The sequence below is a fragment of the Lissotriton helveticus genome, chromosome 12 (genome assembly GCF_964261635.1).
Source record: "Lissotriton helveticus chromosome 12, aLisHel1.1, whole genome shotgun sequence".
NCBI classification, from domain to species: domain Eukaryota; kingdom Metazoa; phylum Chordata; class Amphibia; order Caudata; family Salamandridae; genus Lissotriton; species Lissotriton helveticus.
The window spans coordinates 21,749,252-21,821,340 of NC_136073.1; the positions used below are offsets into that span (position 1 = coordinate 21,749,252).

General features: G+C 46.2%; 1 protein-coding gene across 1 annotated transcript; it reads right to left on the bottom strand.

Annotated features, from left to right (window-relative positions):
- Window positions 1–7,037: 7,037 nt before the first annotated feature.
- Window positions 7,038–39,281, bottom strand: LOC144799546 (uncharacterized). The gene is made up of 5 exons (XM_078670913.1): window positions 38,782–39,281; window positions 36,162–36,258; window positions 14,323–14,413; window positions 9,266–9,416; window positions 7,038–8,354 (listed from the first exon to the last, which is right to left on the bottom strand). The coding sequence occupies exons 1-4, from the start codon at window positions 38,995–38,997 to the stop codon at window positions 9,284–9,286; spliced, it is 537 nt and encodes a 178-aa protein (XP_078527039.1). The 5' UTR covers window positions 38,998–39,281; the 3' UTR covers window positions 7,038–8,354; window positions 9,266–9,283.
- Window positions 39,282–72,089: the final 32,808 nt, after the last annotated feature.

Genomic DNA, 72,089 nt, shown 5'->3' on the forward strand with positions numbered 1-72,089 from the left:
TGTGGATCAGGTCGCTCATCCTACACCTCCAGAGGAGCGCAAATCCTTAGCCATTTGGCAGAGCTTTGACCCCATATCTGAAGATGCCCTTCTCAAGTGCATACGTGAAACAAAGCCCTCCAACCATTCTCTTGACCCTATCCCCAGTGCCATTGCCGTTGACTTATATACCCATTCCCTTTCCTATTGGACCACTCTGATCAACCTCTCCCTATGGCAAGGCTGCCTTCCTGTCGCCTTCAAAACCGGGCAGGTCACCCCCCTGCTTAAAAAGCCCACTGCTGATGCGAATGACCTCAACAACTTCCGCCCCATCACTAACCTTCCCTTTCTTGCGAAGATCACAGAAAGATGTGTAGCAAAACAACTCTCTCGTCATATCAAGGACAATGATCTTCTTGACAATTGTCAGTCCGGCTTCATCCAAAACTGCAGCACTGAAACAGCCCTACTGCAAGTGGTTGATGATGCGCTGAGGATACTCGACTCAGGGGGTTCATGTCTGCTAATTCTCCTTGACCTTTCTGCAGCCTTTGACACTGTCAATCACAACACCCTCCTCAATATCCTTCAACAGAGAATGGGCATGGAGGGCACTGTGCTTAAATGGTTTGCATCCTTCCTCTCTGACAGATCTCAAATGATCAAAATAGTGAATAGTCTCTCTTCTCCTGTGGCGGTGGGTCAAGGTGTTCCCCAAGGCTCTATACTTGCACCCACATTGTTCAATCTCTACTTAGAACCACTGGGAAACCTCCTAAGCAAATCCGGGATTCACTATCATCTCTATGCAGACGACACCCAACTCTACCTCAAGGTTACCTCCACTCATGATATCTCCATCCTAAGCTCCACTCTCGACTCCATCCAAAACTGGATGTCAAGTCATCAATTGATTCTGAATCCCTCCAAAACTGAATTCCTCCTCTTCTCCTCCTCACTCTCTCCTCCCCCGGTTCAATCATGGATGGATGAGATTAATCTACTAAACAATAAACCCATCATTGTCGACAGCGCAAAATCCCTTGGTGTCATTCTCGACAAAAAACTCATTCTAACTCCCCACATCAATTCTACTGCAAAATCTGCGCGTTACCAACTGCGCCTTCTTTGGGGAATACGACGCTTCTTCCCGGAGCAGGACCTCATAACCCTGGTGCAATAACTGGTCCTCTCCAGACTAGACTACTGCCATTCTCTTCTTACTGGCCTCCCCAAATCTCACCTGTCCCCACTTAAGTCTGTTTTCCATTCAGCAGCTCGTTTCATTTATGGGGCCAAAAGAAGCGATCACATCACACCATTGTTATCTACCCTCCGCTGGCTTCCCTTCGAGGCTAGAGCTATCTACAAGACCGCTTGTATCACCCACAAAGCCTTGCACTCCTCCTCTCCTCGCTACCTGGCGAATAAACTGAAACTCTCTGGAGGCTCTAGACCTTCACGCAATGCAGAGAATCTACTCCTTGAACCTCCTACTTTCAAGAAGGAGAGAACAATGGCCCAATCCTTTTCAGGCAACGCAGTGAGAATCTGGAACTCTTTTCCGCCTCAGCTCCGGACCACCACCTCCTCCCAGGCCTTCAAAAGGGACCTCAAAGTTCTCCTCCTCCAGAGACACCTCCAAAAGTAATTCACGCTCATGTTATTCGGAGGAAGACTTCCCACTACTGAACATTTCTACCTCACATGACCATGGAAGTGCCTTCCCAGTGTATTCTTGTGGTGGGTGTGTCTGCCTGTTTGTAGTGTTCTCCATGTACTTGTGTTTGGTGCCCTTTTGTAACATGCACACACCACTTTGCCCTGGTAACACACGGTTTGCTACCTCTCACATGTTCTACCTTTGTTACCTGCACAAGTACCACCTTTGCCTACGTAACGCCTTTTGTGCATGAGTGTCTAGCACCTTTTGCAGTATTACACCTCAAATGATACTTTGTTTTCTCTTGTAACCGCACACTTTTCACTTTTTCCTCTTGTGCACTTTTTACTACCTCATGTAATTTTGGTTGCTCACAATTTTTACTACCTCATGTATTTTGTTTGCTCACAATTGTCACTGTTACCTTATGTAACGTAACGTATGCTTTTGTAATCTGTTCTTTTGTAATGTTTCTCATTATGTTTCATTTCTGTGCCTATTGTGAAGCGCTCTGACGCCTTCGGGAAAAGTCAGCGCTATATAAAAATGCATAAATAAAATAAAAATAAATAAAAAAATAAAAGGCCAGAACTAAGTCTGATGCCTGCTCGTAACCCCTGAGCTCTGCCTCATGTGCGCCCCCTCCTGCCCCTGGAGCTTGCTTCCCTCACACCTCCTCCGCGCCCTCCCTTCCTGCATGTCCAGTCAGAGGCCGCGCACTCGCAGGGCACTGCTGGTCTATCAGGGGCTTGCAGTGTTCTGGAGGCAGGGGCGGATTGGCAATTCGGGCATTCGGGCATCGGCCGAAGGGCCGGTGTCTCAGTGCCCTCTATGGCCCGTTTTTTTCTCCCCATTGTACCAGTCCACAGAGAGTGGACTAGGAAAGGGGAGAAAAAAAACGGCCCACAGAGTGCACGGAGACAGAGAAATGAAAGCAGCCTCGCTGTGCGGCCGTACAGCGATTATCAGCTGTGGCCTCTCCTTCACCCCTGCCCTGCCAAGCAATCACGCTGAGGCTGGGCTGGGGAGGGGTGATTGTGTGCAAGAATCGGCCTTCCTGGGGGCCAGGTGTTGCTCAGGCCTTTGAGCTATTTTCACCTCGGCGGGAGGGGGGGGGGGAGGGGCCCTGGAGGCCCAGAAACAGTGTTAGTCTTAACACCTCGCCCACAGCCCTTCACATTCAGGGCATAGTGGGCGAGAAAGAATGGGTCTTGGAGGGGGGGGGGACCATGGATGACCCAGCAGCTGTGTTTTGTGCTCCCCTGCCAGGACATTGCCCTGAGGCCTACTAGGGCTGGGGAGGGCTGATTAATTTACTAATTGCAGGGGCCTTACCTCTGCTGTTCATGTGCTCCTGAGCTGGGGCTTTGCTGCTTTTCAGGTGTTACTGTGCTGGAGGGCTGGAATAATTTTGTGACAGAAAGGGGCCTTGCTGTTTTTTAGGTCACGTGACCTACAATGCGCGCAAGCGCATTGAGGGATCGAGAATTCAAGTGCTCGAAATCCTCGTCAAACCAAGGGCTTCTTGCACTGCGGTTTTCTTAGAGTTCACGTGAATCACGTGAGCAAACAAGCACGCGCATTCCCGGCCGCACAGCACATCAAAGGGCTTCTCCTCCCCTAATTATTCATGGCCGGCCACAGGCCAGCCGTACTTTCAGTTTCCCAAAGGGCTTCTCCTCCCCTAATTATTCATGGCCGGCTGCAGGCCGGCCGTACTTTCAGTTTCCCGGCCGCTCTGCATTCCCCCTTGTTTCAGATAGTGTGTATTTGGTAACCGAGCTAGTAAAAGATGAAGATGCGTTCATTTCTTAGTTTGATTGACGTGCTTGTTTATTTTCTCTCCCGGCCTTGTAAATATGCCCCCTCCCCCATGCACTAAATCGCACTTTTCTTTTGATCCACATACTTGTTATCCTATGTGGGGAGTATTTCCATGTCGCGCGTGATGACTACCGCATTGTACACGTTTTTTTAGATGCCTTGATACTAACACGCATGCGTTTTTTCTATTTGCCTGCCTTTCATTCAGACGTACTTATACAGTTGTTGGTGTCTATGGTCGTTATGTCACTTACTCGCATGTGGTTTTTCTGCACGCTCGGGTCTCATTTAGACGACTGCGCGCTATCAGAGCGCTAGTTTTTTGCTATTTATTTCTCCTATCTTCCAGTTATTTTTCAGCACCACATGAACAGAGAAATAGTTTAGGCCCACGCCATTAAATACTTGGCTGAACAAACTACTACTACTTGGTGTCACCTGAAGCCAATTGAGTCGGGTGTTTTTTACTACAAAAGACACCTGCTCCCTGCTAAACACTCCCCTCCGTTCAAAGGCTCTTTCCGTGCCGGCATACCGACGGAGAGGTGAGTGTTCCCTAAAGCTTGTTTCCCCACGCGGTGTCCACTTTGTGGTGAGTTTCCTGGAGGGTGCCTTTGTTTTCTTTTGCGCAGCTCACACAACTAGTTTAATTAGCCTGCAGTTGATGTTAGAGGTCCTGCGCACTGTTTTCACACCCCACGGCAAGAGCATTGTCCCAAAAACGACCCCCCCAAGGCCCTGAAAGCATAGTTTGGCACCCACTATGTAGCGCTCCCCACTCATATTCAACCCTTACAATGGTGTTAGCTTGCAAATAACCTCCATGTCATGAGCGAGGTTACTTTATTTATCACCTAAAATAGACACTGTTGCTTCGTAATACATTGATATAAAAAAGTGCATACTGACTTACTGTGTTTTCCCCACCACAGAGCGTTTCACTGCTGTCACTTTCACACGGCAGTGTCTCTTTCACGGCCGCGCGGCATGTTCCCTTTCTCTGCTCGTAGCCCCTCTCTCTAGGGATTCCAATAGGCTTTGCAGCCCCCTTCTGTCCCCTATGCTCATCTTTTCAGCCCCCTTCTGCGCCCTGCTCTCTCCCCGCCATTGCTTACGTGCCGCGTTTTCCGCCACTGTGCTCCTCCTGAGCGCCTAGAGCAATACCTATCTCCCGCTACACCCCCCCCCACCCCCCCTTCCTAGACAGGTTTTCATGGCAGCTGCTGTGTGGACTCGCAGCTGGCATGCCAAAGCCAAGCCGGTGTCTACCTATTTGCACCTCTTCCGTGCCCTATGCGTGAACTTCTGGTCCACCAGCACCATCCAGCTAAGCCACACTGCAAACATTAGAACCCTCCTATCAACATCTCTCTCTCCTAGCCGTTGCTTCCTACGCAACAAATGCCTTGGAGCTCCATCATAACCTCCCACCAGACCTCCTGTTCCTCACAGAAACCTATTTAACCCCACTTCTGCTCCTGATATTACCACGGCCACCCAGCTCAGATACAAAATCCTTAGGCAAGACAGAGGCATGATTAAATCTACATGTGTAAATGTACCATTGTAAATAGTATTACTGCCAGTGGAGCACGACCTGATTAGTCATGGATCAACATTTCCGATTTTTAATAACCCCTACTTACACGTCTGAATTTCTGTGGCGATAATCATTATTTAATCACTCGCGCTAATATTTGCTCTGCTTTGCTTTACCTGCCTTTCGTCACCTCTCACAACTGCCCCTCCCCCACCACAGAGCGTTTCACGGCCGTCACTTTCACTTTCACACAGCTGTGTCTCTTTCATGGCCGCGCGGCATGTTTGTTATGGTAAATGCCACTTCTCCTAAAAGTAGCCACACTTCTTTTGAAGCTCCGCTCTTGGATTAGAGGTCCCTTGTGACCCTCCTCCCCTTGCCCTGCTGAACGCCCCCACACTCCAGCAGCGGCTCCGGTCCTGACCGGCTTCGTGAAGGCGGCAGAGCTTGAACCCGCACGACCCTAGAGTCACGCAAACACACAGCCCTTGTGGGCAGACAGCCGTCTGCAGCACCCTCCACGGCCTTGATGTGCACACACCCACGCGCGCACACTCGGAGACAACAGACACACATACAATAACAAGCACTGGCGTTGCCAATAGGTATCGCAGTAGGAAAGTTGGAGCTATTGGTTTTGTAAATGACAAAGCCCTTTATGTTTTTAAAATGAAAAAAAAAAAAAAAAAGGCATTGTTATTTGCAATTGTTATAGCTCCAACTTTCCTATTGCGAGACCTATTGGCAACGCCAGTGCTTGTTTAGTTGCTCAGCATGTAGGCCATTGTCACCTTGGCCCTGTGTCCTGCGCAAGAACAGTATCCTCCCACTTTTATTCCTTGTCTGTGCAAATTGTGTTTACATGAAAGGGCACGCCCCTTGAATGTGGGCCACGCCTCATGAATGTGGGCCACGCCCCTTGAATGTGGGCCACGCCCCTTGAATGTGGGCCACGCCTCATGAATGTGGGCCACGCCTCATGAATGTGGGCCACTTTTTTCGTCAATGCCCAGGGCAAATTGTGATCCCAATCCGACCCTGTCTGGAGGGGGTCACTCCATTCACAGAGAGCCCTCCTCATTCCTAGTGTCCTGCCCTCTCCTCCTCTCCCTCCTGCTCCCTATTTTCTTGCTCTCCTGCCTCCCACCTCACGCTCAGAAAACTGCATATGAACCGCTAACCTAGCACAACAAACACACAAACACGCAACATAGCACAAGAAACTCACCAACACCCAACATAGCAAAACAAACTCACCAACATGCAACATAGCAAAACAAAATCAACCCGCAACATAGTACAAGAAACCCACCAACATGCAACATAGCACAACAAACTTACCAACACGCAACATAGCACAGCAAACTCAACACGCAACATAGCACAAAAAACCCATCAACACACAACATAGCACAAGAAACTCACCAACACGCAACATAGCAAAACAAACTCGCCAACACCCAACAAAGCACAACACTCAACACAGCACATAAAACCCATCAACACGCAACATAACACAATAAACCATCAACACACAACATAGCACAACAAACTCATGAACTTGCAACCTAGCAAAACAAGCTCCACATGCAGCATAGTACAAGAAACCCACCAACATGAACATAGCACAACAAACATAGCACAACAAACTCACCAACACGCAACATAGCACAACAAACTCAATACGCAGCATAGCACAATAAACCCATCAACACACAACATAACACAACAAACTCATAAACACGCAACATAGCACAACAAACTCATGAACTTGCAACCTAGCAAAACAAACTCGACACCCAACATACCACAAGAAACCCACCAACACGCAACATAGCACAACAAACCAACCAACATGCAACATCGCACAACAAACTCACCAAAACGCAACATAGCACAACAAACTCAATCGTTTAAATCAACAACAACCTTTCCTTTGCATACTTATGTGTAACAAACCATCCAAGTGCATATCGGACAACGCAACGATTATTTTAAACTTATAATGAAAACTCCATAGATGAGTTATTGACAATCAAAAGAAATTTATTGGAAACAATTAATTTCAGGAAAGAAAAGCAAAATAAATAGCTTAAACACTGTACTCGAATTGAATGTTGAGTGATCTCTAAAATAAAAAGTAAAAACCAGTGACATCAATCAGCATGTGTTTACGAATTACCAGAGGTTCACGTCACACCTACACGGGAGCTCTGGTCTGCACATGCCAATGCACATACATGTCCATCATTAAAATTTTATTTACCCGCGTGCAGCACCTGGGGCCCGTTATAGCTACCCTCACCTGTACCCTACCTCTAAAGGACCCGCCTTTGTTCCTTGCGTATATTTTTTCTTTTCATGAAATAAAACTGGACGAGATGAGGCTAGAACTAGCGGGCTCAGTGGTGACCGGTCTCAAAATCTGTTTATGATCTTTGACTGGTACCTTTAGGACCAGGTCCACCTGAAGGATGAAGACAGTGCATGAGGCGGTGAAGACAACGGCCACAGATCTTGCTTCAGGAAGACAGACCTGTGGTGTAATAATATCCCAGATTCAGAAGTGTGTTAGCAGAACTTACGTCAGGTGTGGGATTGGTTGTCTCTACTAAGAGTGTCTAGAGGCACACGGGCCCACGTGTTTCTTGGGACAGCATGAGAGACATACATTTAGCTGTCAAACATTAACAGGGATATTACATTTGGCGACGAGGAAGGGATAACATTCAAGTGAAATACTTGTAACAATACCAATGCCTACAGCGAGAGGAAATAACCCAACTCCAACAGTTTGACACATCTTAGTGAAATAAAACCACACAATGACAATTCAATAGGAGGAAGTGGATTAAGGGAAAACATCACCACGAAAGAAAACTGAGTTATGAACCGGTTCTGCAGCAAAACTTGATATATCAACTGACCTTAAAGTAGTGAACGAAATATAAGGTAATGGATATACAAATAATCACTCAAGATAAAAATGAATAATTGACTGAGACAGTGCATATGTAAATGCAAGAAGTGTGGAACAAAAATGACTGTTTCTCCTCCTCGTCATTCAATCTGTCACTGCTGTTCCCCCTAAAACCCAGAATCCAATTTTTTGTGGTCCTTCCTCCTCCTTAATGCCAGAGTGTCATAAATAACCCTGAAAAGTAGGCTGGCATCCGATTGGCGCATAGAGCGCATGGCGGTGATGTCCTCAGTGACATCATCTGCATTGTCTCCTCCCATTGGTGAAACATGGAAAAAGCTCCAGCCTTGCATGGCTCTCCAAGATTCTCTTGGGCATCGAGAACAACTCCTTCTCGCACCGTACCCCGTGTCCTCACTGCGGCCCTGCTGGATAAAAATTGTTAAAATAATTAAAAAAAATATATATATAACACTTTTTTTTACTAAAAGGCTCTGCTGTGCTACGGGGTTGTAATTTGGCACAATATCCCAGGTTGTATTCGCCCAGTTTAAATGTGAAACCAATGGGGTTCGAATTCACGAAAGCATTTATGGTTGTCGGAAATACTACTGTTTTACTTACTCGTGCCCGCCTTTGTGAACTGGCCCCAAAACATTCAACCCCCTATTATTAAAAGTGCTAAGAGGGCTCATTCCTTTCTATATGTGCTAATTATATATGAATATTCCCCGAATAGACTCCCTAGAATGTACTGATTATTTTCCAGACATATCTTCTCAAAATTGTAGACTCCCATGTTCCCGACCCGGCATTCATATCCCCCTACAGACATTTTAACATGCAAATTATTTCTGAATCCAGCCAAACTCACTCCCCACACATGTTAGGTCAGTTTTACCTAGACAAATGTATGGGGGGTGTATTTTTGCAATATATGTGATTCAGGTTGATGTGCAAAGGGAAAATGCTTGAGCAATGCTTTTGTAGGCTTGTTATTGCTATACATATTATGGGCCCCTTTAGAGGTGCCCCTACTCTTAACTTGTCTAGCTCCTATACTCACGCCTAGCCAAGGAGTAGTAACTATTTTATCATACACCCTACTTGCTAGATACTACAAGGCTGTACAGGCAGTTTACAATCAGAATGTGAAGACTGGAATTTCAGTGCGCCAAAATGTCGACAGCCGGAATATGGTAAAGGAAAATATATATAGGTAACGAAAATGTTACTATTCTAAACTTTACATTTACGTAAGTTGACAATTTTTTTTATAAGCCTGAAAATTATGAGTCGAAACCCACTGCCATTTGATTGAATGGTTTTTACTTACACTTTACTCTATCCTTGATTAATACACCCAAAAGATTAGCAATAAGAGAACCGTCAACGTTTCCGTGCCGAAGAGGCGCGCACTTTTTGGACGACCACTTCCATTGTGTAACAGCAACTCCATCTGCTGAACTCTCCGTTGATATTCATTGCTGTGGAAAAACAGAAATGGAATCACTCCACACCCTATGAAACAAGGACTACAAGTTCAGTCTATTAACCAAAATTCTGTCAGGGCAAGTATACATGGGTAATTACACATTTCCTGTGCTTTACTTCACATATGTGTACCTCGACTATGTATATAAGCTATGGAGAAATGGAGGTAAGAAGAGTGAATCTCTACTTCTCTATACGTACTTACCATCACAATTTGGACCTCGATATTCGGGTCTCTGTATTTTTACTCCAAAAATGTTTGTCCTCAATTTTCTGGCATAGAACATACACTGACCCTCATAAATTTATAGAAGATTAGATTCTAGAGCAATTAAAGCCGCGGCTAGCTGGAAACATTTATTTACCAAGATTAAAGGGGTCAAATGGATAGATTTATTGTTGAATGGGATTAGAACTTGAATCTGGTAACTAGCGACTGTAGTCTGGTTGCAGGGTTGTCCTTCTCCCTCCAGCTCTATATCCGCAGAGGTTTACTCCACGGATACTACTATTCATGATCGGTGGGACTTCAAGACAGATATTTTAATTATCTATCAAAGAATTAGGCGGCTGCCTGGATTGTCAATGAACGTGTAGGTCTGGTCTGCTGCTGTGACAGACAACAGCATCCTGGTGTAGCGTCTTCAACAGAAAGGATTCGGTGACAGCACCCTGGTCCAGCGTCTTCAACGGAAAGGATTCGGTGACAGCATCCTGGTCCAGCGTCTTCAACAGAAAGGATTTGGTGACAGCATCCTGGTCCAGCGTCTTCAACAGAAAGGATTCGGTGACAGCACCCTGGTCGAGCGTCTTCAACAGAAATGATTCGGTGACAGCATCCTGGTGTAGCGTCTTCAACAGAAAGGATTCGGTGACAGCATCCTGGTCTAGCGTCTTCAACAGTAAGGATTCGGTGACAGCATCCTGATCCAGTGTCTTCAACAGTAAGGATCGGTGACAGCATCCTGGTCTAGCATCTTCAACAGAAAGGATTCGGTGACAGCATCCTGGTCGAGCGTGTACAATAGAAAGGATTCGGTGACAGCATCCTGGTCTAGCAACTTCAACAGAAGGAATTCGGTGTCAGCACCCTGGTCGAGCGTCTTCAACAGAATGGATTCGGTGACAGCACCCTGGTCGAGCGTCTTCAAAAGAATGGATTCGGTGACGGCATCCTGGTCGAGCATCTTCAACCGAAAGGATTCGGTGACGGCATCCTGTTCTAGCCTTGACGCACACTGTGGCTAAGTTGCGCAAGATAAGATCCGTTTCATTCATAGCATCTTCAACAGGAAGGATTCGGTGACAGCATCCTGGTATAGCGTCTTCAACAGAAATGATTTGTTGACAGCATCCTGGTCCGGCGTCTTCAACAGAAAGGATTTGGTGACAGCATCCTGATCCAGTGTCTTCAACAGTAAGGATTCGGTGACAACATCTGGTCTGGCATCTTCAACAGAAAGGATTCGGTGACCGCATTCTGGTCGAGCGTCTTCAATAGAAAGGATTCCGTGACAGCATCCTGGTCTAGCGTCATCAACAGAAAGGATTCGGTGACGGCACCCTGGTCGAGCATCTTCAACAGAAAGGATTCGGTGACCGCATCCTGGTCGAGCGTCTTCAACAGAAAGGATTCGGTGACGGCATCCTGTTCTAGCGTCTTCAACAGGAAGGATTCGATGACAGCATCCTGGTGTAGCATCTTCAACAGTAAGGATTCGGTGACAGCATCCTGGTGTAGCGTCTTCAACATAAAGGATTCAGTGACAGCATCCTGGTGTAGCGTCTTCAACAGAAAGGATTCGGTGACAGCATCCTGGTGTCGCGTCTTCAACAGAAATGATTCAGTGACAGCATCCTTGTCTAGCGTCTTCAACAGTAAGGATTCGGTGACAGCATCCTGATCCAGTGTCTTCTACAGTAAGGATTCCGTGACAGCATCCTGGTTGAGCATCTTCAATAGAAAGGATTCCGTGACAGCATCCTGGTCTAGCATCTTCAAAAGGAAGGATTCAGTGACAGCACCCTGGTCGAGCGTTTTCAACAGAATGGATTCGGTGACAGCATCCTGGTCGAGCGTCTTCAACAGAAAGGATTCGGTGACGGCATCCTGTTCTAGTGTCTTCACCAGAAAGGATTCGGTGAAAGCATCCGGGTATAGCGTCTTCAACAGAAAGGATTTGGTGACAGCATACTGGCCCGGCGTCTTCAAGAGAAAGGATTTGGTGACAGCATACTGGTCCGGCGTCTTCAAGAGAAAGGATTTGGTGACAGCATCCTCATCCAGTGTCTTCAACAGAAAGGATTCGGTAACAGCATTCTGGTCGAGCGTCTTCAATAGAAAGGATTCCCTGACAGCATCCTGGTCTAGCGTCATCAACAGAAAGGATTTGGTGACAGCACCCTGATCGAGCGTCTTCAACAGAAGTGACAGCATCCTGGTGTAGCGTCTTCAACAGTAAGGATTCGGTGACAGCATCCTGGTCCAGCGTCTTTAACAGAAAGGATTCAGTGACATCATCCTGGTCCAGCGTCTTCAACAGAAAGGATTCGGTGACAGCATCCTGGTCCAGCGTCTTCAACAGAAAGGATTCGGTGACAGCATCCTGGTCCAGCGTCTTCAACAGAAAGGATTCGGTGGCAGCATCCTGGTCCAGCGTCTTCAACATAAAGGATTCAGTGAAAGCATCCTGGTCTAGCGTCTTCGGTGACAGCATCCTGGTCTAGCGTCTTCAACAGAAAGGATTCGGTGACGGCATCCTGGTCCAGCGTCTTCAACAGAAAGGATTCAATGAAAGCATCCTGGTCTAGCGTCTTCGGTGACAGCATCCTGGTGTAGCGTCTTCAACAGAAAGGATTCAGTGACAGCATCCTGGTCGAGCGTCTTCAACAGAAAGGATTCGGTGACAGCATCCTGGTGTAGCGTCTTCAACAGAAATGATTCAGTGACAGCATCCTTGTCTAGCGTCTTCAACAGTAAGGATTCAGTGACAGCATCCTGATCCAGTGTCTTCTACAGGAAGGATTCCGTGACAGCATCCTGGTCTAGCATCTTCAACAGAAAGGATTCGGTGACAGCATCCTGGTCGAGCGTCTTCAACAGAAAGGATTCAGTGACGGCATCCTGTTCTAGCGTCTTCAACAGAAAGGATTCGGTGAAAGCATCCTGGTATAGCGTCGTCAACAGTAAGGAGTCATTGACAGCATCCTGGTGTAGCGTCTTCAACAGAAAGGATTCGGTGTCAGCATCCTGGTCTAAACAAAAAGGACTCGGTGAAAGCATCCGGGTATAGCGTCTTCAACAGAAAGGATTTGGTGACAGCATACTGGTCCGGCGTCTTCAAGAGAAAGGATTTGGTGACAGCATCCTCATCCAGTGTGTTCAACAGTAAGGGTTTGGTGACACCATCTGTTCTGGCATCTTCAACAGAAAGGATTCGGTGACAGCATTCTGGTCGAGCGTCTTCAATAGAAAGGATTCCCTGACAGCATCCTGGTCTAGCGTCATCAACAGAAAGGATTTGGTGACAGCACCCTGGTCGAGCGTCTTCAACAGAAGTGACAGCATCCTGGTGTAGCGTCTTCAACAGAAAGGATTTAGTGACAGCATCCTGTTCTAGCGTCTTCAACAGGAAGGATTCGATGACAGCATCCTGGTGTAGCGTCTTCAACAGTAAGGATTCGGTGACAGCATCCTGGTCCCGCGTCTTCAACAGAAAGGATTCAGTGACAGCATCCTGGTCCAAAGTCTACAACGGAAAGGATTCGGTGACAGCATCCTGTTCTAGCGTCTTCAACAGGAAGGATTCGATGACAGCATCCTGGTGTAGCGTCTTCAACAGTAAGGATTCGGTGACAGCATCCTGGTCCCGCGTCTTCAACGGAAAGGATTCAGTGAAAGCATCCTGGTCCAAAGTCTACAACGGAAAGGATTCGGTGACAGCGTCCTGGTCCAGCGTCTTCAACAGAAAGGATTTGGTGAATGGAGTTCACATGCCTAGGAACAGCATTGTTAATGAGCCTCTATAGGGGTGCTATCCTTCAGAGCCACAGCATGCATAGATATAAAGATAATTTTTGCTGGCTTTGGCAGATTTCTTGAAAGTTTGTAAAGTAAGGAGAACAAGTATTGGCAAGGCCAATGCACCTGGCCTTGGCAAGCTGGTGCGATTGCTGCTATTTCAAAACCTCAAGGAAAGGAACCTTCTAGAATGCTTCTTGTTAGTGATCAATAGAGATGCTGGACTGGGTATAGACAGCTGTTTGTTTCCCTCCGGTGGACGCCCACTTTATTGCCAGTGGATCCTCGTTATTATTTTGAAAATTTGCAAACTATGTTGCATACAACTGCTGTGCGCAGGTGACTTGTTGGCCATTGATAGTGTAAGCGGGATCGTGCAATCATCGTTCAACCCGTGTCCCTGAAGCTTGTTGTGTGGAGACACCCCTGAAAAGTGAGTGACCAATTTATATCCCTCAGTTGTGATACCACAAGTGTTCCACAAATAAAAATATACCCACTGAGGCCAAAGTGGGCTGCAAGACGTAAGCCAGGCTGAGACTGTCGAAGTCTTCATCGATGTAAGCCTCCGCTTCTCTTGAGGCATCACCCTCTCACACATGGGTCACAGACTTTGTCTCATGAAGCTGACCACATCCACTCTAATTTTATTTTCCTTTGCATTCTGGTACTTGCAGTCCAGGATTTACAATAAGAGGACCAAACTGCAAGACCCAGAATGCAATGATCACAAAGGTCCTGGTGAGCTACTGACATCAAACATGGAAAACTTGAGTTCTCCTGCTCCCTGTATACGCTTCTCTGGAGGTCTCTCACATCACATGCAGGGGGTCGCGGCCCACCTGTGCACCACTGCCCGCTGCCACCCTTGCACCTACTTCTGCCTCTGCAACTCCTCCTTAATGCTCTTCACTTCGCGAAGCTCCTCTGCGGTGGATGAGAGGTTCTTTTTCCAGCTCAGCAGGTCATCTAGTAAAGAAATATAGAGAGAGCATAAGAAAAGTTATTATGTCATTAATATATTATTATTAATGTTAGGCTCTTGTGTTGCACAAACGATGATCTAACTTGTCTCCTGCAGTTGAATTCAGATGCTTCTTTCTAATTTGTAGATTATTGTAAGGGTGGGCGGAGCAGGTATTCTGCTTCTACGCGAAGTTCCACAGAGTTGGAAAACAACTCCGTGGAACTTCGCTCCGCTCCGCTCCATCCTAAAGTAATTATAAAGTAATGGAAAAGGCACTTACCTGCCGGGCTGCCTCCTCGCCATGGCTGCTCTCCTTCCTCGTCCTCTCCATCCTTCTTCTTAAGATATCCACTACGTTGCACGTGGCTAGACGTAGAATGTAGGGGCTATCAGAGAAGAAGGACGGCGAGGAGAAGGAAGTAGAGTGGCTATGGCGAGGAGGAGGCAGCCACGGAAGGTAAGTGCCTTATTTTAAAAACGTTATAATTACTTTGGGAGGGTGGCGGGCCGGGTAACCTCACTCCACCTCATATTTTTGCTTAAACTCCTCGTTAGCAACGGAATGCGCAGTAGGCAAAACTAAGCTGGCTGAGTGTAGTTACCCGCCCAGGCTTAATTATTAGCGATTATATGCCTTTGGATGGATTTTGTTTCGTTAGGAGTTCCGTAGAGTGCGGACATATTACCTCCCAGCCGCCTCAAAGCGCTGCGGTGCCTCTCAGCCTCAGCACTCGTCTCCACTTGACCCCTCTGGCTCTACAGATTTCCAGTCAGTGGATGGTGACATTATCATTTATATAGCGCTTCATACCCCTGATGAGGCACCAAAGCGCCTTGGCACATGGGCAGTACCCTATTCAGTGGCCTGTGTGTGGTGGGAAGGGTGTGAGTGGGTGGTGTGGCCTGTGTGTGGTGGGAGGGTGTGTACTGCTGGTGTGGCCTGTGTGGGAAGTTTTTCTAGGTCATCTATGGTCACGAAGCTGAGCCTATGGGTGCAGTGAGACAAATCACAGCAAGTGATGGGCGCGCGTGTGACGGTGTCTACCACCCTCACCAGGAAGGCTTCGCTCTGTTCTTGGGAGCGTGTGCCCGAGTCATCTATCGTTTCTTCGGTAAACGTCGTTTACAACGCGGTGTTTACACCGCACGACCTTTACCACGCTGCCATTACAACGCAAGTCGTTACTACGACTTGCGATGGATGGCGCTGTTGGTTAAGGAATATTGTAATTTTATATTCCAACACCTTCCCTACTGTTACGTGGACTGGTGTTGGAATATAAAATTATAATATTCCTCAATCTGCGCCCTCCAACGCAAGTCGTTGTAATGACTTGCGTTGTAATAACCGGGTTGTTAAGTACCGCGATCTAAAAGATCGCGTTGTACTGACATACATCCCGTTTCTTCTGTCCTTGGGCAGTCTCTCAGTAAGGCCATTCCTTCATCCTCTGCTGGCAAAGAGTCAGGCCCTTGCTCCCTTCTGAACCCAAGAGGGTCTCAGATGGTCCTTAGCACAGGGGATTTCATCATTTTGCTGTCTGTAGAAAGAAGTAGGTTCCACCGATGAGCGCCTTCTTGTTCGATGGGACAGTCGGGAGAAGAGCAAGTATCGAGGGTTGGGTGAGAGGTCTTTAGTGGATCAAACAAGTGCATTCCTCCTTTTAATTGGTCCTTCGGGATCATGTTCGTGCTATCTAAAATTTTATAAATAAATAAATACCAGGAGCTCAGGGGCTGAGGAACCACCCCAGCCACTGGTCAGCAGTTTGAACTGGTTTCTTTATGTTCGAGGCATGTGGGCTGCTGAATTCATATCTGTGCATAGATCGCCGCCTAGTGTTGGGTCCGGATGATTGCACCTTGTTGTCCTGGAAGAGTCTTCGAAGTATCACGAGATAGGTGACTCCTCCCCTGGACTACAGTGCGCATGGGCGTCTTCTCAATCTCAGATTTTTTTTTTCCGCCATTGGGTTCGGATGTTATTCCAACTTTCTAAAGGCCAAAAGGCCTTAGACTTCGACGGTATTGTTCTCGCTCGCTGATTATTAACTCGATCGAACTTTTCAACTCGAACCGGTCGTCGACGCGGGCCGTTGGGCCTTTACGACGCCACGTGGGCCTGCTGTCGATGGAAAGGAGCCCGTTCAAAAGGTGTCCACAATGCCACTCCAAGTTCCCGCATACTGACAAACACTCAGTATGCAACAAGTGCCTATCACCAGACCATAAGGAAGAAACCTGCCCAGCTTGTGCCCAATTCCAGTCGAAGAAAACCATCCGGATTCGACGGGCCGCTAGGCAAGAGATGCAGCGACAGGCACCGGAACCAGACAACATCTTCGATGATGACCAAGAACTACCGGAAGCTCCAGATTCGGACCTAGAGATCATCACCGTCGAGGACTACTCGGACTCCGATGACGAGATCCCACCGGGGCAAATCGTGAGTACACTGCCACCGACACCGATTAGCCCGTTACTGACGGCTCCGGTTGAGTCATCGCCAAAAGGCCTTAGCCAAGATCCAAAGAAACATTTGCCAGCCCCGCCATCCGGCTCAGCTCCGAAACCAAAGATAAAGCCTTCAGAGACCCCAGGGCCAAGTAACGTGATCCCAAAAAAGGTTCTCGAACACAAGAAGGTCGTCGACCCGAGGGGCGTCGAACCGATAAATGCTGTACAGCCTAAAGGCGTCGAGCCGAAGAAGGCCGTCGACCCAAAGGGCGCTGATCCAAAGAAGGGCGTCAAGCCTAAAGGCGCCGACCATAAAAAGGCCGACGAGCCAAAGAAGCCCACAGGGCCGAAGGGCGTCGACCCGAAAAAGGCCGTCGTCCTAAAAAAGCCTGCTGTGCCGAAGGTCGCCGAACCAAAGAAGGGCGCCAACGTAAAGCGTGCTCCATCGAAGCCTGTAACCCAGACGGAGAAGGCTATCGAAACAAAGTCAAGTGCTCCAAAAAGACTGGTCGATCCAAAAGAAACTATCGACTCGGCAAAGGACAGTCAACCGAAAAAACCTGTCGAGCACAAGAAGCGGGTCGAACCGAACAACCCGGTCGATCGAAATCACTCGTTCACCCGAAGACAGGGTCCGAGCCGAAAAAGACCAAAAAGGCACCAAAAGCCGTCGATACAGAAGGGGAAATCGACCCAGAGGTGATAGTCGATCCAAAACAGACTACGCCAAAAAAGCCAAGGACACAACCATGGACAGTGGAAGAAGAACTCTTCCATCCGGATCCATCAGACGACCAGGCAAAAATATATATTAATCCTGACACTGGTAAAGTCACAATCCTACACAGGAAGAAGAGACCAGTGGACACAGACTCTCTTTCCCCCATTCCTCTGAAGAAAAAGGACTTTGGGACTTCTCCCTTTAGACCCTTCATTCCTTTCTATCCCACTGTGCCTACTACTCCTTTTGCTCCTTACTCTCCTTCTCACCATGGGGACAATGAGGGCGACACAGGGGAAGATCCTTATTATTATCCACAGGATCCTAACGCCCATAATGAACCATGGGAAGAGCCAACTGACCCATATGACACACATCCCATCTCTGACGTCCCCTCATACCCAACAAAGCCGTCACCTACTGACAAAACCATTGTCTTAAACCGGCTGATAGACAGGGCAGCGCAGTACCACAACGTAGACATGCACAATGACCCTATAGACGAAGACTTCTTATTTGACACTTTCCCTACTTCAGAGAAAAATGTAAGAACACTTCCTATGCTAAAGGGGGTGTTAAAACACGCGCCTGATATATTTAAAGATACAGCCAGAGCACGCGTAATCAATCCCAGGATTGAAAAGAAATATAGAGCAGCCCCTACAGACCCTACCTATATCAGAGGTCAGTTACCATTAGACTCACTAGTAGTGGCTAATGCACGCAAAAGGGCCAACTCACAAACAACAGGGGAGGCTCCTCCTCCTGATAAAGAGTCCAAGATACTAGAGGCCTCTGGTAAAAGGGTAGCATCACAGGCCTCCAATTCATGGAGAATTGCGTATACACAAGCTCTGCTAGCTCGTTACGACAGGGCACACTATGATCAGCTTGAAGGCTTAATGCAACACCTGCCTGAGCCTTTTAAAGCCCAAGCTAATGACCTCATACAGGTGGGAAAATGTATTACAAACGCCTCCATCAAATGTGCGCTTGACGCAGCCGACACTGCAGCCAGGTCTATTAACACTACCGTTTTACTACGACGACACGCATGGCTGCGTATTTCGGGCTTTAAGAACGAGGTGCAGTCCACCATTCATTTTTTTTTTTTCCAAGACCTTTATTGCAAATACGTGCTCATACACAGCAGTGTGCCCACAACCCTGTATAGGGCCGGCTGCTACCAAATCAACAGTTAGCAATTAGAAGCACATATCAGATGACATCAGGCGAGCACATACAAAGATCGCAGAGGGCAATAATATGTCACAATCCAAACCTAGGCCATCCTCCGCAGCCGTATCTCGCTCATCATAGATAGGTCTTATTTTACAGTTTTTATAACCCACAGGAACAACCCCCAACCCCCCAGCCCAAACATTCCCGGTCCCCGGTCACAGTAAAAGTCCAGTACAGGAGTACAGAATGGTAGATTAACACAGAAGGTACGTAAGACATCATCAGTAGTCGAGCAAGCTGTGCAGCCTCGGACACATAACCCCGCATGAGTTCTCAGACAGTGGGTGAACACCATCAAGCCAACTGAACAAGACAGCCCTTCCGTACGGTGCACATACATCAAATAGGAAGGACAACTCACCCCCGGCAGCGTAACCATTCAGTCAGGTAAGCACTCAAGCTCTCCATCTCCCGGCAACTGACCCTCGCCCTCATCGTCGGAAGCATCATCGCCCGCCAGTGACAGCATGTATGCAGTGTATGGAGCCCAAACGTCGCGCGGACGCGACCTCACCGGCAGATTTTCAGCATAGCAAGTCAATTGGTCCCTGCAGTAGGCCATATCTCTCAGCCACAACTGGACATCAGGCGCCCGCCTTCCACCCCACACCATAGCCACCCTCCGCTTGGCAAGTTGCAATGCCAGGACAATCAACCTCCGTTCCGTACTAGGCACACCGGAGGCGAGCCCAAGTAAGCACAGGCGTATATCCACCTCAACCTCCGTATTCACCATCTTAGTCAGTGCCTCAGTCACAGCCACCCAGAATTCATACACTCGTGCACACCCCCATGCCAAATGCACGAAATCCGCATCATCTCCTCCGCACCGGACACATTGAGCAGAGTCGCGTAGCCCATACCTAGCTCGCTGCGTAGGTGTATAATACCATTGATGTAGAAATTTAAAATGCAAGAGGCGAAAATTGCCGTTGGCCACATACCCCCCAGTCATGGAGCAGCATTCAGTCCATTCATCATCTGTTAATGGCTCTGGCAGACATTTATCCCATCTGGCCCTAGCTAGTACAGCACCCCATCCTTCGTCTTCCTGAGCAGCTCGGTATAATCTGGAAAGCAATTTAACCCTGTCAGTCGCGGTGTAGAGTAACTGCAAGGCCCCCAATGTTAAAGGTTCCTCCGGATATGTAGGGTATAAGGAGCGTATAGCCGCCCGAAGTCTGACATAAAGGAAAGTGGCCATGACCACATTTGTGGACCGCTCCGTCACAGCCTGTAACGAGAGGAACGTGGCCCCTGGGAAGAGATCCCCCATATTGTGTAGTCCAGCTCCCTGAAGGATCTGCAGACCACCGACTTCACCCGACACCGATATGTCCGAATGGTATAATAGCGGCATGCTTGGAGCATATAACTGCAACCTGCCCGCTCTCCTACCAAGCTCCCGCCACGCATTAGCCGTGGAGCGCACAGTGTCCACCTCGCCCTTTTCGAACACTGAGTGATTGTTACCCATCATAGCTCTCAGTGGGTATGGGAGAACAGAGCTGGCCTCAAGCGCCACATGCTGGGTGTACGGGGGCGCAGATACCCAATATGCAGCAAAATGCGCTTGCGCACACAGATAATATAACTTCATATCCGGCACAGCGTAACCTCCTAAAGTGTATGGTTTAGTCAGCACATCCCATGACACTCGTGGCTTTTTTCCAGCCCAGGTTAACGTGGTCAGCAAGGATCTCAGCCTGGCAAAGAAGTGTGACGTCAGCGTAAGTGGTATGTTAACAAAAAGATACAAAAATTTCGGTAGCACAACCATTTTAATTAAAGACACCCGATCGGCGCGGGTGAGAGGGAGCTTAGTCCATCGAGCCACCTGATCCTCCAGCTTGGAGATAGCCACGCCATAGTTGGCTCTAATGACTTCTTGACTATCTCGATGAATCCAGATCCCAAGGTAGCGCACCGAGTCCTCCGCCCATTCTAGTGGAAATTCCAAGGGAAAAGGAAGGGTAACATCAGTGAGAGGCAGCATAACAGACTTATCCCAGTTGATGGTCAGTCCCGAGTGGCGGCCAAACCGTATGAACTCTCTAAGGATAGGTTCAAGATGGCGAGCAGGCTCGCGCACATAAAGAACCATGTCATCGGCATACATGGACACAGCCAGCGAGCGAAGGGGGAACTTTAGTGCCGCGTCAGCATACCGTTGCCTTAAAATACAGGCCAGGGGCTCCATCACAATGGCGAACAGCAAAGGCGAGAGAGGGCATCCCTGCCGAGGGCCCCTCTGTACCGAGAACGAGTTTGAGACGTGTCCGTTAACCCTCACCCGTGCTATAGGGTTAGTATAGAGAAGAGTCACCAACGATGTGAAAAAGAATGGCACCCCCATCCGGTGCAAAATGGCTATCATATACCGCCATGCGACTGAGTCGAAGGCCTTCGCGGCGTCAAGCATGACAGCCACCGCTGCCAACTCCGGTTTGAGCAAATGTAATACAGCAAAAAGAGCCCTGAGATTGTGGGCGGTAGACCGGAACGGCACAAACCCCGATTGATCAGGTAGTACCATTACCGGGAGAAGCAGTTTCAGCCTAGTAGCGAGCACCTTGGCTATGATTTTAACGTCCGTGTTCATGAGGGAGAGAGGCCGGTACGAGTCACACTGGTTAGAAGGTTTCCCGGGCTTCGGCAATGCAACTAGAAGCGCCTCTCTCATCGTAGTTGGAAACTGGCCCTGCTCTACAGCCTCTTCCAGCACCATCGCCAGGTGCGGGAGCAGAAGATCGACATACTCTTTATAAAATTCGGACGGCAAACCCTCTGTGCCTGCAGCTTTTCCATTAGGAAGCGCAGCTATCGCCTCCCGAAACTCCTCCACCGTAATGTGGTGCATTAGAAATTCCTGCTGTCCCCTCGAAAGCCAAACCAGAGCTTTGTCCTCAAAATATCGATCTATTTCCTCCTCTGACGCCGTTTCCCGACGCTCATACATACTTTCATAATATTTCGCAAAGCAGCCCAGAATGCCCGGCGTGTCTGTCACAACCTCCACCCCATCCACTATTTCCTGCACCGTGCAATGCTTGGCCCAAGGCTCTCGTATGCGATCCGCCAGGCCTTTCCCCGGTCTGCCCCCTTCACCATAATACCGCGCCCTGGTATGCTTGGATAAGAACTTCACCTCCTGATCAGCTAGTTCGTTGTACTCAGAGACTTTCGACCTAATGTCTGCTAACAAGGCTTCCCCAGGGCAGTCCTCCAATTGGCGCTCAAGTGTCAACAGGTCCCTTTCCAACCTAGACATGGAACCTCTTAGCGATGTCAGGACCCCAGATTGAAGACCAATGCACGCCCCACGGATAGTCACCTTAAAGGCCTCCCACACCGTGCATGCACTATCAACCGTGCCAACATTTTTGTCGAAGAATTCCTCAATAAGAGTCCTGAGCCGCTCGCGCAACACCTGATCAGTCAATGTTCCCGGCGACAGGCGCCAAGTGAATGGAGCAGGCGTGCACGTCGGTATACTCAACACCAAGCGGACCGGCGCATGATCGGATAGCGTGCGCGGCATATGATCAACATCCATAACCCAACCACAGACATCCCGAGTCACCAACCAGCAATCCAATCTCGACCACGTATCATGAGCTGACGTATAGCAAGTACCTTCTCTCCTACCCGGGTGCCTCAGCCGCCACACATCCACCAGTCCAAGTCCGTCCATTCCCTCATGCACCTCAGCAGCCGCTTTCTTTCGTACGGAGGGCTTGTCTTGTTTCCTGTCCATCTCCCCATCCAGTACAATATTAAAATCCCCCCCGCAAAGCACAGCCGATTGTGGTAACATGTAGACCTTATTCCATAGTGCAACATAAAAATCAGGATCGTCAACATTTGGTCCATAAACATTAGGAAGCGTGACAGGGGTTCCATACAAGTTGCCATGCACTATAATATAGCGACCCTCCTTGTCAACACCCCCATGCAGTTTAACAAACGGGACAGATTTTTTAATCAGAATCATCACACCACGTGCGTAAGAGGAGTAATTCGATGCCGATCTAAATCCCGCCCATCTACGACCCACAGTCTCTGCAGCCCTACCCCCCAAATGCGTCTCTTGAAGGAAAGCAACTTGTGCACCATGTCTGTCTAGAAATGCCAACATTTGCCTAGTCTTTTGAGGGCGATTCAACCCTCTCACATTCCAAGTAACGCATGTAATTTTACCCCCCCCCGGCCATCCATCCAGATCAAATATTTGTCCCAAAGGCTGTAAATCCACCCCACCAGGCCACATTGAGCATAGCTCACACAACCATGCCTTCCATGAGGTCCAGTAAGTAGAGTCACCCTTCCCATGCACAGTAGCGCCCAGTAGCCACCCAACCCCTGCACAGCCCTCACACACCTCCCATCATTTTCAAGAAAAGACTGCGACCGTACCCAGGAAAACCCAAAAAACCCCGTCCCCCCTCCACCCACTTCAGCAACCCCAACCTGCCAAAGCTGACCCTGCCCCCCTCCCCTAGCCACCCCAACCATGCATACATAAGTGTGTGGGGATCTCCCATGTGTGGGGACGCAGTGGCGCACAACCCCCGCCAGAAATCTGACGAGAGAGCGGACCGCGCAAGCAATTAGAACATCCCGCCCCTCCCCCCCAACCCTCAGAGCCTCAAGGATCACTGCAAATCTCAGCCGCCTGACGTAGTCAGTAAAGGAAATGACTCTCCCAACGCCAGCACATCAGATCCATCGGTACGCCAATATCTAGGAGCTATCCAGCAGTTACATAACAGTCACACAACTCCATATGTGCAGGTGCCACTGTGCACAACCCGCTCACCAATCCGGGCGTAGGAGCCCCTAGTAAGTAGGGAACCAATCGACATCCGCCCCACAATTGAAGCACAGTACAGCAGTACGCCAGTATCAAAGGGCAAGCTAGCAGCTATACAACAGTTCCACAGCCCCAGTCCCATGAGCGCGTCCGTGCACATCCCAAGTATCATTCTGGGCTCAGCTGCCCCGCGCAAGGAGTGATGCAATCGCCATCTGCCCCTCAAGTGAAACACCCTGCAGTACAGGAGAATTAACAAAAAACTTTGAAACTGCGTTCCGCAGAGTAAGGCAGGGTAAACAACGCATCAGGGCAACAAGCCATACCGTACCAAGCAAAAACGTCTCTCGTAGGAGCAGCCTCATCAAACAAGAGTTATTTGCAAGGCGTCAGACGCCTATTCCACACCGTCCATCTGGTCCCCTTCCCCCTCCTGCTGCACATTTGAGTCCCTTTTGCGTTTCCTCTGTTTTTTCGCATAGTCCATAGCAGCCTTAGGGGTAGCGAAGATTTTATTGTCAGAAGGGGGCCCTATCCGAAGCCGCGCAGGGTACAGCATGGCATATGGAATGTTCTCCTCTCGAAGCAGCTGTTTTACCGTAGTGAACTCCTTTCGCGCTGTCTGCACCGCCACAGTGAAGTCGGGGAAGAACTCCAGTTTATTCCCTTGGTATTCAATAGAGCCCTTCTCCCTGGCAAGCCGAAGTATCACATCACGGTCTTTGTAGTTAAGTATGCGAGCGATGACTGGGCGCGGATTTGCCCCAGGTACCGGTCTCTTCGCCAGCGTGCGGTGTGCCCTCTCCATGATGAAGACCCTTGACAACTGGTCCAAGCCAAAGATGTCCACCAGCATTCGCTCCATGAAGTCCTCCATCCGCCCCACATTCGTGGATTCCGGCAGGCCCGTGACGCGAATGTTATTGCGTCTGGACCTCCCCTCCAACTCCTCGTTCTTCGCCTGAATCACCGCCAGCACTCTCTCCATATTAAATACCTTAGTGGTCACTGTGGCCAGCCCATCCTCCGTGGCGGATACCCTCTGTTCCACCTCGCCCATCCTCTCGTTCTGCCGGTCGAACTGCGTCGCCATATGGTCGAGCCGATGATTGACCGCCTCCATGGTGCATTCAATGGACTGCAACGTTTTTTGCATCGCCACCAGCGTATTCTCCAAGGTCGGGCCTCCGCCCGCCGCCCCCGCATTCTCAGGGTCCGGAGGTGATTGTGAGGAGGACTGCGCAGTTTTTTTCGCCTCAAAATTGATCTTAGGCTGATTACGCTCCGGCCTGCCCATGGCGCCACCTCTAACTCAGGCTCAGCCCAGAGGTAGTAGTCCGTGGGGTCGTTCAGGCACCCCCGCAATTCTGGCCAGGCGATCCTCAAAGCCAAGCAGACGGGCTAGCGCTGCAGCACCAAGGACCCAGTCGGCCCTCTCACCAGCAGCAGCAGATCAGGGAGCGGCAGCGTGATCAAGGCGGCAGGCCAAGGACACCGACCAGAGCAGCAAGTCAGACCTCCCACGCTGGACCACAATGGTAAATGGCCCTCCAAGCACGCTGGGCCGCAACTCTCCCCCAGCACCCTTCCGTAGCGGTTCAGCACAGTCCCCCACCCCAGCCAGCCGAAGCTTGCGCGACGAGGCCCAGTGCGGCCCAGCGCCGCCTCCGCAGCCCCGGACTCGCGTAGTCCCTCGCCCCACTCACCACCATCAGCGGGATCGGACTGCGGTCCGCTCGATTTTCAGGCACCGTCCCGCCGTCTTCAGTGCTCCGCCACCTTCCGCAGCTCCACGTTCAGGGCACCAGACCGGTCATCCGGGCAGGAAGAGCAGGCAATAAGTCCCAAGCCGCAGCGCGGCTCACTCTGCTGAATCACCCGCCTCCGGCCGTCTAGGATGCGGCGCGCGGCACCTCCGGAATCACGGGTCAGTCGATTCTTCCGCTCCAGGGAGGGCTCCGCTCTCGAGTCACAGGCACTTCAGGTGAATGTTGCCTTCAAGCTGGGGGGTCCAAGCAGCAGGATGTACAGGATTTTAGCACATATTAATTACGGTCCCGGCAGAGCCTCACATACGTGCGGCCATCTTGCCCGGCGCCCTCTAGCGCCCCCCGCAGTCCACCATTCTTAACCAGCCAGTCAACCAAGACTTCCTTTTTGGCCCTGCAGTAGACACTATTTTAGATAAAATGAAGAAAGACACAGAAACTGCAAAATCAATGGGTGCATTACAGTTTCAGCAACACAGAGGTTCCTTTCGACGCTCCTCATACAGAGCAGCTACACGAGGCAATACTTCACAGACCTCATCGACATATAAAGGCAACACCCAAGGTTCCTTTAACAAGAACTCCAACAGAGGAGGTTATAGGGGCAACAATAGCAAGGGAAGAGGACGTGGAGGCAATAACACCAGAGCCTCCACTGCCCCAAAACAGTGACTTCATCACGCTACCTCCAGACCACCCAACACCGGTCGGAGGCAGACTCCAACAGTTCCTACCTGTCTGGAACGCAATTACCACGGACAGGTGGGTAAGACAAATTATCCAGTATGGTTATTGCCTAGAACTCACTTCTACTCCACCAAACATACCACCCAGACACCGTCCTATGTCCAAAGAGCACATCACCCTGCTACAACAAAAGGTGAAATGCATGCTGGAAAAGGGGGCCATAGAGCCAGTCCCTTTCCAACACCAAGGGACAGGAGTATACTCCCTATACTTCCTTATTCCCAAGAAGGACGGTTCCCTCAGACCAAAATTGGACCTCAGACCCCTAAATCAATACATACTGTCGGAGCACTTCCATATGATCACACTACAGCAAGTGCTCCCGTTGCTACAACAAGGAGGCTTCCTAGCAACACTGGACCTCAAGGATGCGTATTTTCACATACCCATCCATCCGGCTCACAGGAAATACCTCAGGTTCACAATAGAAGGTCAACACTACCAATCAAAGGTTCTCCCCTTCTGGGTAACCACGGCTCCAAGAGTGTTTACAAAATGCTTAGCAACAGTGGCCGCACATCTCAGGAGGCAACACATCCATGTGTTCCCGTACCTAGACGATTGGCTAATTCAAGCCAGATCGTACCAACAGTGTGCAAGAGACAGACACTTCAGCTGCTACACAGCTTAGGCTTTTCAATAAACTACCCCAAATTGCATCTACAACCGTCCCACACACAACAATATCTGGGAGCCACAATAGATGCCTCAGTGGCAAAGGCATATCCAAACACAGCAAGGATAACCCGCATGGAGATGCTCATTCGTAAATTTCAGCCACAGCACTCTCTGCCAGCTCGAGACTTCATGCAGCTCATAGGCATGATGGCCTCCTGCATATTCATTGTCCCCCATGCCAGACTTCAAATACATCCATTGCAAGAATGCCTAGCACGGCAGTGGAACCAAGCTCATGGACCTACTGTTGGTAGACAGTTGCGCTCACAACTCTCTGCATTGGTGGAACCCGCAAAAACCTTTCCAAGGGGCGACTGTTCCAAGAGCCGGTTCCACAACTAGTACTAACAGCAGACGCATCACTGACAGGCTGGGAAGCCCATCTCCTTCAATACACAGTACAAAGGCTCTGGACAATCAAACAAAAGAAACTGCATATCAACCAACTAGAGTTGCTAGCCATATTCCTAGCCCTGAAATCATTCAGAAAATACTTGCACAGCAAGACTGTGTTGATCCGGACGGACAACATGACAGCCATGTACTATATCCAGAAACAAGGAGGAACACACTCTCCACAGCTGTCCCACTTGGCACAGAGCATATGGAAGTGGGCAATTCCAAAAGACATCTTTTTCCTGGCATAACACCTCCCAGGGAAAGACAACCAAATAGCGGACATGCTCAGCAGACACAGCCAGCAATTACACAAATGGGTAATTCACCCCCAAGTTCTCCAGCCATTCTTCAGCCAGTGGGGGCATCCAGAGATAGACCTGTCTGCCACAAACGAAAACTCAAAATGCCAGTACTTTGCCGCCAGGTTCCCACATCCGTTGTCACAAGGCAATGCGATATGGATGAACTGGTCCGGCAGATTTGCGTAAGCTTTTCCCCCAGCACCACTGATTCTGCTGGTGGCACGCAAACTGCGGCAACAGTCACTCACACTGATCCTAGTTGCTCCCACATGGGCGAGACAGCCATGGTACACAACATTCCTAGAGCTTTCAGTAGTTCCTCATCAAAGGCTGCGCCTCGCACCCCACCTTCTAACTCAGAACCATGGAGAAATCAGACACCCAGATCCAAATCAGATGAACCTAGCGATCTGGCTCCTGAAGTCTTAGAATTCGGATACCTTAACTTGCCTCCAGACTGCATGAACATCATTAAGGAGGCAAGACGACCAACTACTAGAGCATGCTATGCAGCTAAATGGAAAAGATTTGTTATTTACTGCAACAATAACCAAATCAACCCATTAGATGCTTCCATACAAAACAGTATATGTTATCTTCTGCATCTTCAAAGATGCAACCTAGCATACTCTTCAATAAGACTACACCTCGCTGCTATAGCAGCATACCTTCAAAATAGGCAACACCTTTCACGTTTAGAGACCCAGCAATCAAGGCTTTTATGGAGGGTCTTAAAAGGGTGATTCCTCCAAGACACCCACCTTCCCCAGTCTGGAACCTAAATGTAGTACTTACCAGACTTATGGGTCCTCCTTTCGAACCTCTACATTCATGCGAACTGCAATTTCTAACGTGGAAGGTGGCATTCTTGATTGTGATTACTTCACTTAGGCGAGTTAGCGAATTACAAGCACTAACTATTCAAGAACCCTTCATTCAAGTACATGCTAACAGGGTAGTTCTTAGAACAAACCCTAAGTTTATGCCGAAGGTCATATCCAATTTTCATATTAATCAATCAATAGAACTGCCAGTGTTCTTCCAGAATCCACAGTCAGTAGCTGAAAGAGCCCTACACACACTGGACGTAAAGAGAGCTCTGCTTTATTATGTGGACAGAACGAAATCATTTAGAAAAACAAAGCAATTATTTGTTGCTTTTTCGCCACAACATAAAGGAAATCCCATATCAAAGTCAGGAATAGCCAGATGGATAGTTAAATGCATTCACATATGTTATCAAAAAGCTAAACACACTTTAACTGTCCCCCCAAAAGCACACTCTACGCGAAAAATGGGTGCATCCATGGCTTTCCTAGGAAATATTCCTCTTGAAGACATATGTAGAACAGCCACATGGACTACCATACACACTTTCACAAAACACTACTGTGTAGACGTACAAGCAAAGCAGCAAGCTGCTGTAGGCCAGGCTGAGCTCAAAATCCTCTTTCAAACTGCTTCAGCTGGCACAGGTAACCACCGCTAGAGGAGATCCTGCTATACAGTCTATGCACAGATATGAATTCAGCAGCCCACATGCCTCGAACGGAATATGCTACTTACCAGTATGCATCTGTTCTTGGCATGTAGGGCTGCTGACATTGATATCGCCCGCCCTCCTCCCCGGTGCCTGTCGCAGCTGCAGCATTTTCTTTTGCATGGCCATCTCTTACTCTACTATCTCCATCTCTGCCACAATGGCGAAAAACAATCTGAGGATGGAGAGGATGCCCATGCGCACTGTAGTCCAGGGGAGAAGTCACCTATCTCGTGATACTTCGAAGACTCTTTCAGGACAACAAGGTGCAATCATCCGGACCCAACACTAGGCGGCGATCTATGCACAGATATGAATGTCAGCAGCCCTACATGCCAAGAACAGATGCATACTGGTAAGTAGCATATTCCTTTTGGGGGGTTTTCTGGAGGGGGGTTGGGCAATCTCTGGTGGGTGTTCATATGATCTGAAGGTATGCCTAAGTAGCGGGATCCTCAAGTTTTGTAGGATTTCACAAAACCTGAAAATGTAATTCATCAGACTCCATGTTTAATTTGAATGTGTTTGGGCTGGAGTGCTAGAAGTATTGGGTCTCAAGTACAGTGGCCTGTCTTCCAGTGTACTGAAGTTATCGCAGACCTTGTTCCCCACTAAACTTTAGACACAACTCTGCCGCGATAAACAGAGACCCAATGAAATGATGAGAAGAAGCCGCTAGAACATCTGAAGGATATCGGGGTAAGGAGCAAAGAAGCGTGAGTGTTGTGATCTACCAGCCAGTGTCATAGCCATGGAAGCAGAAGGCCCTTTTTCTAAGCGTAGAATTCACATTCAAACAAGTTGTTTGATACTGGGCAATTCGCGTAATGTCCATGTACCTTATTTCACTTACCTATCAAACAAGTGCGAGAGTCTCAAGTACTAGTGAGCTGACTCACAAAGGTAGTGTTTCACCAGTCAGAAATGTGTACCCCTAGAAGTACCTATATCTCTGGAAAACATTTCTGATTTTAGAAGATCCAGTGAGGATTCCAAGATTTAGAGGACAGCAGTAGATTTCCTGCTGCAGTTTAATTTGTAAACTTTAGATAACGGGGGACATTTTAATTTGTTTACAGGGTGTGAACCTCCCACAAGAGTTATGTGGTTACCCAGAAGCCTACAGTTTGTTGTGATTCGCCTACCAAAGCAGGTAGGCGAACCCAGGACCTCTCACAAACCAGAGGCAAATCAAAGGTGGTGAGCAACACCACATGGTGTAGCGTGCTATCCATCGGCTTCAGAGCCTCGTTAGGGATACGAGGCACCATACAAATGCAATCAACATGAGTGAAAATCGTTCTATATGTCTAGAAATGCCATTAATTAATCAAAATTCAAAAATCAAAAATACCTGCAGGCATTAGTTCATCCCTACATTCCCAAAAGAAACTTACGGTCACAATCAGCAGCAAACTTTTGTGTGCCTAGGTTCTAACTCTCTAGAATGGGAGGCATATCCTTTGCTTATCAGGGTCCGACCCTTTGGAATTCACTTCCGCCCCACATTCGCAAGGAGGTCAGTTACTCTAGGTTCAGGAAATACATTAAAACCTGGTTGTTCGAACAATAAACAAGAACTACCCCTGCGAACCCTTGCCACTCTTCTGTGCTGTGTCTCGGCGCCGGGAAACCCTTTTTGGGTAGCTGTTTGCGCCTTACAAGTTTAAAAAATAAAATAATAAATAAATCCTGAATCACTAAATAGAAATTCTGAAAGAGACTATTACTTATAGATTCCTTATCTTAGAATTACCCGAGATATATCGTTACCAAAGGTAAGTAACTTGTTCTTCAAAATGTATCCTCAAAATATGTGTTCTGCCTACCTAAGTCGCACATGGGTGTGTGTAAACGATTGCTCTTGAGGCCCTGTATCATTAAAACCGTGATCCTTTACTTCTCCACCTTCCAACTATAGTGAGTCTCATCTGAGATGGACATTTACAACCAAAATAGGTCTGGCTTCAGCTGCCAGCCTTTTGGCTTTACAAAGGCTGTTTTGTTTTATTTAATTATTTATTTAAAGAGTTTTATATAGCGCTGGCTAGACCCGAAGGTATCAGAGCACTTTACATGAGAATCAACAATGTAACAGAAAAATATCAACAATTACACAATACATCAATTAGGAGAGGAGAGAAAGGAGAGAGAAAAGTAATGGAGGGGGCAGGGGAGGTGAGAAAGGGAGGATAAGGGAAGAGACAACAAGGAGAGACGAAAGGAAGTCTGTCTAAAGACCGACTGGGTAGGTGACGACCAAGGAAGGAATACACGGCCCATCTCCCCTATAGCTATACCATGTAGCTCCATCAGGCATCAGACAAATTAGTTCAGTCTCAATACATTGAGAGAGGAGAGACAGAGAGACATAAATAGAGGAAGGTTGCGGGAAGAGACGACAGGAGAGACGAAAGGAAGTCTGTCTAAAGACCGACTGGGTAGGTGACGTCCAAGGAGGGAATCCCCGACCTGTCTCCCCTGTAGCTAAACCAGGTAGCTCCATCGGGCATCAGACAAAATAGTTCAGTCTCAATACATTGAGAGAGGAGAGACTGAGAGACATAAATAGAGGGAGGATGCGGGAAGAGACAACAGGAGAGACGAAAGGAAGTCTGTCTAAAGACCGACTGGGTAGGTGACGTCCAAGGAGGGAATCCCCGACCTGTCTCCCCTGTAGCTAAACCAGGTAGCTCCATCGGGCATCAGACAAAATAGCTAGATCTCAATTGACGAGGGAAAGTTCACAGATAAACAGGGTGGGGACTAAGGGCCAGGACAGGTGAGGGCAAATGTCAATAGCAGGAAAGTGGAGAAGAGTAGAGCGGGGAGGGGTAGGGGGTAGGGGGAGGAGGGAGCTAAGGTCAGGAGAGACACAGGAGGGTTTGTTGCGGCCGTCTTTTTAGGCAGGTACAGGCAGTATTTCAGGAGCGATCACTGGGTGGGGTGACTACATCGCAGCTTCAAAAGGGCAAATTAATAGATAGGCAGTTTTTTAAAATTGAATATAAAGTATATATACTACGCATCTATTGGCCGCCTCCACAACATTTGTTTTAGTCTTTGTAAGCACGCATTGCCCTAGTAGTCATGGCACTGAAGGAGAGAGTACATTGTGTGCGTTCCTTGTGAAGGGGCAAACTGCGTCCCTCACAGTGAAGGTGGCCAGGGACGGAAGGGGGTTGACCTGTTTGCCCCGTGCTGTGCGCTTTAGTTGCAGGTTGAAAACGTGTGAATGATGCAACTACGGACCAATGGCTGAAGAGAGCCGGCTGAAAGCCCCCATCCGTTTATGACTCATATAATTTTAGTAAATCAAAATGTCTTCCTAACAGCAGACCTAATGAAAACTATCTACGAGAAGCTGAAGCTGCAGAGCACAGACTGTGCGACTGGAGGGCGCCCCAAGCACAGGCATAGACACAGAGTCTTAAAACCGGTCTCAACTACACTCTATAAACTGCAGAGATTGGATTTATTATTTTATTTAAATGTGATTTTATATAGCGCGAACTTTACCCGAAGGTGTCAGAGCACTTTACATAAGAACCAGTTGCAAAACATAAGGACTAAGGATCACATGTGTTACATAAAAGATACAAACAGAAAAAATTGCAAATGTACAAGATGTAAAGTCACACAATGAAGAGATACAAACAAAAGGAAGAGATACGAGTGGATATACTCTAAAAGTCACATAGGAATGGTAGAGAGTACAAAGGTCTACTGCATATACTAGTGATTAGAGTTATCTCTATATGCATAGGGAAGGGATACGAGTGGATATACTCTAAGAGTCACATAGGAATGGTAGAGAGTGCAAAGGTCTACTGCATATACTAGTGATTAGAGTTATCTCTATATGCATAGGGAAGGGATACGAGTGGATATACTCTAAGAGTCACATAGGAATGGTAGAGAGTACAAAGGTCTCCTGCATATACTAGTGATTAGAGTTATCTCTATATACGTAGGGAAGGGATACGAATGGATATACTCTTAGAGTCACATAGGAATGGTAGAGAGCACAAAGGTCTATTGCATATACTAGTGATTAGAGTTATCTCTATATGCATAGGGAAGGGATACAAATGGATATACTCTAAGAGGCACATAGGAATGGTAGAGAGCACAAATGGTAGAGTACAAAGGTCTACTGCACATACTAGTGATTAGAGTTATCTCTATATACATAGGGAAGGGATACGGATGGATATACTCTAAGAGTCACATAGGAATGGCAGAGAGTACAAAGGTCTCCTGCATATACTAGTGATTAGAGTTATCTCTATATACATAGGGAAGGGATACGAATGGATATACTCTAAGAGTCACATAGGAATGGTAGAGAGTGCAAAGGTCTACTGCATATACTAGTGATTAGAGTTATCTCTATATACATAGGGAAGGGATACGACTGGATATACTCTAAGAGTCACAGAGGAATGGTAGATGGTACAAAGGTCTATAGCATATACTAGTGATTAGAGTTATCTCTATATACATAGGGAAGGGATATGAATGGACATACTCTAAGAGTCACATAGGAATGGTAGAGAGTACAAAGGTCCACTGCATATACCAGAGATTAGAGCTATCTCTATATACATAGGGAAGGGATACGAATGGATATACTCTAAGAGTCACTTAGGAATGGTAGAGAGTACAAAGGTCTACTGCATGTACTAGTGATTAGAGTTATCTCTATATACATAGGGAAGGGATACGAATGGACATACTCTAAGAGTCACATAGGAATGGCAGAGAGTACAACGGTCTACCGCATATACTAGTGATTAGAGTTATCACTATATACATAGGGAAGGGATACACATGGATATACTCTAAGAGTCACAGAGGAATGGTAGATGGTACAAAGGTCTATAGCATATACTAGTGATTAGAGTTATCTCTATATACATAGGGAAGGGATACGAATGGACATACTCTAAGAGTCACATAGGAATGGTAGAGAGTACAAAGGTCTACCGCATATACTAGTGATTAGAGTTATCTATATACATAGGGAAGGGATACGAATGGATATACTCTAAGAGTCACAGAGGAATGGTAGAGAGTACAAGGGTCTACTGCATATACTAGTGATTAGAGTTATCTCTATATACATAGGGAAGGGATACGAATGGACATACTCTAAGAGTCACATAGGAATGGTAGAGAGTACAAAGGTCCACTGCATATACTAGTGATTAGAGTTATCTCTATATACATAGGGAAGGGATACGAATGGATATACTCTAAGAGTCACATAGGAATGGTAGAGAGTACAAAGGTCTACTGCATATACTAGTGATTAGAGTTATCTCTCTATATATACATATATATAGGGAAGGGATACGGATGGATATACTCTAAGAGTCACAGAGGAATGGTAGTGAGTACAAAGGTCTACTGCATATACTAGTGATTAGAGTTATCTCTATATGCATAGGGAAGGGATACGAATGGATATACTCTAAGAGTCACATAGGAATGGTAGAGAGTACAAAGGTCCACTGCATATACCAGAGATTAGAGCTATCTCTATATACATAGGGAAGGGATACGAATGGATATACTCTAAGAGTCACATAGGAATGGTAGAGAGTACAAAGGTCCACTGCATATACCAGACATTAGAGCTATCTCTATATACATAGGGAAGGGATACGAATGGATATACTCTAAGAGTCACATAGGAATGGTAGAGAGTACAAAGGTCCACTGCATATACCAGAGATTAGAGCTATCTCTATATACATAGGGAAGGGATACGAATGGACATACTCTAAGAGTCACATAGGAATGGTAGAGAGTACAAAGGTCTACTGCATATACTAGCGATTAGAGCTATCTCTATATACATAGGGAAGGGATACGAATGGATATACTCTAAGGGTCACATAGGAATGGTAGAGAGTACAAAGGTCCACTGCATATACCAGAGATTAGAGCTATCTCTATATACATAGGGAAGGGATACGAATGGATATACTCTAAGAGCCACATAGGAATGGTAGAGAGTACAAAGGTCTGCTGCATATACTAGTGATTAGAGTTATCTCTATATACATAGGGAAGGGATACGAATGGATATACTCTAAGAGTCACATAGGAATGGTAGAGAGTACAAAGGTCTACGCATATACTAGTGATTAGAGTTATCTCTATATACATAGGGAAGGGATACGAATGGATATACTCTAAGAGTCACATAGGAATGGTAGAGAGTACAAAGGTCTACGCATATACTAGTGATTAGAGTTATCTCTATATACATAGGGAAGGGATACGAATGGATATACTCGAAGAGTCACATAGGAATGGAAGAGAGTACAAAGGTCTACTGCATATACTAGTGATTAGAGTTATCTCTATATACATAGGGAAGGGATACGAATGGATATACTCTAAGGGTCACATAGGAATGGTAGAGAGTACAAAGGTCTACGCATATACTAGTGATTAGAGTTATCTCTATATACATAGGGAAGGGATACGTATGGATATACTCTAAGAGTCACATAGGAATGGTAGAGAGTACAAGGGTCTACTGCATATACTAGTGATTAGAGTTATCTCTATATACAGAAAAGCAGAGTTCCATTAAGTGGTGTGGGGGGGGACGCAGTCACAGCACCAAGGGAGGGTGGGAGGGATACAAGGGTATGGGGAAAAGGCAAATCAGAAAAGGGAAGAAACATTGAGGATCGTCAAGTGGGAAAAGGGTTTAAAGGACGAGGGAATGGACTAGATGGCGGGTCAGAGTCCAGAGAAAAGCGGGCGAGATCAGCAGCAAAATGGCGGCCAGGACAAAAGAGAAAGTAAAGAAGTCCCGGAGAGTCCATGGAGTAGTTTCTTTTATTCGAATGTGGCTGCAGGGCTGCTGCCTGCATCTGGTGTTTTTACGGCCCTGCTGCTTTGTTTTGCGGAGCGGTGTGTGTACCCCCTTTCATCTAATTTTAATAACACGCATTTCATCGGGTTGGCAGATAAACATATTTCAGCTGAGCCCCGGGTGGAGCGTCAGTCTGTGTGGTGTTCTGCATGGGTGATCCGTGTATCCTGTGGTTTCCACTCACCTTGCAGCCTCTGGTTTTCGCTGCTCAGGTTGAAAACTTTCTGCTCCAGACCGTAGAGTTCCTGCAGCCGCCGCGCGAGGGTCCCTTCCAGGACACCCTAAAGAAGAGATGAGAGGGGAGACATGAAGACAGGCAGGGGGGCATCTGGTGTGCACGAGAGCAGCAGGCATGGCCGACCTCTAGTTTATTCTGGGATTGAGCCCACGAGAACACACTCTCGTGCACAGAAGTATCACCAGCAACCTATAGGCTACAGGTTCAATGTCAATAGGAAAGCTCTGACAACCTATAGGCTAAAGGCTTAACATCAATATGATAACCCAGGCAACCTATAGGCTACAGGTTCAATGTCAATAGGAAAGCAATGACAACCTATAGGCTAAAGGCTTAACATCAATATGATAACCCAGGCAACCTATAGGATACAGGTTCAATGTCAATAGGAAAGCAATGACAACCTATAGGCTACAGGCTTAACATCAATATGATAACCCAGGCAACCTATAGGCTACGGGTTCAATGTCAATAGGAAAGCTTTGACAACCTACAGGCTACAGGCTTAACTGCAAACACAACAATGATGGACAGAATGTGGATCAATGTCACACATTCACCCCAGTCCAAAGATCTGGGCCCAAATCCATCGTTTTTCCACTCCACACCACCCTGGGTTAGACAATGGCGATATGCAAATCAGCGCTGACCCTGTTGCCCCATGGGAACAGTCCAGTCCGAACTACAAAAGCCATGTCCTTCCCAGAACGGAAACAAGCATCCGAGGACCGGCCCGGTTTCGAGGTAACACCTCTCATATGATAACCCTGGCAACCTATAGGCTACATGTTTAATATCCATAGGATAGCTCTTACGACCTATAGGCCACAGGCTTAACATCAATACGATGATCCTGGCAACCTATAGGCTACAGGTTTAATATCCACAGGATAGCTCTGACGACCTATAGGCTACAGGCTTAACATCAATACGATGACCCTGGCAACCTATAGGCTACAAGTTTAATGTCAATAGGACAGCCCTGAAAACGGTTTGGCTTAATATCAATAGAATAACCCTGACAACCTATAGGCTATAGGTTTACTGTCCATAGGATAGCTCTGACGACCTGTAGGCTACAGGCTTAACATCAATACGATGACCCTGGCAACCTACAGGCTACAGGTTTATTATCATTAGAACAGCTTTGGTCGCCTGTAGGTTACAGGTTTTACATCAATATGACAGCCCTGTTAACCTGTAGGCTTCATGTTTAATATCTATAGAATAACTCTGCCAACGTATAAGTTACAGGTTTAATATCAATAGGATAGCTCTAGCAATCAGTAGGTTACAGGTTGAACTGCAATAGTATAGCCAAGGCAACCTATAGGCTACAGGTTGAATATCAATAGGGTAGCTCTGGCGACCAATAGTCTACAGGTTTAATATCAATAGGACATCTTTGGTAACCTGTAGGTTACAAGTTTAATAGCAATTGGATAACCCTGCCAACCTATAGGTTACTGCTTTAATATCAATAGGATAGCTCTGACAACTTATAGGATACAGGTTTCATATCAATAGAACAGCTTTGGAAACGTGTAGGTTCCAGGTTTAACATCAATATAATAACCCCGGCAACCTATAGGTTGCGGGTTTAATACCAATGGGGAATACATTGTGCCGCAGAAACCAGTGCTTAGCTTGCAGGACAGAGGCTCGAGTGTGAGCAAGGTAGCTCGCAGGGCTAATGCACTTGCAGTAGAGAGGTTGGTGTAACTGCAGCTTCAGGTCACTTTACGATGGAGGTAGGAGGTGGTGCCTAATGCATTGACTGGTTTACACTCTATAGGTACACATTTTGGGCGATGTCGATTAGGCTGCTACCATCTGGGTGAGTAAGTATAGATTGTATTCCTTCCTGCTCCACATCGGTGCACCTTGGTTATCTGTTTCTAGTTCATATTGTGGTATCGATATAGGAGCCTGCCAATATTGGCCCCAGATGGATAGGTTATCTCATTTGGTGTTAAGAAATGTGCACATTTCATAATCTGTTTTATTTAGTTAAACATCCTTAATTCGTTTTCTTTATTTGCTAATTTCCTTCACTCCTTCTTATTTTTAATTTTCATTCTCTCTCATTACTTTTTCTTTCCTTTTTCCATTAATTGTTCTATTTTATCTTATTTCATGTTATCTACTTCTATGTCACTTATTTATTTAACAATCGCTATATTTATTATTTCATATTGATATCTATTACTGTGTGATATTCTTGTTATTTTTATTTTTACATATATATTTTTTTTCATTATTCAGATCAAAACTAATCTTTAACTAACCATTTATCAGGTGACAATGCAGACAGTGCTTAGGGCCTTTGTCCTGGGACTTTCAGACTGTGCCCCCCCCCCCCCCCCAGGGCTCAGGGTGTCTTCAGAGCGACCCTGTGGGTGTCAGACCTGCTCTCTGCAGGTGCACACAGATCTCAGCTGCAGGTGCGTCAACCGCCCGAGCTTTCTTGCTGGCATTGGATTAAATTGTATTCCGAGATGGGGTCAGCTTGGGGCGTGGGGATGATGGGGTCGCACAGAGATACAAGTCTATGGTGGGCACGTACCGTCTGGTTGCGGGCGGCGTCCAGCTCCTGGTGGGCACGCTGCAGGCTCGCAGCGCTAGATTGCAGCTCCTGGCGCAGCTGCTGCTCCTGGCTCCGGTCCGGGGGGGCGCTGCCCGCGCAGGTGAGGCTCCAGTACATGACGAAGCCTAGCGCCAAGAGGAGGACCAGGGCGCTAGCGCTGATGACGGCCAGGGACACCCTGGCGTTGGGCTTCATCCCGCGGTGGTGAGGTCTGGCGGGACGCGGCCAGCAGAGGGGGGCAGTGGTGGGGCTGATGCCAGGCGGTGCGAGTCCCAGAGCTCTGACCCAGGCTATCACACCTGCCTTGCTGCACCCATCCAAGATTTAAGATCCACCCCCGGCCTCACCCCTCCCTCTCCAAAAATCCCCGATGGGGCAGCGTCGGAGGAAATCACATGTCAGGAGGAGCCCGGGGCACGTGCAGCCCAAATATTAACTATCTGAGGTCCGGGCGGCAATGCGTGAGGTGCACGGTGCAGCCACTCGAGTGGTGTCGGCTCGGCAGCCAAATCACGTCTCCCCGCGCCTAAAACACACGCATGTGTCCTCGTGCAATGCACCTGGAGCTCGGGTAAAGCGCTGCGATACCTCCGGGTCCAGTGAGCGCTTATATTTCAAAATGCAACAAAAAATAAGTGTGTGAGACCAGTGAGTGAGACTCCACTGCAGTGTGTGAGGCTGGTGATGACAATCAGCGAGACTTCACTGTGTGAGGCCAGTGATTATGAGTGAGACTCCACTGCAGTGTATTCTCACTAGTATTCATCACTGCCCTCACACACTGCAGTGGAGTCTCACTCATTATCACTGGCCTCAGACTGCAGTGGAGTCTCACTTGTTATCACTGGTCTCACACACTTATTTTTTGTTGCATTTTGAAATATAAGCGCTCACTGGACCCGGAGGTATCGCAGCGCTTTACCCGAGCTCCAGGTGCATTGCACGAGGACACATGCGTGTGTTTTAGGCGCGGGGAGGTGACGTGATTTGCCCAGAATCACAGGCTGCTGAGGCGCCGACACCCCTCGAGTGGAGTCTCACACCTTTTCACTCCCTGTCTCACACACTACACTGGCGAGTGGGAGCGTCCTCACTAGTAAATCTTCCCATTAATAATAGTGATGCTCAGTCTCACCCCTCCCCCACCCCAGTGACAACAGGGAGGAGTGGAGAAGAAGAAACGAAACTCAGAGCAGCGGGAATCGGCCACGAAGGAAGAAAACGAAACTCGGGAGAAACGAAACTGGATGAAAGAAAGCTCAAGAGAAGGGGAACACCAAAAGAGGCGGGGCCCTCCACTGCCCCGGGCCTCCCCTTCGTGTGGGTTTTTCCAGCCCTCTCGGTTTCCTTTCAGATTGCTTAAGGCGTTCAAGGTCACCTCGAACTGATTTTTGTCTCCCAATGTCACACCCTCCCTCCAGCCCAGCCTCTTGCTTCAAAAGCAAATCACAACAATGCCTTCGAAAGTGGCAACTGCAAATATATTTACCCCTCAAATGCACCGACTTAGCAAGCAAAAGGACAAACCGGGCTTTCTCCGTTAGGTGTCTTTCTTTGAACGTTTGAGCAATTTGGGTTAAATGGTGCATCTTACTCTGCGATTTTAATTCCATTTCCTAGTAAACCAATGGAAGAGGCACTCATGAGTTCCTAAATGGACTTCCAGCAAATGCAAAGCCCTCAGGTTTTCAAAGTTCTTAAGTGTGAGAGCTCATTTGCATATCCATGGTCTCACAGGAAATGATGGCACTCAACCACTGGCATGGATGACTTTGCAGGAAATCGCATCTGTAAACTCGTAAACAAAATGCGGAACATCGATATAAAAACATAACATAACACCAAATTCTTGCTAAAGTATTTCTGCAAGTAAAACTGCGCCGTATAGATAACACACACAGGTGTTCGATTGCAAAATCGATTATTTTCACAAGTTGAAAGTTTTTGCAGATGTGATGTGTAGTAAAGTAAGATCTGCTTTCATGGTTACCCCCACATTTTGCTGGTGTCATTCTGTTTTCTGACTAGTCTGGCTGGGATCCTGGTAATCAGGACCCCAGTCTCTGTGCTTCTCCCGTAAATAGGACATGGTGAGTACTTGGGTACCCCCCAGATTGGCTACTGGTGTACCCTTGTAAGTCCCTAGTATATGGTACTATGGCAGTCAGGGTATAGGTAAACCAGGGGTCCCCCATGGGCTGAAGCATGTTTTATGGCACCCATGGAAGACCACTCAAATTGTGACTACAGGCCTGTCATAGCAGCCTGTGTAAGCTGGAGCTAGCACTACTTATAACTGATATACGTTTCCTTATATCTGGGGTCACTGCACTTAAAACCTATAAGTCACCCCTAAGGCAGGCCTTTCAATCCTGAAGGCAGGGTGCTCGGTTATAAGTGTGAGGGTGCCCCTGCATCAGCAGGACACACCTACAATCCAGAGTCCATTCTCCATTCTCCCATAACGCGAGGGCTGGTTGTTTACTGTGCGGATAAATTGCCTTTTCAAATGAATACCGTGCTGCTCGTGTGCAGCCAGCAAAATCTATAAACGTAGGATTTCAAAAAATAGAAGTTCCCGAGCATTTAAATAGATGTGCCATCGCACACAAGTGGACCTCCTGAAATATACATAGCTGAGCCGGCCAGGACAAGATGGAGATAAAGAAACAATCCCTGTGCACTTATCAAGTAACATAATGATAAAGTCGACACTGCCATAGCTTACAGCAGCAGGAAGGTCTCCAAACTTCAGAGGCGATGCATTATTTTAAACCGGCACCAATAATACAGTAGTATAAACTAAAATACCAAGTTTAAGTGAACTGCAGATGATAAGACTGTAGTACCCACTGGGAAGTTCTGTGAATGATATTAATGAATCAGAACCAAAAAGAGGACTTGGAAAGTCAAATTGATGGTCCAATATTCTGAGAAAGTAATGATGAAAGGTGACCGCCCAGCCCTCCACAGGGATTGGTCGCCCCACTCACTGCTGCCGCTCCTGCCTGCCTTTGCCGCCTCCTGCCTGCAGATTCCTTCGCTCGCTGCCCGCTGCTCCTGGGAATTTCCCGCTGCTCCTGCGAATTTCCCGCCGCTGCCTCCCTGCGGCCCCGCCCCCCTGTGATTCCATTCGCCGCCCCGCTCCCGCCACCCAGCTGCTCCTCCCTCCCGGCTCCTTACTTATGACGCCCCCAGAGCGACCGCGCAGCGGACGCACGCAGCGGGAGCGCCGATTGAGCGCCGAAGGTGCGCCAAAAGTAAGCCCGTCTGCGCCCGTCCGCGCCTGGACCGCGCCCAGCACCAGACCCCCTGGTCCTCTCCCTCGCCAGCACACCCTGCACATCTACGACGCCAAAACCCTCCACGCACTCAACGCCGGCCGAAACACCGCCTGCTACTGAGCCACCCCGAGACGCACCCACGGACCCTTCACCTGCCTGACCTGCCGCTTCACCGGCCTCCGACCCAACACCGCACCTGCTAAACCGAGCCCCAGCAACAAACACCTGATGTGCATCCTGCTCGACACCCGCTCCGTTCACAGGCATGCCGTCGAACTCTGGAACCTCCTCGACTCGACAGCACCAGACATCGCCTTCCTGACGGAAACCTGGATGAACGCCTCCTCAGCGCCCGACGTCGCCATCGCCGTCCCAGAAGGCTACAAAATCACCAGGAAGGACCGCGTCAACCAGACAGGAGGAGGCATCGCCATCATCCACAAGAGCACCATCCGCATCACGACCAACTCCGATGACACCTTCACCTCCGCCGAACACCTCCACTTCCAGATACACACCGACCCCAAGACCACGCTCAGAGGCACCCTCATCTACAGACCACCGGGACCACGCACACAGTTCAGCGAAGACATCACAGACTTCGTCAGCCCGCACGCCATCAATTCCACCGACTACATCCTCCTGGGGGACCTCAACTTCCACCTGGAGGACGACAAGGACCGCAACACCACTGCTCTGCTGGACAACCTGGCCAACCTCGGACTCAAGCAACTGGTAACCACCCCCACCCACTACGCCGGCCACACGCTTGACCCAGTCTTCTCATCCAGCAAATACGTCACCTTCAGCCACTCCACCAATCTCCAGTGGACTGACCACAGCTGCGTCCACTTCAGCTTCAGTAAAACGACAACCCACCACCACCCTCAACAAGCCCCCCGCAGGAGCTGGAACAAGATCACCGGCGACCAGCTCACCACCTTCCTCAGCCAGAACCCCCCCACCAGCTCAACGGACCCCAACGAAGCCGCCAACAACCTCACACAGTGGATCACCAACTGCGCAGACGCCCTCGCACCACTGAAGAAGAACCCCCCCAGCAGACGCGGCAGCAAGAAAGCCTCCTGGTTCACCGACGAGCTCATCACCTCCAAGAAAAACTGCCGCTGCCTGGAGAACACCTGGCGCACCAACCAGACCACAGACAACATGACGGCCCTCAAACACGCCACCCGCAAACACCACCAACTGATCCGCGCCACAAAGAAGACAGCCTTCAAGGAATGACTGGACAACAACACCCACAACAGCAAGGAACTCTTCAGCATCGTCAAAGAGCTCTCCAACCCCGACGCCGGAAGCAATGACATCACTCCCTCGCAAGACCTCTGCAACTCCCTCGCAGCCTTCTTCCACGACAAGATCGCCAACATTCACAACAGCTTCGGCCCACCAACCACGAACCCCACCACCGAACCGATGCCCCCCACCGCCACCCTCCGCACCTGGACCCCAGTCAGCACCGAAGACACAACACGCACAATGAACACCATCCACTCCGCATCCCCTACGGACCCCTGCCCACACCACATCTTCAACACGGCCGACCACATCATCGCACCCCACCTCCGCGACATCATCAACGCCTCCTTCAACACCGCCACCTTCCCGGAGTGCTGGAAACACGCCGAGATCAGTGCCCTGCTGAAGAAACCAACTGCAGACCCCTCCGATCTCAAGAACTACCGCCCCATCTCGCTCCTTCCGTTTCCTGCCAAAGTCATCGAGAAGACCGTCAACAGACAGCTAGCCGCCTTCCTCGAGACCAACGGATCCCTCGACCACTCGCAATCCGGCTTCCGAGCCAACCACAGCACGGAGACCGCCCTCATCGCAGCCACAGACGACATCAGATCCCTAATGGACAACGGGGAAACTGCGGCCCTCATCCTCCTGGACCTCTCCGCAGCGTTCGACACTGTCTGCCACCGCACCCTGGTACAGCGCCTGAACAACACCGGCATCCAGGAGAAGGCCCTGGAGTGGATCACCTCATTCCTCGCCGAAAGAACCCAGAGAGTCCGCCTCCCCCCGTTCCGGTCAGTGGCCACCAAAGTCATCTGCGGCGTTCCACAAGGGTCATCGCTCAGCCCCACCCTCTTCAACGTCTACATGAGCCCCCTCGCAACCATCGCACGTCAACACAACCTCAAGATCATCACCTACGCCGACGACACCCAGCTGATCCTCTCCCTCACCAGCGACCCGGACGCCGCCAGAGCAGCCTACACGAAGGGATGAAAGACGTCGCCGAATGGATGAAGAACAGCCGCCTGAAACTGAACTCAGACAAGACGGAGGTCCTCATCCTGGGATCATCACCCTCCGCCTGGGACGACTCTTGGTGGCCCCCCGCCCTGGGAGCCACCCCCAAGCCAACGGACCACGCACGCAACCTAGGCTTCATCCTGGACTCCTCCCTCTCGATGACCAGACAAGTCAACGCCGTCTCGTCTTCATGATTCAACACCCTGCGCATGCTTCGAAAGATCTTCCGGTGGATCCCCACCGAGACCAGGAAGACGGTCACCCAGGCCCTCGTCACCAGTCGGCTGGACTACGGGAACGCCCTCTACGCCGGCACCGCCGCCAAACTCCAGAAGAAACTCCAACGGATCCAGAACGCCTCAGCACGACTCATCCTGGACATCCCCCCGACACAGCCACATCTCCGGACACCTAAGAGACCTGCACTGGCTCGCCGTCAACAAAAGAATCACGTTCCGACTCCTCACCCACGCACACACGGCCATCCACGACCTGGGCCCCAAGTTCCTCAACAGCCGCCTGACCTTCCACAAGCCCACCCGCCAGCTCCGCTTTGCCAGCCTCGCCCTCGCCACCGTCCCCCGCATCCGCAGAGCCACCGCCAGAGGAAGATCCTTCTCCTACCTGGCAGCCAAGACATGGAACTCCCTCCCCATCCACCTCCGGACAACGCAAGACCATCTCGCCTTCAGGAAGCAACTCAAGACCTGGCTGTTCGAGCTGTAGCGTTTCCCCCCCCCCAGCGCCTTGAGACCCTCCGGGTGAGTAGTGCGCTATACAAATGCCTATGATTGATTGATTGATTGATGAATATATAACAAGAAAAGAATTTACCTGGTTTTTATCAAAGTTCAGTCCTGAGGAAGGTGTTTATTCGACTCAAACTAAAAGCACCGAAACGCGTCGACACAAGGATTCCAAATTATTTTTTTACATTGTATAAAATTGTATTTATTTGTATACTGTATGTGAAGTTTATATAACACCTGCCAACAAAGATTTATAGATCAATTTAGAATTATATAGAATAAGAATATCTTTGTTTAGAGCAATTGATTGCATATTGTCATTATACTGTTTTTATATTGTTCTTAATTTTTGTATTGAAATTTTAACCTGGTTTTTCTAAAAAATAAATTTGTGAGAAAAGAGGAACCTATAAAGTTTTTTAGTATTTTATTTTTTTCTTCATGTCATGTGAAAATTGATTGAGTTTATCTGCTATTTTGCCAAATGGTCTAGATCTAATTGAAGAACACAGAAAGGAAACCCCCCCTTTTTTTCTGATTACGTATACCCAGTCCTTTCTGGTTTATCTGGGGAACTCTCTTCTTTGGAAGTCCACTGGACTCTGTGCACACTATACACACAAGATGATGGACGGAATGTTGCACAATGGCAAAACATTCACCCCAGTCACAGATCTGGGTTTAATCCATCGTTATTTTGCTCACCAAGCCACCCCAGTTCCGACATGGCCATATGCAAATCAGTCTTGACCCTGTGCCTCATGGGAACAGTCCAGCCCGAACTGCCAAGTCCATCACCACTCCTTTTTGTACCGCTTTGCTCTGTGCACACTATACCTTACTTTGGTATAGTATATACAGAGCCAGCTTCCTACAGTGAGCGCATCAGACATTACGATACAGAGTGGAGATGCGTCATTACGAGATGGCTAACTCTAAACTGGCTTTAATGAACCCTGTCATGTTTGGTATCAAACATGTTGGAATCATACCCTAGCACTGTAAACAGTGTTGGAGGTATGATTCCATGCACTGTAAAGCTCCTCCGGGAGTCCCTTAGTGCTCCTGGTACCAGTCTTCTAGACTCAGACAGCAAACTATGGCTGCTGCCGACAAGAAACACAAATCTGCCCTCCTGCTGCTGAGCTTAGCTCGAGCAGGGGAAGGCAGCACAATAGGTTTCCTGTCACAGGGAGGTGTAACTATCTCCCAGACAGGATTTAGTGTGTTGGGACAGGGTGGAGGCGCTTGCCAGCACCACTAGACCGCTTTAAAGGGCACATTTGGTGCCTTCCTTGCATACTCTAGTTGGAACCAGTTCAGGACTAAGGACATGGGAGTATCCGCCCCACGGTCCAGCCCCTCCTGTGGGAAGGACCCCTGAATCGTCCCAACCCTTTCCTTAGGGTACTTAAGGGCTCACCTGTGGGTGATTCCTTAGATTCGTCATGGGACAAGATCCCGATCTAAAACCACTTTATCTTCAACCTTCTGGGCACTTTGGACTTCACTTTGGGAACTGAGACTGCAACTGGGAAGAGTCCTATTGCTCCTGGTCTCGTCTTCCTGCCTGTCTTCTGGGTCATCTGTGCCTGTGCTCCATACAGTTTCTGCTACAGGCCAGTGGACACCCAAGACACCCGAAGAAATCTCCCTTGAAGTGAAGGAGTCACTTCCCTGTATCTGCAGGCACCGCAACAATGCTGACCGGCCTGTGGTTCCTGAGCTCCTACAGACTCCGAAAGGTTCAGCAACACAGTTGGTGGTTTTGCAACTCCCTCGTGGCCGGCCCTGTCTTTACAGCAAGTGTGACACCAGTATCCCTTGTCAAAACTGCTGGAGCGGGACCCCTGTGCACTACGTTGACTCGCCATTGGCAAGGCTTGTTGACTCTCTTCACCAGAGTTCTTTGGGCTCCAAGAAGCTCCAACCTCAGGCATCTCCTGCAGCCAAGATCTTCTCCTGCACCGCATCCTTTGCACCGTGGGCCTTCATCCTTTGGTGAGCTGGTTGAGGACCTCTTGCTACTCCTGTGCCCTTGCTCCCTGGGTCCTCTTGAGGGTCTTCTTTGGCTCCATTGGGCTCCCCTGCTTGCTCGGGGCATCAAGTCAAGTAAAGTCAAGTCAGGGGCATTTGTATTGCGCACAAATCACATCCGGGGAGTCTCATGGCGCTTGAAGACGGCTCTGACAAGAGGAACAAGACGGCTAGTTTGCAAAAAGCCAGGTCTTTAGCTTCTTACAGAAACAGCTGTGCTCTGGGATATTGCGAAGGTGAAGAGGCATTTTATTCCACGAGACAGGAGCTAGAAAAGAAAACGTGTGACCGCCGTTTCTCGAAGTTTGTATTCTTAGAGGTGTCAGTAGGGATTCGTTGCTAGATCTGAGTTTTCTTTGAGGCTGATACCATCTTCGTTTTTTTTACCAGTATCTAGGGCCTCTTTCATACATGTGTCTATGAGCCAGGCATAGAGTTTTGAAAAGGATTCGCTTTTTCACCGGAAGCCAATGCAGGCTTCTCAGGCATGTGGGTGATGAAGTTCTTCGCGGAAGGTTAAGAACTAGCCGAGCTGCCGTGTTCTGAAGAACCTGGAGCCTGCTCAAATGATGTTCATTTATGGAGGCTAAGAGTGCGTTCCCGTAGTCCATTCTGTTTATAATTAGACCCTGAACTAGGGGTTTCCGGGCCTGAACGGGAATCCACTTGAAAATCTTCCTCAAGCTACGCATTAGTCCGAAACAGGTACCTATACGTGGTTGATTTGGTTTCCCATGGACAGTTATTGTCCATGTAGAAGCCCAGATTTCGAACTGATTCCTTCGGCACTGGATAGCTGCCTAACTTTGTTGGCCACCAGTCATGAGTCTAAAGTTCAGCTGCTTTGCCGAAAAGCATAATTTCTGATTTGCTGCCATTTAACTGGAGGTGATTGGTATTCATCCATTCCTCGACGTGAGTCAGGCAGTTTTTGAAACGTTGTTTGGTTTTATTCGGATCAGGGCCCAGTGTGACTAAGATCTGGGTATCGACGGCATAGGGCAGAACATCAAAGCCATAGGTTCTAATCACTTTGGCCAGAGGGGTCATATAGATATTAAAAAGCGTTGGGCTCAAGATAGAGCCTTGTGGAATGCCCATCAGGTCTTTCGTCTGCTCTGTTTTTATCATTCTGGACCGCTGTTGGGCGATTGGATAGGTAGCTGGAAAACCATTCTAGGGCATTTCCTTTGACACCAATCTCTCACAGCCGTTGAATTAGGATATGGTGGGAGATGGTGTCAAAGGCCGCAGATAGGTCGAGCAGGACGAGGATGGTTGACTGGCGTTTATCCAATGCCAGTCTGATATTATCAGCAACCTCGACCAGCACAGTTTCTGTGCTGTGTAATGGCCTAAAACCAGATTGCGAAGGGTCCAGGAGTTCATGATTTTCGAGGTGGCTCACAAGTTGTTTATTGTCAAAGGATTCAAGCATTTTTCCAAAAAACTGAAGTAAAGAGATGGGCCGATAATTTAGGGTCAGGTGGCAATGTTGCCAGGGCATCGGACTGAATTGGGTTTTGATTGGAAGGAAAGGAGAGGTGAATAGTAGTGATTTTGTCCTCAAAGAACTTAGAAAGCGTATTGGCCCACTCTAGGGAATTTGGAGTTGCTAACGGACTGCTAGAGATGGTAAATTCTTTCATGATTTGGAAGAGTTCTTTGGAGGAGTTTTGAGCTTTGTTTATCCACTCCGTAAGGAATGCTCTCTTTGTCGACTTTATGTCTCTCATATAGCTGGTGTGCAATAGTTTGTATGTTTTCCGGTCTATCTGATCTTTACTTTTCCGCCATTTTTTCTCAGCGGTTCTACATTTAGATTTCATAGTTTTCAATTGCTCTGTGAACCAGGGAGCAATTCTGGTCTTGCGCTTGACTTTGCTCAGAGGAGCAGTCTTATCCAGTGCTATCTCTATGGCTTTGTTAAATTGGAGTGCTGCAATACTAGCACTTAAAGTAGAAAATTGTGTATCTAGATAAAAGTTTTTTAGAAATATGGGTAGGGTAATTTTTTTCAAGGGTCTGCATAATGTAGATTCTTTTTCTAATACCGTTTTTGTTCTGATCGTGGGAAAAGAACATTTTAATAGATAGTGATCTGTCTAGAGCAATGGGATGGGAAGGTCTGCTGTTATATCAGGGGAATTTGAAAAGAGGAGGTCCAACGTATGGTCGGCTTGATGTGTGGGACCAATGACCTTCTGATCATGACCCAGAGTGTTCATGTTGGAGGTTAGCTTTCCGGTGTCCGGGTCAGATTGTATTTCTGCATGATAGTTAAAATCACCTACTAGAAGGAATCTGTCAGAGGCTAGAACATATGGCATGCTCTGACTTACCTGCTCATGGTGAGTCACTTCGACCTTGATGTTCCTAACACTGCACCTTTTTCGCATACTACATTGGTTACCGTTGCCAAGGCTTGTTGGTGCTCCCGACAGACAGCGACCCCCTGGCTCTTGATATCCAACATGAGGCAGCTTGTGAATGGCTCCTGGTCCTCAACAGCATCACCTGGTCCTCACAGCTTCAGTGCCAAGGTCACTGTCAACCCTCCTGCAGCCCTCGACATCGGTGGGCATTCGTCTTCCGTGCCTCCTGGTCACTCCTGAGTGGCATAGACTCTGTCCCCTCTGCTTGCAGGTACCTCTCATCTTGAATCCTCCTTTGGGTTCTACCGGACTCTTTCACCTTCTTCGCCAGCGGCATCTTCACTGACGTCCTCCTTGTGGTCTATGGCGGTTCCTGACGTCACTTCGCACCCATGCACCCGGATAACGTGGTGTAGGTATCCTGGTTCCTGAGTTATTCACGGTGGGGTGACTCTCCAACCTTCCTACTTCCACGGGGTTTCTTCAGGGTCCTCAGGGAAGGGTCCTCCTTCTTTAACCCCTTCCACGCTGATGACGAGCTGGGCTCGTCATCAGGTAGCCTCCTCGCACGCTGATGACGAGCCCAGCTCGTCACGTAAAGTGCGCTTTTGAAAATCTCAGCGTGCGAGCGGAATTCCGCCCGCACGCATGCGTTTAAAACTGCAACAGCGACTTACCCATTGACTTGTATTGAGCCCGCGGTCATGTTCCCACTCTGCACATGGCGCCCGTGGGGTTCGTGGGTACTTACGTTGGGTGGTTCCTTGGGTCCCCTACTCTTCTAAGTCTCCTGGGTCCAGTCTCAACGTAGGGCGTGGGTCGCATTCCACTATTTTAGTATACGGTTTGGTCTCCCCCTGGAGACCACCGTGTTTTTGTGCTACTTACGTGTTCTATTATCAAAGTATTGTATGTATTGTGGTTATATCTCGGGTAGGAGATACTGCAATGTGTTAGTGAGTGGTTATTATAAATACATATTTTTATAACTACATCACGTGGTTCTTTTTCACTTAACCTACACCATAATATTAAGTACTGGTAAAACAAGCTGCTTTATACTCCTTCTGAACTAAGAGGGGAGAGGAGCTAGCCTAACGGCTAGGGCCGTCGACCTCAAATCTGGGGAACTGGGTTTGAGTCTCCGCAATGTCGCTGAACATCCTTTGATTCTGGGCAAATCACTTAATCTCTCTGTGCCTTACAAAAATGAATGTGTCCTCATGTAATGCAACTGGTGCTATGTAAAGCGCTCTGATACCCGATTCGGGTCAAGTTTGCGCGACATTAAACTCTGTAAAAAAAAAAGAATGCTGCTCTTCACAACTACCATTTAGAGAGCTTTCTAAATTTGTCTAAGACCACTAAAATCACCATAAGGGTTGTCTGGATTGGTGCAGGGAGCTACACTTACATAAGTGTGCACCATATACTAAGCCAGCCTCCTACGCAATGAATTTAAACTAAAGTGAAACTCAAGTGTTGACGAATACCGGTGAGTGCCTGGTGCTGGGGCACAGGCGGGCCTGCTCTGTGACCAGGGTTGGATTGTGATGAAAAATAGGTCCGGGCACCCTAAAAAGAAAGTGGTCAACATTTGCGGATTGCACCTTTTCATATAACACTGCTTCAGTGTTTTAAGTATTATGAAAATAAGGGGAAAGGGTGGTCTGTAAAAGAGAATTTTTTTTCTTATCTTCACTGAGATAAAAAAAAATGCAAATATTGCCATGACTTTATGTGCACAGATTAGTTCCCAACTGTGAGCCACACCTGAATATACGTTAGACCTCTGCAGCTAAGGGCCCCTGCCCTATCTGCATACAATAATAGGCGGCCCAGAGAGAGACTGGGAATGACACCTCCGCCCGTTGGTAAAAGGGAAGTAATAGAGGCCCATCTACCTCTGTGAAGGACGCTCGGGTCCCCAGAGCCCAAATCGGCCACCATGCAGGCCAAAAAGTAGCCCACGGCTGCAGTTCTGATACCGGCCCTTTGCCAACCTTACCAATCCAACACTGACTGTGACCAGTCACCTGCATTGCCTCAGTGTACGTGGTGTTGTGTCGTTTCCACCAATCAGTAGGAACTGTGCGTTTGTGGACAACATAAACTTAGGATGGGGTCAGACTGATTCCATGCACCCCGAAGGATACATTGCCCCTTGTACCAGTTAGTTCGCAGTGCCACTGCCGGCCCCCCTAAACTCGAACAGAGAGAGCGGACAGTTTTGGCAACCACTGAACATGACAACTCCGGTCCCTCAGGAGCCGTAGTGACAGATGTCAAATTCTTGCTCAGTCACTCATGCTTTCTTTTGTTCAGAGATATATGTAAAGAATACATTGAGGGGGCGTTTTCAATATTTATTGAACCGGAGTGATTCTTGTATACACAATCAAATTGAAGAGTACCACCATCTTGTTGAGACAAGATATATTTGCATGCATATAAAGCATTATAACAACCGAATGTACTCCTAAGAAGCTAACCCTAACTAAGGGGCTCATTAGGATCGCGGATTTCCCGCATCCACCGGGCCGGCGGAAGCCACTGCCGGCCCGGAGGATGCGGGAAAACCGCAGCAGATGCTTTAAAGACCCACCGCCAAATTAGGATGGCTGGTGGGTCTTAGAATCTGTCTGCTGCTTTTCCGCCGCGGTCGCATTCCGACCGCGGCGGAAAAGCATTAACATGGCTGGCAGTGTCTATCAGACACCGCCAGCCATATTATGATGGAGTAAAAAGTATGCTTTTCCACGTTGGCTTTTCCGACGTGGAAAAGCATATGGACCTTCACTTAGGGGGCCCGGTGCGGGCCCCCTGGGTGAAGGGTGGGTGGGGGGTGCACATGGGGGGTACCTATGGTACCCCCTGCATTTGCGTGCACAAAGCAGCAGGCACTGCGCGCTGCCTACCGCTTTGTGCACGCAAATGCCGTGCATGCATTTTTAATTGAAGCTTGAAGCTGCACCCGCCGCAATGTTAAAAATAGAGGATGTGACCGCCACCCTGGCGGTCACATCCTAATCTGTATGGAGGGACCGCCGCTGCCCCTGCGGACGGTTCCTCCTACTCTATGGTGGCGGACGGACTCAGGTCCGTCCGCCATCATAATCGGCCCCTTAGTGTCTAGGGTGTGAATGTGTGTTTTCGCCAAGAAACCCCCCTTCTGGATGATCTAACCCCTTTACCTCGGGAGGGTGAGTGTAAGAGTGTAGAGCCATGTTTTGGTCACAAACTGGTCACCCCTCACGGAGATGTCAGTCAAATGCCAGCCAAAATCTTCAGCATGCAGGGACCCCTCGGATCAGCACAAGTGTTTCCTCTGATTATGTTAAGAAACAAAAGGCTATATATAGAAGATGGCATTCTAGTCTCGAGTTGAGATTGTAATCAGACAACCATTGTCTGTGTCCTACAGATAGCTGTGTCACCATATGGATGTAATAATAAAGCACATTTGTATTACGCACATGAGAGGCCTTGTCTCAAATGCCAAGTCAGTGTGATAGGATCCTCATGAAGTGTTCCGTATCAGCAAGGTCGGTGTTTCTGCAAAACCAATCCAAGCGTCACGGATGCACAATGTGTGTCAAACATTAATATGGCAAAGAGAAGGCAACTTTGGGAAAAAGATTTATGTGCATGCAAGAATGGTACTCTTTCCTACTGGGCCTAACTCGGGTACACGACAATGGCACTTCCCGAGCTCAGCTAAGGTTGCCACCTGGTCAGTGTTTTACCAGCACCTCCGGTAATTCCAGGTTCAATGGGTAGGCTCCCTTTGAGCCTACCCCGCTTTTACTGTTCCTCAATGGCACATTCTCTGCGCCCTGGTAGTGTGGGAACCAGCCTGTGGGAGGTACAGCAGCCTCTGTGCCACCTGCCTCCTAGCCTGGCTTCTTTTACACTACCAGTGTTTACTGTTTTTAGGTCTCGCCTAGCGACGCAGCGCATGTGCTGCTCGCCTTGACGAGATCTATTGTTGTCGATTTTTGTTTGGAAGGGGAACAGGAGATGTGCACGTGCCCGGACAGGCGATGTGCATGTGTACGGCTCCTGACGGCGTTTCTGCAGAACACGCGCATGGCGTGCTTTCACTTTCTTTTCCATTGTATTCTGCCCAGTCCCCCGCCTTTCTCTTTTGATGGTGCTGATCCTGAGGGTGTTTTTGATAGCTTGCACAATATATGTTATAATCGACCTAATACCAAAGCTGGAAAAGCGACACCTCCTGGAGCAGGCTTATCAGACATTAGCATTTTCTTCAACATTTCGACCAGCCAGCGGAGGTAGGCAGTCGTTTCACAGACAGCTGCTAAAGAGCGCGATCCGGGAGCTGACACTAGCCCTGAAGAAGGAATCACCCCGGGTGCTGGCCTAACGCGGATATATGACAAAGGCCCACACCGAGCACTGAGGCCTCTCGGGGACGCTGTAGTGTCACGCGCCTGTGCAAGGCCGCTCTTATCAAGCAGCAAGGGTGCCTTGGGCCCTGATGCAAGGACAGAAACTGCCCAACTACTCCCTCGTTTTAAAGTGAAAAACATCTAAAATGTGTTTCTGATTCATGCTTGAGGAAGAGCACATTTTTAATGTAAGCAATATAAAAACGTGCACAGTGCCTGAGGTCAATAACAAAAACCCTTTCCTGCACACAGTATGTACACAATGACCCTACTCTCAGACCCCCGAAACCAGGCATTGGGGCTTCCCTCCAGCCCTTACAACCACCGTACTCTGCACACACACAATTGTGCACAATTCCTGCTGTCACAAGATACAGTATTGCGGGTGCACTCTTCTGCTGTTTCCAGGCCCTAAAGTCGCTCACTTTCACCGTTTTCACACTTGCACACAAGCGCTGGTTTTAGCTTTTCTACTCATAATTCACGGCTCATCTAGAATCTAAACACACCACATACCTACTCACGCACCGAAGTCCCAGGACCTGGTAAATCACTTTGCGGGTGTGAGGGAAACACTCTTCTGTGCATCCCACATTGTGCAGGCGCCACGTTCGTGTCTACCTGTGTTTAATATGAGAGTAGGTTTGGGGTGCTTGAGGGTACAGTCTGCTTTTGGGGGTGGCCGTAGTCATGCAAATGTGCTCTCCAACGTGGATCTAGACCACAGCATAAAGAATAATGTTTCTCACCCCCAGCAGAATGTGATAAGGCCCCCCAGGTCTCCAATAGCACACAAATATTCAAATACTGTGGGTTGAATATGGGGCTCCCTGAATGTGTGGGGCCCCTGAGGAGTACTCCCCACCCCCACACTTCCGGGCCCATGTCACGCCCCCTGATGCAGGTCTTCGGTTGCCGGGCTCCAATATCGCACCCATATTAAAATGCTCTGGGATGAATATGGGGCCCTCTGAAGGTGTTGGGGGTCCCTAAAGGGTACTCCGCACCACAGGAGCCGTATCACGCCCCCGGATGCAGATCTTCGGTCACTCACTGCAGACTGTGCTGTACTCTGGATCAACCCCTGGCTGCTGGAAGTCCATCCGACTTTCCGTTGCCCAATGCACTATATTTTGCGGCTGCGAGGCGCTATCTCTGGTTCCTCTCGTTATGACGACCATTTCATGTCCGCAGGGCGGCTCTTTCTGCTCACTTGGAATGTTAAAAGTCAAGTGACTGTTTTGCCTGCAAGTATTATGATCATTTGTAAATATTTAGAGTACTTTGTAAACAAGTAAAACTTTCTAACCAGAAAATATTTAAAATTCCAACTTCTGAGTAAAGGTTCTAGATATCTCCTTCCCATTGGGATACAACTTGACCAAGCCTTAAAACTCATTTACTTTCAGAAGTATTGGTCCAATTAGTTAAAATGTTGCAGGTAGGACCGGGGGAGTGTCAGTATGAGTCAAGTTACACATCAGACTGGCAGCCTGAACTCTGGCTGACTCCACCTCAGCCCTACAGGCCTCAGACGCCCTGGCCTACCAGGATGCTTTCTGATTTCCCCTTTTAAGGTGCACCAGTCCTGGGACTTTCCTTTACAAATCAATGGTTGTTGAAGGAATTCAGTTGCCACTAATTTGTCTGGCAGCCCCTTCACCCCGGTGGCCCATGCACTTCTGATAGGTTAAAGTGCTGGAGTTAGGTGATGGGAGGCTGTGAAGAAGTCTGTGTTTACAGCACACAGAAACTCAAGTGGAGAGGAGTTGGCCTAACGGCTAAGGTGCTCGACCTCGGACCTGGGGATCTGGGTTCGAGTCTCGGTAACGACGCCAAAAACATCCTGTGATTCTGGGCAAATCACTTAATCTCCCCGTGCCTAAAAAAAATGAAAGCGTGTGTCATCATGTAACAAGCATTTACAATGCAATGGTTTTGCCTTTGTTAAAGTTAGAGCTATTGGCATTGCTCTTGACATTATTTTTATTTATGTTTTTTTAACATAAATAAATGGCATTGTCATTTACAATGCCACTAGCTTTATCTCTCGCAAATGACACCCACAAACACACACACAGAGCCCTTCCACACACACACCCACACAGAGCGCCCCACACACACAGCCACACAGAGCCCCCCCACACACACAGCCACACAGAGCCCCCCACACACACAGCCACACAGAGCCCCCCACACACACAGCCACACAAAGCCCCCCACACACACAGCCACACAAAGCCCCCCACACACACAGCCACACAAAGCACCCCACACACACCCACAGAGCACTCTACACACATTTACACAGCACAAGCAGGCAACAGGGGCACACGGAGGCACAAGCAGGCAACAGGGGCACACGGAGGCACAAGCAGGCAACAGGGGCACACAGAGGCACAAGCAGGCAACAGGGGCACACAGAGGCACAAGCAGGCAACAGGGGCACACAGAGGCACAAGCAGGCAACAGGGGCACACAGAGGCACAAGCAAGCAATAGGGGCACGAAAACGGAGGCACAAGCAGGCAACAGGGGCACACGGAGGCACAAGCAGGCAACAGGGGCACACGGAGGCACAAGCAAGCAACAGGGGCACACGGAGGCACAAGCAAGCAACAGGGGCACACGGAGGCACAAGCAGACAACAGGGGCACACGGAGGCACAAGCAGGCAACAGGGGCACACGGAGGCACAAGCAGGCAACAGTGGCACACGGAGGCACAAGCAGGCAACAGGGGCACACGGAGGCAGAAGCAGGCAACAGGGGCACACGGAGGCACAAGCAGGCGACAGGGGCACGAAAACGGAGGCACAAGCAGGCGACAGGGGCACACGGAGGCACAAGCAGGCGACAGGGGCACACGGAGGCACAAGCAGGCGACAGGGGCACACGGAGGCACAAGCAGGCAACAGGAATCCTTGCAAAATTTGTTTGTGTGCTTTTCGATAGCATAATTTCTATGGGCATGTATTAAAAAGAGGAAGCAGGTTGGCACATAAGACGACTTAAAATTGACTTACATTTTTACTGTATTATGTATATAGATTAAATGATTTTTAACTTAATCTATATGGTAGCACTCTTAAGACTCAGGATTTAAGCTATCTTTTATAACGTCTTTTTTCTAAAATGTGACTGTAAATATTTTTATGATACTTTTATGATCTGTGTAAGATCGAATAAAGGATTTGATTGATTGACTACTGCTAGTCCACTGAACAACATTAGGCCATGTGTTAGTTGACACCTACTTTGGTATTATAATCCCCAACAGAACTGAGCCAGAAGAGTGTTGATGGAGCGAGATAGAAAACAAAATTTTGTTTAAACTCGCAAAGTCACATTTCCATAACATGAATAAAATTATTAATGATTTGTGATATGTCGTGCTAATACAACCTAGATTAAACTTTACACGTGGGGGGACTAACATGTGTGCTCATAAACGTGCATAAATGTTGCATCTTTTTGTTCGTGCAAAATAATAAAATAATTTATTGTTTTCGTTTTTGTCATTATTAACTGCTGCATATTTAAAATAAGCATGTGCTTGTTTTGCTTTTCCTTGTCTGTGTGATGTTATTTCTACTATTCTAGGTGCATATGGGTCTCATAGAAAAACGGAGACTGGTAAATATAAACGCTGCTTTATTTGTTTGCAATGGCTAGGTAACATTTTTATTAATCGGGTGGGTTAATTAATTAGTAAACCATGGGGTGGATACAGAATATACTTTATTTCTTACATTAATACTTTTCTTGTGTTTGTTTTATACTAGAAATCATAAGTTGCCTGCTTTTGAGGCCTAACTATTTGAGCCGCAAAATGAGAGTTGAACTATAATTCTGCAGAAAGTCACGAGACGCCCATTCTGAATTAAAACGTTTATTGAAGCTGCATTCACAAAGCAAAAACTGATGAGCTGACATCATTCTGTCGGACATGGCCAAGGTCGAAAGTGAACTTTTTGTCAGTCCTTAACTTGGCATCCGCGGAAGTTGCACTGTAAGACTATGGAAGCTGCGAGGATGACTTAAAACAAAGTTGCAATCGCAGGAAGCCTCTGGCTTCACGTGGAAGAGACAATGGTCTTTGTAAGACATGATTTTGTGGAACTTTTTAAGAATCGGGTGACATGTCACTTGTCACTCTCAGCCAATGGGACGTCGAGTATTTCTGAAAACTTTCCTTTGCTAGTTTAGTTAGCGTAGAAAGGTATAAAAAGTCATGCCCTTAGGGTTGGGCTGGCTGCTGCTTTCTGACTTTCCGATGAGGGTGATGTGCTGCTGGACTTTGCGTGGAGCACGTAAGAATCCTCAAAGAACTTTACTTTAATTTCTGTCTATTTAGCTCAGTTAGGGAAATAGGTTTTAGAAATGCTAAACTTTATATAATTTCTTTAAACTGATTCAATTGCTTAAATTGTATTTTCCTTATTTCTTACTATCATGCTTGCTTTATTGCAAATAAATTTCATTTATAAAACTTACAACATATATACCATAATTTAGAAAATAAAATCTTACTTTTGACGAACAAGCTGGTCTTGGTTATTTAGAAGTATAGGTTACCATTAGCTAGATCACGTCGCCTATGGTGGTCGTTTAAATGGTTGAGTTTTATTCTAATGACAATATTCTTTCTGCAAATGTATAAAATGTTTATAGTTTGTAAATAATGTGTATATAGATTTATTCTGACCACCTGATTCAGTAGGCCCAAAATATATCAGGTTCATAAATGGGTCCATGTTTAGTATAGAATTTTGTTTATAGGTTATGAAGTTGGGTAGCGTAGTTTATGATATATTTTCTATAGCCCGCTGGATCAATTATCTGGTAGCAGAGGATGGTTGCTAAGGGGTAACCAAGGTAACATGTTGGTTGCTAAGGATTGCGTCATGGTATGAAAATAGGATCAATGTTTTAACACTCGTTAAGTTCGTTTTTCGTGCCTATCTGTAAGCTATACCGGTATAGATTGTGTGGCGAGAAATTAGTCACGCAAGCCATCTGTTCGTTTGTAGTGATATCGCCGAGTATCACAAGAGGTATCGCCGTGTACCATAGTGTTGTCGCCGAGCAGCACAGTTTTAGGGCTAGGTCTGAATCTTGTATAGTGAGGATTTTCTAAGAAATCAAAGCAGCATGAGAATAGGGACAAAGCGCCTTCCATAAAACTCACTGTGATGAGAGTATTAGTTATATCCAAGCTTGAGTGAAGGGTAAAAATTAGCGTCGGTGCATGATTATCTATAAACAGGTTAGAGTCCTGTACGGGTACATGTTTCATATCTATAAACAGGTGAGAGCCCTGTACGGATAACGTCGTTATTTTGCTAACGGTGCATGATTTCTATAAACAGGTGAGAGTCCTGTACGGATTTCGTGTGTGTTTGAATTTAGGGAATTTTCCGTGTAAAAGTGCGAGTTTGAGTTGTATTTTATGTTCAAGTGGAACTCTTAGAACTTTCACTTCGCGGTGGGTTCAGAGCAAAGCGAGTTCATAATTATACGTGTTAGAAGGGTGGGGTAAGGTTACTCTACTGACAATTGAATATTATCCTTAGTGTGAATAGCGCCGTCTATTCCGAAGTGTGGATACTTGAATGTATGTAAACTATCCTAATTAGTGAAACGAACAGATGTTGTCTTTATAAGTCATTGTTAAGAATTAATTTACACTGAAAAGTGTTCTTAAAATGGCGCTGTGAAAAGATTTTGTGAAGGAGGGGTAAGCGCCAGGAGTGAGAAGCGAGAAACCGCAGCTGCTGTGTACGTCACAGAGCCGCGCTGGGATTGGGTGACCTACGTCACAAGCTGTATTCTGATTGGCTCCTGAGTCTCTGACGGCCTGTGAGCTGATTGGTCCTTAGGAAAATCTCCAAAATTATTGGTTGAGCAGGAAACTGACGTAACTCAACTGCCATTGGCTTGTTGGTGTGTTTCGCGCACGGATTGGTTGTTTTGCGGAACATCCCGGAAATATTTTACGAACGATTTTGTGAATTAAATTTAACTTTTAAAAATGAGTTATCATTTTAAACATGTTGAGAAAAAGACAACATTATTTCAGAAATTTAAGAATTTATTTTCACCTGACAAGAAAATCGAAACGCGAGGTGGTAAACTACTTCATAAGTATAAAACACCTGCAGCGTACATGGAAGGTGAATACGGATATCATACTGTCTTATGGTTCGACAGTTGGAAACGTTATACTAAAAACGATGGTGTTTTGGCTTGGCCTGATGATGGTTCATTTAATGTAAGAGTTTTAAGAAACTTACGAGAGAAAATGAATGCTCTTGTTCCAAAACCGAGACCAACTCAATTTGAAGCTTTAGTTGAGTGGGAAGATGAGATGTATCAGTTACAAAGAGAAGCTAGTGGAATTAAAAGACCTTCTAAAAGTCCATCATGGAAAAGAGAAACTCATGAAGATAGATTACGAATGTGGAGACAGGGAAACATGAGTGAAGGATTGTATTTAATTCATGAAATGGTAATGGGTTCTCCTACAGGAAAATCTATGGAAAGTGAATCTGAGGATGCAATTATGGAAGAAATATATACAACTACTAGAAATAAACAGCCTAATCAGCCTTTGAGACCTCCTAGATCATGGTCTACTCCGGTGGTTTCTACTGAAACTTCACCGAGTGCACCTCCAATTAGTGAAGCTCCTAAACTTTATCCAAATAATTGTGAAATCACTGAAACTCCTAGAAGACCAGAATTTGAGAATGCTCGAAATGAGGGTAAACATTTTTCAATGACTCCAAGAGCAAGGGAACCTCCAAAAGATTATGCAAGAGAGACAAGAAATGTTGATGAGGTCGATTATAATGAATACTTAAGGTCTAAAGAAGAATTAATCAAAAGAATGACAAAAGGCATGGAAGCTGTTACAGTTCCAGTAACAATAGGTCCTGTTCAGCCTGTATTTGATCAAAGAAATACAAACAAAACTGGATTAACTATTCCTTTAAATACAGAAATTCAAAAGCCTGCTGAAAAATTTTATTCTGATTTGACAGAATTAAACATTTCTAGATCGAGAATGCCTGATTTAACCTTTAATGAGGATTTATCTCCAAAAACACCAATGGGTGCTATGTCAGATGTAGGAAGTCCTGAAGTCAGGGTAACTACACCAAAGCTTGATGTGGCCAAATTAAAAGCAAATATTGAAGAATTAATAATTGGAACAATTGGCCCAGATAGTTTAAATTACTATCGGGATGATGAACTATTATTCATTTGCAAGAGTATTCAATGGAAAACGAAAAATAAATATGATCAATTAGAGGATCTAGCTGCAGAACTTGAAATCGATGTGAGTAAACAAAAGAATTTTGCAAAACATTACAGATTAGATTTCTCAGAAAGCGACATTGAGAGTTTGAACTCAATGGGAAGAATAGTTCACATTAAAGATTTAATTGTCTATATCAAAAAGCTAGGAGAACTGAACAAATGGAGAGTGAAATGGACTAAAAGGAAGGAAGATGAAAGATTAGAAAGAATGTCAAAACAATTTCCAATGAGAGAAGTTGCAGGTGGAGGATATGTTCATGTCCCATGGTCGAGACAAGACATTCTGTTATTCACAAATGACTTTCCAAAATTGAGGGAGAAACCTGTTGAGTGGTACAGGCAAGTCGATAGATTTATCAAAGTGTCAAAAGTTCTGTGGATTGATTTGGATGGATTTTTTGACATTGTTGTTCCATCTGATCTTTGGACAGAATGTAAAATATCTATTAGTTGGCCAAAAACAGAACCTGAGCGAATCAAAGAAACAGGTGCCCCAAATCCACTCGTAATGGATTTTTACGAGAAAGTAATTGTTTGGATGAAAAACAAAATTCCACCCAAAGAAGTTGATTGGGTTAAAATAGAAAGAACAGAGCAGGAAACAAAAGAATCAGTTCATTCTTTTTATGAAAGACTACTGTTAATCTTTAAACAATACAGTGGTTATGAAAAATTAGATGAGAAAGACATGAGTCATTTTATCTATAGATTTGTTTATGGACTAAAACCTGAAATTGGAGAAATGATCAGAACTAGCATTGTCGGATGGCAAGCACTATCTATTGATGATATTCTGAGAAAGGCAAAATATTGTAGCGATGAATTAGAAGTAAAACAGAAGAAGCTAAAGGAGAAAGCCATGTGGGCACAGGTAAAGGTAGCTGAGCAACAGATTGCCAGCATGGGAAATAAGAACACTAATTTTGTTCAAACTGGAAATACGAACCAGATACAAGGAAAGTTTAAAGGTAATAATTTCCAAAAGAAATTTAGCCCAAAGATAGAAGAGCTGAAACAAAGATTACCTTGTTTTAATTGTGGCGAAATTGGACATTGGAGGGACGAGTGTCCTCATCCTCCTAGAAACTTAAAGAATCCCTTATTGAATCCACAGATGCAGAATGGTGTTAACGTACAGCAACAGCTACAGATGCAACAGGGGTTAAATGAATTTAATATTCAGCGACAATTACAACAACAGCAACAACAACAGGTGAATAATCGTCAGGACCAGTTGCCACAACCACCTTTTCCGAATTGTGGGGGAGTTCAAAAATATAATCCAAACGTGGGATTTCAGGGATGTGAACAGGTAATAAAACCACAAAAACAGCAAAAGCAGCAAAGGGTTCAAATGCAAAATGCTTCACAACAATTTTTATTAACAGAAAGCCAAGACAGTGATTCGGATGATTATTGCTGACGGTGCCCGAGAGAGGAGGAAGAGTGTGTTGTTGGAGCCACTCTTGAGGTTGACCAGTCTGGTCCTTATGTAAACGGGAAAGTTAATGATGTAGACATCACTTTTCTAGTGGACACTGGTGCTACCCGTTCTACTGTTAGATCAGTGGAAATTGAAAACCTACCTCTCTCTGGGGATACCATCCAAGTTGTCGGAGTAAGTAATCAGCAAATTAAAACAGATTTAACTGATCCAGTACCAGTTGAAATTGGAAATTACAGAGACAAACACAGATTTGTGGTTTGTAATAGTAGTCCAGTAAATCTATTAGGTAGGGACATCCTATGTAAAATGAATTGCAGAATATATTGTTCTCCTGAAGGAGTTGAATTACAAACAATGGAGGAAGATGGTTTGTACAGAATGACAATGATGATGATGGAAGCAGAAGAAACAAAATTGTTTCCTGCATTTGAAGAAAAAGATTTACCTGAAGAGCTAAAAGAAACAGTGAAATCTGAAATATGGGATTTTACTGGGAATGAGATGGGTCTGATGAAAAACGTAGATCCTGTTAAAATTACATTGAAGCAGGGAATAGAATTTCCAAACACTCCACAGTATAAAATGAAAACAGAGACAATTGAAGGTATTACACCTGTAATTAAAAAATTAATCAAGCAAGGTGTATTGGAAGAAATGAAGAGTAGCTCTTGTAATTCACCAATTATGGGAGTTAAAAAGGCTAACGGAACATTTAGGATCGTACAAGATCTGAGAAAGGTTAATCAAATTGTTATTCCATGTTGTCCTGTGGTTCCAAATCCAGCAGTGATTCTATTTCAGATTCCATATGATGCTGAATGGTACACAGTCATTGACCTTTGCAATGCATTCTTTACTGTTCCTCTACACCCAGATAGTTATGAAATCTTTGCTTTCAGATTCCAAGGTAAGACCCTTGGATGGACAAGAATCCCTCAGGGCTATACTGAAAGTCCTTCAATCTTTAACGAACTGTTAAAAAGATCATTAGAAGATTTAGACTTACCAGGTAGGTCTACGCTGGTGCAGTATATTGATGATTTGTTAATAGCTGCTAAGACAAGAGAAAATTGTGTAACAGACACAATAATTCTGTTAAATCGCCTTGCAGAAGAAGGACATAAAGTGTCCCCAGCAAAACTACAGTTTTGCAAACAGGAAGTGAAATATCTTGGTCACAGAATTGCGAAAGGAAAAAGACAAGTAACAATAGAGAGAATAAAAATGATTCAAGCAATGTTACCGCCAAGAACACAAAGACAGGTCAGAATGTTCCTGGGAATGGTAGGTTACTGTCGACAATGGATAAGTGGATTTTCAGTAATTGCGAAACCACTACAAAGACTGACCAAATCAGATGTAAAAGATCCAATTATTCTCAATGATGTTGAGATGGAATCTTTTGAGAACTTGAAAAAGAGCTTATGCCAAGCTCCTGCTTTGGGTATGCCAAATTATGAGAAAGATTTTGAACTGTATTGCAGTGAGAGAGAAGGATGTGCATTATCTGTGTTAATTCAGAGACATGGAAACCTAAAGAAACCTATTGCATATTTCTCTGCAGTTCTTGATCCAATTGCAAAAGCATTACCAGGTTGTTTAAAAGCAGTCGCAGCTACAAGTATCAGTCTTGAACAAAGTGAAGGAATCATTATGGGATTTCCTGTGAAAGTTTTTGTGCCTCATTCAGTTGAAATATTACTGACAAGAGGTAAGACTCAACATTTAACAAGTAGCAGATTGACAAAGTATGAGAAAATCGTACTAGGAGCAGATAATGTTTCGATTTCAAGATGTTTGAATCTGAATCCTTCTACATTACTGCCTGATTCAGAAATCGTTAATGACATTGAGACGGAACATGAATGTTTAGATGTCATGGAATTCTGCACAAAACCAAGAAAAGACATCAAAGACAGACCTTTGCCTGAATCGGATTTTGTCTACTTTGTAGATGGCTCATGCTTAAGATCCGAAGGTGGTGTCTTGAAAGCTTCATACTCAGTTTGTACAGTCGAAAACATTAAAGAAGCATCATGTCTTGAAGGAGTTCGTTCAGCACAAGTGGCTGAATTGATTGCTTTAATTCGTGCATGTGAAATATCAAAGGATATAAGAGTTACCATCATTACTGATAGTCAGTATGGGTACGGAGTTGTGCATGATTATGGACAACTCTGGTCACAGAGAGGATACATGACATCAACAGGATCACCAATTAAAAATGCAGTTTTCATTAGAAGATTAATTGAAGCAATACAATTGCCAAAAGAAATTGCCATAGTCAAGTGTGCAGCACACACTAGAGGAACTGATTATATTTCCAAAGGAAATGCCTTCGCAGATGAAACAGCAAAGTACTGCGCAAGGAAAAATTATTCTTACAATCGGAATAGAAGTACAGAAACTGATTCAAATTCATTAATGCTAACAACTATTGTAGAAACATGGAATGAGATTAGAGATTTACAAAACGAAGCAGATGATGAAGAAAAAGACCAGTGGTTAAGATCAGATTGTAGACAACGTGATGAAGATGGAGTGTGGGTTTACAAAGATGGCAGAGTAGTTTTACCAAATTGCATGATTTCTGACATGGCCAGATTATATCATGGTCCTGCACATTTAGGAAGAGATTCTATGGTCAGACTGTTTAAAGAAACATGGTTCAATACCAAATTTAGAACCATTGCAGAATCTTTTTGTCAAAGGTGTTTGTCATGCCAACAAATGAATCCAAACAGAAAATCAGTGGTGGGGACAGGAATAATTGGTCGAGAGGGTGGTCCCTTTACCAGGTTACAAATAGATTTCATTGAAATGCCCTTACACAACTGTTTAAAATATGTACTTGTAATTGTATGCTTATTCTCAAGGTGGGTAGAGGCTTTTCCTACACGACATTGTGATTCAATTACAGTAGCAAAACTAATGCTCAGAGAAATCATCCCAAGGTACGGTTTTCCAGTCACTATTGAGAGTGATGGAGGAAGCCATTTTGATAATAAACTGTTGAAGTTAATTTGTGAAGCTATGAGTATTGAGCAGAAAATACACTGTGCATACAGACCAGAGGCATCAGGTGTAGTTGAACAAATAAATGGAACTATCAAAAACAGAATTGGAAAAATGTGTCTAGAGACAGGAGTTAAGTGGACTGATGCTCTTCCACTTGTTTTGATGTCAATAAGAAGTACACCAGATAAAAAGACAGGTTTGAGTCCTCATGAAATTTTGATGGGAAGAGTTATGAGGCAAGCTTTTGTACCTGTAGGTAAACTGTTGAGCATAAATGACAGTGCGATTTTGGATTACTGTAAAAGGTTATCTGATATGGTAACTTCTGTGTCTAATCAGGTGGGAACTGAAGCACAATCAAATGACAAAGTTTTGACACATGATCTGAGACCTGGAGACTGGGTCAGAACGAAAGTACATCGGAGGAGGAATTGTCTATCTCCTAGATGGCAGAAACCTAGGCAGGTAATCTTGATCACTACTAATGCTGTAAAGTGCAGAGGATTGAAGCGCTGGATTCATCCAAGTCATACTATTCCAATACCAACTCCTGAGAGTTCTGATGTTGAAAGTGATACCACAGATGACTCTGATTCTGAAGCAGAAGACAGAACAGAAGGTGAAGTAATTCCAGATTCTGAAGATCGACAAGAAAGTCGACATCTGGAAACTGTGCCAGTGAATGGAAATCTGTCAAGAAAAGATTTAGAAATAATTGAAATAGATTCTGAAGGTGAAGAGAATCTGCTTAAAGGAAAGATAACTGAGGATTCGGTTGTCTATGTTGAAGACAGAGAAGCTGAACCAAAAGAAGTTTCAGACCAGGAGAGTATCGAAAGGCAGAGAACAAGCTCTGAAGTAAGGAACAAAAATCCAAAATCTGGGAAGCTAGAGGTAATTGAGGAAGAGGAGGAGAATGAATTACCGAGTACCAGTGATGGAAGACAAAGTGAAGTTCCTGAAGGAGTGAAATTGCCGTATAGAGAAGTTCCTGAGTCAATTGAAATTTCAGACTACGAAACTGAGGAAAGTGACGTGGAAGGTGGAAGTGAAACCAGAAAGAAAAGGACTTGGAAATCTGAATCGAATAATTCTGAACCGAAGAAAAAGTACGTGAGAAAAGCAGACTACTGGCCTGGTGGAAGATTGAGAGTCAGATTGATTAAAAAGCCAATAGAACAAGTTGAAGAAATCAGTAGTCAAAAGAGTCCTGGAAAAGAGGTTGGAGTTGGAAAGAAAATAGAAGTGATATCAAGAAAAGGGAAGAGAATAATTAGACCAAACCAGAAATACAAGTCTCCTGAGTGGACTTACTTAGTAATTCCACCTGTTATAGACATATATGATAGTAGTGAAGAAGAAAACGAAATCCAAGAAATTAGTGACAATGATTGAAGTACAAATTTATTAAATTGGCATAAGGCTGAAGAAATCCTGTTAGTTGACACAAGGTCGAAGAAAACTGTCTAATAGAAGAAAACTTATGTATGACATAAGGTCGAAGAAATCTTGTTTAGGGTTATAAAAGAAAAATATATTTTAAAAGGGGGTGTATATAAATTTTAAAATTTATTTTTTTATTTTATTTTTGAGGCTAAAACTAACCTAAAAATGCCTTACATTAAGGAGAGCACTTCAAAATGCTCTGTTTTTAAAAGATGCTGTAAGATGACTCTGGTGTGTCTGCTCATTTTAGTTCTGCTCTGGTTGGTACTAGCTGTGATTATACCTTTAGAAATGAATAGAGAATTACACAAAGTTAACTTAACAAGCAAAGCTCTGGTTAGCCAAACTAAACATAGTGCATCTGCAAAAGTAATTGATCATCAGCCTAACATTCATCAAGATAAATCAATAGGTGATTTTTCAAGCAATACTTTCACAAAGCTTTTGAGTGAATATGTAAAGGTAATGGATGCAAAGGATTGTTATGTATGCGTTAAGTTACCCGCTTCTGTTTCTGAGGGAGTAACATATAATATGCTTCCTCTCACTTATGCTGTTACATGTAGTGTATTAACTAGTTTATTTTATCAAACTGGTCGTTTAGAATATTACTATTCAAATTATGATGAGATTTTTGCTAATGTCAAGATTGATAATGCTTTAAATAAGCATAAGAAAGCTAAACAATTGAGAGAATATTTCCTTGTTACTAACGAACTCACTTATGAGTATGCTTACAAGAATAATCTAACATGTAAATTAAGTGCTGAAGGGAAGAAATTTCTGAATATGGTTGAGGAGAGAAGAGCAATTTATAAGAGAAATGAATTAGTCAAGCAGACTAAGTCATCATTCTGGCAAAAAGAGGATGAGAAACTAAATGGCAAAATGCTTGAAAATATTGCAATTCACATAGACAAACCTGTTAGTGGAAAGCTTTGCATTAGAAGAGATAACACACTTTTTGATAATTATTTTGTAGGTGCAAGCAACTGTGAAGATACTTATCAGATTATGGGAGGTTGGGGATTTAAAGGTGGAAAAGATCCTATCTTTCCTGGAATTTATTTTGTTTGTGGTGACAAAGCCTACTACAACCTTCCAGACCATTGGTATGGAACTTGTTATGTGGGAATTGTTTTTCCTAAAGTGTTTCATGTTGACAGAGATTCAGAAGGATTGTTTAAAATTCATAATTATGTAAATAGAGCTAAAAGAGAAACTTTTACTGAAGTTCTGGGAGATATTTTCCAAGCTGTAATACCTTTTGTTGGTATAACCCTAAATGCAGGAAGAATTAGAAAATTGTCCACTATAGTTGATAGATTATCAACTGACACTGCTGATGGGTTTCAATTAGTGAATGTTGAAGTTATTGCAATTAGATCCATGGTAATTCAAGATCGTCTTGCTTTAGACATACTCCTAGCAAAGGAGGGAGGAGTCTGTGGCATTTTACATGTCCAACATTGCTGTACATATATACCGGATGAAAGTAAAAATATTGAAATGTATATTAAGAATATTACACAAATGCATTCTGAAATAATTCCTTTAGAAGAAGAAGATTTTACTGGGAAACTTTCAAATAGGTTTCAAGCAATTAAAAACTGGTTTCATAATATCGGAAGTTCAATTCTTGGCAAGATTCTGGCACCTTTGATTATAATTATATTTATTTTTATTTTGACTAAAGTAGGATGTCTGTTGCATAAAAGAAAGAAGCATTTAAGAGAAAAGAAGAGAATTTATAAACTCAGAAAAGAAGAGGAAAGGGAGATTGAGTTGCAGGAGTTACATAGAGAGCGTCATGCTAATTGTAAAGATTATGCTGAAACAGACTTTTAGGTTTACTAATACAATGAATTTGAATCGATTTCTTATAAATTTAATTTACCAAAATTTTGAGTGCTGGTGTGGTGATTTGTTAATCACCAGATGAGGGAGTTGATGGAGCGAGATAGAAAACAAAATTTTGTTTAAACTCGCAAAGTCACATTTCCATAACATGAATAAAATTATTAATGATTTGTGATATGTCGTGCTAATACAACCTAGATTAAACTTTACACGTGGGGGGACTAACATGTGTGCTCATAAACGTGCATAAATGTTGCATCTTTTTGTTCGTGCAAAATAATAAAATAATTTATTGTTTTCGTTTTTGTCATTATTAACTGCTGCATATTTAAAATAAGCATGTGCTTGTTTTGCTTTTCCTTGTCTGTGTGATGTTATTTCTACTATTCTAGGTGCATATGGGTCTCATAGAAAAACGGAGACTGGTAAATATAAACGCTGCTTTATTTGTTTGCAATGGCTAGGTAACATTTTTATTAATCGGGTGGGTTAATTAATTAGTAAACCATGGGGTGGATACAGAATATACTTTATTTCTTACATTAATACTTTTCTTGTGTTTGTTTTATACTAGAAATCATAAGTTGCCTGCTTTTGAGGCCTAACTATTTGAGCCGCAAAATGAGAGTTGAACTATAATTCTGCAGAAAGTCACGAGACGCCCATTCTGAATTAAAACGTTTATTGAAGCTGCATTCACAAAGCAAAAACTGATGAGCTGACATCATTCTGTCGGACATGGCCAAGGTCGAAAGTGAACTTTTTGTCAGTCCTTAACTTGGCATCCGCGGAAGTTGCACTGTAAGACTATGGAAGCTGCGAGGATGACTTAAAACAAAGTTGCAATCGCAGGAAGCCTCTGGCTTCACGTGGAAGAGACAATGGTCTTTGTAAGACATGATTTTGTGGAACTTTTTAAGAATCGGGTGACATGTCACTTGTCACTCTCAGCCAATGGGACGTCGAGTATTTCTGAAAACTTTCCTTTGCTAGTTTAGTTAGCGTAGAAAGGTATAAAAAGTCATGCCCTTAGGGTTGGGCTGGCTGCTGCTTTCTGACTTTCCGATGAGGGTGATGTGCTGCTGGACTTTGCGTGGAGCACGTAAGAATCCTCAAAGAACTTTACTTTAATTTCTGTCTATTTAGCTCAGTTAGGGAAATAGGTTTTAGAAATGCTAAACTTTATATAATTTCTTTAAACTGATTCAATTGCTTAAATTGTATTTTCCTTATTTCTTACTATCATGCTTGCTTTATTGCAAATAAATTTCATTTATAAAACTTACAACATATATACCATAATTTAGAAAATAAAATCTTACTTTTGACGAACAAGCTGGTCTTGGTTATTTAGAAGTATAGGTTACCATTAGCTAGATCACGTCGCCTATGGTGGTCGTTTAAATGGTTGAGTTTTATTCTAATGACAATATTCTTTCTGCAAATGTATAAAATGTTTATAGTTTGTAAATAATGTGTATATAGATTTATTCTGACCACCTGATTCAGTAGGCCCAAAATATATCAGGTTCATAAATGGGTCCATGTTTAGTATAGAATTTTGTTTATAGGTTATGAAGTTGGGTAGCGTAGTTTATGATATATTTTCTATAGCCCGCTGGATCAGTGTCCGAAGCTTAACTGCAATAGTGGATAAACATTTCACATTAAAAAAATTAAAGTTGGCTCAAAATCAGTGTTTCCTGCAAAGTGTCTTTTGCATAGAGACCATTTGCAGTTTGAGTTGTGCAGACTAACGAAAAAGCATTGGAATAATGAGCTCCAGATCATGCTGGATTTCAGATCCTGTATTTGGAAGGTTATCTTCGATGAAGAAGCATCATAGCAGCATTAAAAAACTTAAATGTGCAAAGAGAAAGGACCCTTCAACTTGACAGCATATTTTTCTCTTTTGCTAAATATGGCGAGTATGAAATGTAACGAGTCTTAAAACTGACCTGAATGTTTACCTAGACAGAAATATGGTAAGGAATGTGTGCCCTCTCCTTGTATCGAGATGAATCTAGTAATATGATCGCACCACCGAAAGACGCGACCTCCGTCAGCAAGCACTACTCTCCAGCCATGTAGCACCTGCGTGACTGTCCCTAAAGCTGGAGCAGCAGCCTATGAGCAAAATATTTATCCGGAGAATAAACTTCTCAGAAGAAAGTTCTCACTCGAGAAAAGCAGCCCATGGGCAGAAATCGAAAAGCACCCTCCAAGTTAAAAGGCTGTTGCCAGAGATTCAGTTCCTGATCATAACTTCAGATCTCTCTGTACCGGAGAGAGAAAAAAACAGGCCAGTCAGCCTGAGGGATTTCACCACCATAGAAGAATCACTTGGCCAAGCTCCCTGCACTCCGTCCCACAGCGGGACTTAAACACCTGAATTATCGATAGCAGCGAGAGCCGAGAAACAGCTCATCGGTAATGAAGGAAAAAAAGCACACCATGGCCGTCATATAGGAGTCCTCTTAGTCACATACGAGGCGGCTCAGACAGAACTCAAAGAGACCACTCAACGGGAGGTCACAAAATATCACGGGAGGGATGCCTGTCCCTATGAACTTCACCTTTAGTTCCATATCACATAAGACACCGAAGATCACAGAAGAGAAGCCCTGAGAGAAAACATAGAGATGAGAACCTTAACGGTTCGGTGCTATGTGGCAACTGCACACACAATGAGGAAGTCGTCTCACCCTCGAAGAGGCGCACGAAGACGGCTGTTCGGCAGCGCCCCTTTGCTCAGCACCCCTCGTCTCCTCCAGCTGAATCCCCAACACCAAGGAGGGGTCCCAGTTCCAGCCCAGCTGCTTGCACATCCCACAGGCAGTGAGGGGAGCGCGAGGCGACACACCCGGACGGCTAAGCCTAGCTGCTAAGCACCTGTTCACGCTCCTGTGCTTCTCACGTGCTTGTTTGTCTCCCCCGTCCCCTCCTCCTTGGCGCTCACACTCCCCTAGGCATACCTCGGTGCACACAGTCCCCTAGGTCTGCCTCTTTCCGTTCCCTCCTGGGGGTCCCGGGAAGCTGCCTCCTCC

What these genes read in the sequence shown, in the direction of transcription:
- LOC144799546 (XM_078670913.1), bottom strand. Translation starts at nt 38,997, where the DNA reads ATGAAGCCCAACGCCAGGGTGTCCCTGGCCGTCATCAGCGCTAGCGCC. An exon ending in ACGCCGCCCGCAACCAGACG is followed by an intron (nt 36,259 to 38,781) that starts GTACGTGCCCAC and finishes TCTCTTCTTTAG; the next exon opens with GGTGTCCTGGAAGGGACCCT. An exon ending in GAGGAGTTGCAGAGGCAGAA is followed by an intron (nt 9,417 to 14,322) that starts GTAGGTGCAAGG and finishes GTTTTTCCACAG; the next exon opens with CAATGAATATCAACGGAGAG.